Source organism: Elgaria multicarinata, chromosome 3 (genome assembly GCF_023053635.1).
Source record: "Elgaria multicarinata webbii isolate HBS135686 ecotype San Diego chromosome 3, rElgMul1.1.pri, whole genome shotgun sequence".
NCBI classification, from domain to species: Eukaryota; Metazoa; Chordata; class Lepidosauria; order Squamata; family Anguidae; genus Elgaria; species Elgaria multicarinata.
The window spans coordinates 20,509,004-20,581,092 of NC_086173.1; the positions used below are offsets into that span (position 1 = coordinate 20,509,004).

The following is a 72,089-nucleotide window of genomic DNA, read 5'->3' on the forward strand; positions in this document are numbered from 1 at the left end:
TTGCAGTTTGCCTGGCTTTCTGTCATCTTGACTGAAAAGGTCATTAAAGGCCCTGGACACTTCTTTACCGGTCTTAGTTTTTAAAGCCACAGCCCAAGCATATTTAGACAAAATGTCAATCACTGTTAAAATGTACTTGTAGCCCCTGTTGTATTTAGAAAACTGTCGCATATCCACTAAGTCAGCCTGCCACTGTGCATCCACACCAGACACTATCGTTTTGTTTCTTTTAAAATGGACTCTGCCAGGCCTATGCAGCGTGTAAGCATCCTGGTCTGAAAGCCATGAGATAACCTGTTTTTTAGTCAGCTTTTCACACTGCTTTTTGGCCTCTTGAAATAGAGGAGCCACACCTCCAAAGCTCCCCACCTCTCCAGGTGTATAATATATACTCTTTAGAATTTCTTCATGCTCTGCCATGTTGCTTGTTCAGTAAGATATGGACACACACGTAAAAAGCACAATTTTTTATTGCCAACAGTAAATCTTATCACTCAGGAAAGGGGCAAACGCAGGAAACACAGGAAATATTTACATTCCGGGAACTATCGATTTGCAGATTCTTAAAATTGTCAGTCAGCGTATCAACCTGTGAAAAAGCGAAAACCATTAATTAATTGGTACCTCTTCTGGGCAATTACCAACACACAAGACATTAAGAAATATCTTACCGGGAGGCTACTCCTGTTCAGCTTTTCCCGGTCCTCCTCTTTCAGTGATCGGTAAGGCGTCCAGGACAAGTTTGGGTAGGCCCTCTCCATTTTCTCAATAGGTTGATTAGACAGTTTCCTAAGTACACCCCCATCCACATCCTCGACGATGTTGGTGAACCCCTCAGGGCTCTCTGAAGTATCCATAGCCTCTGTTTCAGGACCTTGTTCGGTATAATCCATTTGGCCGTCATCCCATGATGCAGTTTCAAGAAAAGAAACCTCTCCTGAAGGGTGTCCAGCTAATGGTAAGCTCTCAGTTACCGGTATCATCTGGTCAGTATTCATATTTCTAGGCTGAAGATTCAAGGGTGCCAGTGGATAAGAAAATCCAGAAGGTCCAACGGATAAGGGTATAGTCATTGTTGCAGCAGAACTATTATTGATAATATTCTGAGACTGTGGTGTAATGTTTCTGTCTGCTGGTGGATATGAGAAAGAACGAACAATTCCCTTCTGTCTGGGTTGAATTTTCAAGGGTGCCGGTGGGAAAGAAAACCCCCCAGGTCCTGGCGTGCTCTCAGTTGCGGCATAACTATTTTTTATAACATTCTGAGAATCTGGTGTAAGTTTCATGCCAACCTGAGGATAGGATGAAGATCGCATTATGCCCATCTTTCTGGGGTTAGGCCGCATCGGGGTGCTGGGGGTTTCCATGTTGTCTCCTGCTTAAAATCAGCAACTGTTCCCGACGGGTTGAAAGTCTGAAAAGCACTGCACACCCTGGTGAATCCTTTAGGGGTTCTGAAAACTCTTCCTATTGGTTGCGGGGCAGGCCATGTGATATTCCTTAGCCAACCGCTGAGAGGCTGTGGGGAGACATGCCTGGACATGTTCCACCGGTCGCCTGCAAAAAGCATCATTTCCGGTCGCCGCAGAAAAAACGTCACTTCCGGCCACGTGGCCTTTCTTTTGACAGGTAGTGCCAGCATTTCTGGGCACATGGTGTTTTGTTATGACAGCTGATGACGTCAGTTCCGGTCATGTGCTGTTTTGTTTTGACAGCTAGTGTCGTCAGTTCCGGTCACGTGCTGTTTGTATTGACAGCTGGTGACGTCACTTCCGGCCACGTGCTGCTTGTTTTGACAGCTAGTGACGTCACTTCCGGTCACTTGGTGTTTGTTTTGGTCACGTGACCAAAACAAAGCCACATGGCTCATTTGCATAAATTTGACAGGAAGTAGGGCCATATACTACATATATATATATATATATATATATATATAATGGAATCAATAAATAAATAAACAAAGGAGGGGTGGAATTAAAAGCAGCAGTGTTGCTGAATAAACAACAAGAAGATTTTTTAAAAAAAGGCTATGTCTGTTTTTTACCAGTAAGAGGAAAGTGGACATGCCCAGGGGGAGGGGGAATTATGCCAATTTGATTGCCCCTAAGTAAGTACCAGTCTTTAAGAAGCTACCTGTCACTTCAACTCATGACAGGCATTAGCTTCTCCAGTCTCCACTGGTTACTCTTTGGAGGGCTCTGATTACCCTCCAAGGGCAGGACAGTGTGTGTGCACTGGGCATGTCCACATGCCCTAGGGGACCTCATCCCCTTGCACCACATCTATTCAGTTGTTCACCGAGGTTTGGGTGGGTTCCTATTTGTTATTTATTTGCTCAGTATATGATTTCAGGTTGTGTTTGTGCGTTTGGAGGGGCTACTGTTTAAAAAAACACTGGGAAAAGTTCAGAGACTAAGAAAGAGAATCCCAAGTTACTACTAAGTATCCTGTTTTGCCTATCCCCCCCTCCAACTTTGGGATTTCATCACTTCATCAGGTGATCATGACTGGGAGTTGAATCTGCCACTCAGCACTTCAAAAAGGTACCTCCACCGCTTATTTTACCCTATTTTTTAGAAAATTATAGCAAGCAAACCACACCATGCAGAGTGCTGAGAATAGGCTCAAAATGACCCCCACCCATGACTCTCTAAGCACACTGAGTTTCAAACAGATAGCTTTAAAAACAAAAAAAGTTATCTAATCTTTTCCGCAATGCAATCCTATGGTCGAAAAAATGCAAAATGGTGGGCGGATCCTCCGCGAAAAGAGGAGCGCTCCTCCTATAGTCACTTCTCTTCACCATGCTCCTCCAGCCCCCCAACTCGCTTCTCCTCCGCCACATTCGCTGTTCAGGCCAATTCGCTGTTGCTTCTCCGGTCTGAGGAGAAGCGGATCACACCCCTAGTACAGATGTTTAGACGGGCACCTGAACGTACCTTGGCTTACATGAGTGACTTTGTAGGTTCCTTGATTCTTATCTGAAACTGAAGGTTTCTTGCTCTTACACTATAATAAATATGTTCAACACCTTCATCAGTTCCTAACAACATCCCTTAGCTCATGTGCACATCTGTTTCCTCAGTCTATGTGGCAACTGACCTGCAACCACATCCTGAGTCTTTTGCATTTAGGGAGTCAGGTTAAGCTACAGTGCATTTATACTTTTTTCTTTCTAGATGGTCTCAACTAACATTAAAGTGAACATTTGTTTTTGTCTTCGTGTAGATGTGGAAAGAGACACATGTAATGAACATCAGAGGCTTTTTGATGAAAAAAGTTTGAAAAATCTACAGAGTGTTGAAAACTATGGTGGAGTTTCTTTCAGCTCACAATTAGAGCTCCATCTGACGAGCATTTTATTGCATAAAATGGGATCGTCCCTGTACATCCACATGACGCACACAGGATCCTGGGAGCAGGGAGGGATGATCCTTCCCTTTCCCCAGGATCTCGCCCTAGCCTTTGAGCCCACTTTTTCCGCAGTCTCGTGCTGATCATGAGAAAAAGAATGTATGTGCAGGCATTGCGGTTTGTTCCGTCTCCTCATGTTTACTCATGAGGAGCTGGGACCCACGCACAGGGCGCAGAGCTCCTCAGGAGTTCTGCACCCATCGGGGGTGGGGTGGGGGGAGCGGGAAAAACTATTTAAAATAAAAAAACCTTACCTTTTGTGCATGAGCATTCGTGCACTCTTCTTCTTAAACAAAAACCCACAAAATGGTGGGCGTGACATCCTTTCCCTCCGAGGTCATCACACACCACGTGTAAACAGAGGGGGAGATCTTGCCATAAAAATATTGTCAGATCTTCACCCCTCCATCGTGCTAGACCAGGTAGGTGTAGCTGAGGGCTCTCTCTCTCTCTCTCTCTCTCTCTCTCTCCCCCCTCCTTCCCTCCCCGTGTGTGTGTATGTGTGTGTGTGTGTGTTATCAACAGATTATTAGGTTTTTCATTTTCCAACACAGTATAAGCAGCAAACCCTCTCCCCCTTCTGCCCCCATTGCCTCTTCTTTAGGTTTTCCCCACCCTTCTCCATCCCATCCCATATTTAAAGAATAAATGTTTCATGTGTATAAGTAAAAAAGAAAAGCAAAAGTGGGATAAATTAATAGTTACATAGGCAAAATATAATTTTAAAATAAATAAATAAAAATGTGTCAAGGATGCCTCTTAGCTGGCCTGTACTTGTATTGTGGTGGATGACATCATTCTATGTATAATTCAATAACATTTCCCCATATTAATTGAAATGCATTTTCTTGTAGCATTTTGGTGTAATATACCTTTTCATGGGCAGCTACAGTCAATATGGAGATGCTTGCTGTCAAGGGCCCTGACCTAGGTTTGGAGGTGTGACAACCAGTTCTGGATGGGGTTACACTCCCCCTGAAAGACTGTGTTCATAGTTTGGGGGTGTTCCCGGATTTAGCACTCCAAATGACTGCTCAGATAGATGTGACAGCCAGGAGTGCCTACTATCAGCTTTGACTGTCACACCAGCTCACCCTTTCCTAGAATTGGAAGACCTAAAGAAGGTAGTGCATGTGCTGGTAACCTCAAGGCTCAACTTCAACAATGTGCTATACATGGTACCTAGTTTGGAAACTTCAGTTAGTTCAAAATATGGCAGCCAGGTTGGTCACTGGTACATCTAGGGGTGAGCATATTACCCCAACATTAAAATCACTAGATTGGCTGCAAGTTAGTTTCAGGACAAAGTACAAAGTGTTGGCCATTACCTTTAAAGCCCTATGTGGTTTGGGTCCAGGTTACCTGATGGATCGCCTTCTCCCATACAATCCACCCTGCACACTCAGGTCCTCTGGGGAGAACCTACTTTAGTCAGCCAAAACTAGGCTGACAACTGTTACCCAGAGGACCTTTTCTTCTGTCAGTCCTAGACTGTGGAATAAGACATTCAAGGAATTCCTTAAGAACCAAGACAGTAGGCAACATGTGAGTACATTATTCTGAAGAGAAATGACACAGAATGATTTGGCATTCAGTGCTCCAACTACATTACAGATCAGGCAAATCTTTCAAATTTAGATTATTTTACCCTTGCTGCCCAATTAGGCAATTCTATCATCAAATGCCTCCAAGGAAATTATGGCATTAAAATGGCTTTCTAATGTCTAATGCAACACAGCTTGCCTTCCTGCCCCTCGAGTATTAAATGTGTCTCATCTCTGACATTTGCTAGATGAGAAACAGCAATGCCAGGCCATCAGAGATTGAACATTGACATCCTTTAATTATCAGAAAGGTATCCTGGCAAAGAGGTGTCCATTTTCAATTTATAGCTACTTTTTCCCCTTAGCATTTTTGAAAAGGATACTATAAAACAATTAGCTTCATAACCATGCTAAATAGGCCATCAGATAATACAACCAGAAATCTCAGCCTAGATTATAAAGTACAGCAGGTGTGAAATAAGAAAACAAGACAGGATGCAAACAAGGAAATATTTCTGTGTCACAAACACACATGTAACATGTCAAGGAAGGCTGAAATGGATGGAGTTGTGATCATTTATCTTCGCAAGAAGTTTTGAAATTCAGTAAACTTTTTTAGATATACAAAGAATTTATTCATATATACAATAATCTTTCTTAGACATATAAAGATTTAAGGGAAGAGAAGAACTGCATCCCTGTAACTGTTCGATAAGGAACAAATGAGTAGTAAAATGTAGGGGTGTGCACGGACCCCCCGCTCCGCTTCACTTGCAGATCTGCCATTTTCCGGATCGGGCCGCTCCGGCCCACCCCCGCTCCGCCCACTTCCGCTCCGCTCCGCTCGGAGCTCCGGATCCGGATCCGGAGCTCCATTTCCCCCCCCCATAGGCTTGCATTGAAAGCTAAAAAATTATACAACTTTTTTTCTGTTCAAGTTAGAAACCTCACGTTTGGCACCATGACACCTCATGGACGTATACACACGCACGCCAAGTTTCAAAGCAATCCCATCATCCCCTGATTTTTGGGGAATTTTTGAAAATCGGGCACCCCATTCACACCCCTTTCCATAGCTCCGTTAATTTGCACGTTAGAAACCTCAAACTCGCCACCATGAAAGCTTATCCAGGGATACATACGCACGCCGAGACTCAAGGCAGTCCCATCATCCCCTGATTTTTGGGGAATTTATGAAAATCCAACACCCCTTTCCATAGCTCCGTCAATTTTGCACGTTAAAAAAACCCCTCAAACTCACCACCATGACAGCTTATATCCAGGGATACATACGCCGCACGCCGAGACTCAAGGCAGTCCCATCATCCCCTGTTTTTTGGAGGGGCTTAAACCTGCAAAATTTGGAACTTCCAAAACTCCAAGTGAGCGCAGGAAGGACTTCTCCCCTGAGTCAAAGCCACACACACACAACATCCCTGCGAGGTGGGCAGGGGAGGAGGGAGGGAAGGCAGGCAGGCATGCAGCTGGCATTTCTGGGGGCATAAGGAAGTGAGCCAAGGATAAGCCAGTAATGCATATAAAATGGAATAAATCAATAAATAAACAAAGGAGGGGTGGAATTAAAAGCAGCAGTGTTGCTGAATAAACAGAAAGAACTTTAAAAAAAAAGGCTATATCTGTCTTTTACCAGCAATAGGGGGATGTGCCCGGGGGAGGGGGAAGCAGCTGCCAGTTCAACTCAAGACAGCCACCAACAGCTCTGAGATTAAGAAGTAAACGCTCACTTCAACTCATAACAGGCATCGCTCCACCACTAAAAAGTGAACATTCACTTCAACTCATGATAGGCATTGCTCCACCGTTTTACTCTCTTTGGAAGGCTCTAATGGCCTTCCAGTGCAGGAGAGAGTGGGGGCACGTCCACGATGAGATGCCCTAGGGGAGCTCACCCCCTTGCACCACATCTTTTCAGTTGTTCCCCAAAGTTAGGGTGGGGAGCAGTGCTGTGTTTCTATTTCTTATTCTTGGCTTAGTATATGATTTCAGGTTGTGTTTGTGCATTTGGTGGGGCTACTGTGTTAAAAAACACGGGGAAAAGCCCGTTCAGATGAAGAAAGAGAAGTTTCCCAGAATCCCAAGTTACCTGTTTTGCCTATGCCCTCCTCTAACTTTGGGATCATCATGACCAGGAGCTGACTCTGCCCCTCAGCCCTTTGAAAAAGGTATTTTTCCCGCCGATTTTTAAAAAACTGCTAGCGCGCGACCCGGACAACGCAGAAAGTTGAGAGTAGTCTCAAAATGACCCGCATCCACGACTCTCTGTGCACAAGAATTTTCAGAACGATAGCTTAACCCCCCCCAGTTATCCCCGATTCTTTCCCTCAATGCAATCCTATGGTCGAAAAGCCGAAAACGCTGTTTGAGCCGCGCGGTTGACCCGATTTTCAAACAAATATAGCACGCGACCCACATGACGCAGAGAGGTGAGAGTGGTCTCAAAATGACCCCCATCCACGACTCTCTGAGCACAAGAATTTCCAGAACGATAGCTTCAAAAACAACCTAGTTATGCGTGATTATTTGCTGCAATGCAATCCTATGGCGAAATGTTTTCAAGATGGCGACCGGAGCGCTCCGCCTGAACTAGGAGCTCTGAAAAATGGTCGCTTCTCTTCGCCTTGCTTCTAGGGGTCCGCGGTCCGCTCCTACTCCGCCTCTGGGTAAGGCGGAGCAGGCCAATCCGCTACTGCTTCTACGCTCCTAATCGGAGCGGATCACACCCCTAGTAAAATGCTTTGCATATATCTTACAGCATGGAAGAAATATATAGAGGAGATGCTGTATGTGCAACAGTAGGAGCTTTGCTCTTGGATCAGCCTCCCTGATGTGTTGCCTGAAGAATCAACCAAATATGCCAAATAAAAATACACCCAAAACTTTCCAATGCACTGAGGCATTAACAGATACAGAACCAATAGCCATTTCCCCCAAAAGCATATAAATCAATGCAGAGAACCTAAAGGAAGCTGGGCACGTAAGAGTCAGAACTCACAGTTGTTCAGGCTGTAGCCATGGTATCCATCCAGCCCATGCTTTTTGAAAATCTTTGCTAGTTCACATCTGTGGAACACCTTGGCCTCACTTGCCATGATGGCTAGGCTGATGAGGGCAACAGCAAGAGCTTTCATGGCTACTGCTCTCTGGACACTGTATGAGGATCTGTCCAAAGAACTAGAACATTTGTAACCCATCCAAAGAAACAGAAATTCTATGTAGGAATATATGACAGATTATCAATTCACAAATCTGTGTCCATAAAATAGCTGGCAAGTACAAGTATACTTCTGATCTGTTTGAATCACACATTGTCCTGTAATAATGGCCTCCCTATTATCTCAGAGTTTGCTTCCATTCCTCTGATGTTGGCTCAGTTTAATGACCCTAATCTGCAGATTAGGATCAAAGATGGAATTGGCGTTTTTATGAGCACAAACCATTCTTCAGTCTCCTCATGGCAGACATTGCCCAGTGCTAAGCAAATACAGTCATGAGAGAAGATCGTAACATCTCTTTCCGATTTTTGAGAATGCAAGAAAAACTAAGATGCTACAAAAGCTTATATGATCCAAATCTTACATGAATAAAATCAACAGTACTATGGTTACACATCTTCAATCCCCCAAGGCTGAATTTATACTACAAAGTCTCAGGTTTAGGGCTCAACCAGATGTGTACAGTTTTATATTTGCACTCATTTGCTGGAATGGTGAGTTTGGGGGGAAAAGAGGCAGACACAAAATTGGGATTTAAGCAGGGCCAGGTTTATTAATAGATCTGCAGAAAGGGAAATCCTAAATCTTCTTTAATCTGGCCTCATGCCATTGTTTTATCGGGCGAGACATTCATGGCCTGAGAGTGGTACCTCAACATTCACTAACTCCCAGGCTTCCTCTTTTGGGGTAGGGAGACCTTCTGTGTCACCTTCCCTCGTGCCACAAGGCTTCAAGGGGGTGAGAAAGGTTGGCCTCAAAGGTAACCCTTATCTCTCCCTGCTGGGCCATGAGACTCACAGCTGGGGAGCCTCAGGCATTACCAGCCACTGCAACAGTGCCTCTGAATGCTCACCAACCCTAAGCCACTCAAGATGCCTGTGCATACCTGCCACAGGGAGCGACAAGCCTCCTGCCTAGTCATTTTCCCCCACCTGCACAGGATCACATCCCACAGGCCCTTCTGCAATTGTACCCTGTCTTCCTATCGTGCTCTCACCGCACTTCTTCAATTGTGGGTGTTCGGTGCTCCAATCCCCATGTTTTATTAATTCATTATAATTTTCGACTTTATATTATATTTCCCAAAGTGGGTGCATTCTTACAGCTCATTCTGTGAATCCGGCAATACCATATGCTCATCTCTTCGTGATTACACATCTCTGTGAATCGGGCATAATTGCATCACAGTTCTGGGCCACTGCCCAAGTGGGTACCTGCCATCTTTCCAGCTCACACTGGGAATCCAGCAAGACCAAGTACACACCTCCTTACAACTACACACACAAGTGGTCCATGCCATCCCCTCCTCACACTGGCTGGGAATTGGCAGGGTCATCCCACAGTTCAGGGCCTCCGCCCAATTGGGTGCATGTTATCTTCCCAGCTTACTTTGGGAATCCAGCCAGACCACATACTCAACATCCCAGGCAAATGCTGGCAATTATACTGAAAACCCAAAAGCCATGTACATTGATGGTGCTATATAAATAAATAAATAAATAAATAAATAAATAAATAATAATAATAATCATCTTTCCATCCCTCACATCCATGGACTGGTGGCTCAAGCATTGCATACTGTATTTGTCAAGCCACGGTATATTAGCACACCAGCCAATTCACCTCTGTAAACCAAAAGTTGATGTGACAGTTGCACATCTTCGGTGATCTGAGAAGACAAGAGCTGTTAGAACTTTCCAATGATGGTTGGGCATATGTGTGAAAAGACTTGGCATGCCTTCTGTAAACAGCTTGCACTCTGTTCAGTGCAAAGTCAGACACTGCATCTGTAGGGCAGCCCATCTGCGGCAAGGCCAGCTTTCAATTGCCCACAAATGGTGCTTAGTTAAGCCCACCTTTCCAAAATGAGAGGGGGGCTCCGCATGTCCTACCAAGGACAGAAAAAATTCCAGTACTTTTTACTGGGTAAGAACAAGCCACGAGAGCAGCAATTCACACTCCTGAGGACCTGCCTCATTGGTCAGTCTTAACAAAATGTAATAGGAATGCACCCTTGGGAGACACAAAGTCTCAAACCAGAATGGGCCTAACCAGATGCACTATCCTTGGCTGATGCTTCCTGTTCAAGCACACCAATGCACCTGGGAATGCTGATATGGCTGTGCATAGCACAAGGTGAGTTCAAACAAATAGTTGCACCTCACAGGCCACGTTGCTAGAGACAACATCAGGAGGGAGGGTGGTGGCAGCCTGACATCAATTTGCAGGAAATTCAGCACCCCCCGCCCTGCCAGACACCCTAAATCTTAAATCCCAGCCACACATGGCCTCCTGCACAGCCAAAGCAATGCCAGGAAGGAAGCAGGGCTGTTGTCAAGTGAGGCACAGCTGGCTCCAGAGGCTAGTGCCCTACTGCTGTCCAGTACCTCCTTGCTCGGCCACAGCCATGCTGTGAAGGGGCTGCCGCAGAAGGTGGGGCAATGGAGGAAGGCAGGCGCAATGAGCACCAGAGGTTGTCCAGCCACACGTGCCTCTCTGCATGGCCACAGCCATGCCAGGAAGCCACCAAGACCCATGGGGAAATGGAGGAGGGCTGGCCGGTACTCACAGCAAACCCGTGGCCTGCACAGTCGACAATGGAGATGGGCGGGCCACAAGGCTTGAAAGTAATGATCCAGATTTTGGCATCTTATCTCAGCTGTAAGACACTCTGGGACTCCATCTATTGATACTTTTATCCCCACACATGAATGGGAACTACATTTTCTTTTCCTTTTTTATGATGAGACGGCCTGCCTATATCCATTGCAGGAAGGAGACCCAGAGTTGCATAGCTGGGCCCCAGTCACTTGTGAGGAAATAGCTATGCTGGCGCAAACATTAAAGTGGGGAAAGCCCCCTGGAAGAAACGGCATTCCACCAGATTTTTTGATTGATTATCCCCACTGGTGGATCCCAAAGTTAGCAGCCTTATTTACATTTATTGATAGAACTGGGAAATTTCCCCAAGGTTGGGCAGTGGCTATCGTGGTGCCCATTTATGAAAAAAGGCAACCAATCAGACCTCAAGAATTATCACCCTATAAGTCTACTAGATGTTATTAGTAAATTATATGCGAGACATCTTTTAGACAAGTTAGAAAATTGGGCAATTGGGGGAGAAACTCCTGGCTGAAGAACAAGCAGGCTTAAGGTGTGGCAGACCTACAGTTGACCATTGGCTTCTATTAAAACACTTGGTAGGGTTTTCAGTATACAACCCCCTTCATCACTCACGTTTTGCTGCATTTGTAGATCTCCAAGCAACCTTCGATTCTGTATCTAGACCCCGCCTTTGGCACAAGCTTACGCTTTTAAATGTTGATCACAAGTTGCTCAGAAGAATACAGGGGCTGTATGAGAATTCCAGTTTGTGTGTGAGAGTCTCTTCAGGTGGAGATCTTTCAGATCCTATTATCAACAAAAGGAGTGTGTCAGGGATGTCTGCTAGCACCTCTTTTCATTTAAACTATATCTTAATGACATAGTTTTCTTCTTATCTGGTCCTGATTTCTCCTCACCTTGTCTAAAGGACAGGAACATCTCAGTGTTATTATATGCAGATGACATTGTTCCAAGAGCTTTAAGCTCATATTATATGAGGGAAGCCCTTCAGGTCAACTATGATAAAACTAAAATCTTAGTTTTTGGAAAAAGGAGGAAGAAATACTGATGGCAGCTAGATAGCTACCTGCTTGACCAGGTCAATAAGTACAAATATCTAGAAGTGACATGTTTGGGATCCTGGTCTGAGCATTTGAAAGCAACAGTCTTGACAGCTAATGCAACAGGCAATGCTACTCTTTGCTTTGCAGCAGGTCCAGGTGGAAAGATGGTATCCCCCTTAATACAGCTATACAAAAGTAAATTATTTCCCCAAATTTTATATGGGGCACCTGCCTGGGCCCATGCAGACATTACCTCATTGGAGTCAACGCAGCATAAATTCCTATCCAGACTACTCGGGGTACGTAGAAACGGGGTATGTTAGAAACAGCTTGTCATTCAGTGGGAACACTTGTCTAAAAAGCAGCCGTCTTCTTTTGGCTAAAGATAGTGTTCCAACTGGTCTCACCCTTGGTTTTATCAGCAGATGAAGATATTGGGAAAGACTCTTGGGCAGACAAGATAAGAAGATCTATCTCTGAGTTGGGCTTTTTGCAAACAGAGCTACTAGCAAGGGTGTATGATAGTACCAGGGAGGAGACCTTTAGAAGGCTACATGATGTTGACATCCAGACTGCAATGGCCGTCACTGCTGAGAGTCATTCTAACATGATCTACAAAAGTATTATTACCTTCCCAGGGAAGGTCCCCCTGTACTTATTTATTATTTATTTATTACATTTATATACCACCCATAGCTGAAGCTCTCTGGGCGGTTTACAAATTATGTGCTTGTGAAGCCAATCAGTAGGTAAATAGAACTATGAACTAAAAATCATAGAAAATCTTAATCATAGTTTAGGTCTGACCTCTGAGATGCTATCCATTCACAGCTGGCTCTACCTGCAGGGATTAAAAGTGATGTTCAGAGCTGCTGTTCTTCGTAGTCCAGACGAGTCAGACGCTTCAGGATAGTTCCTGCCAGTCCACAAGCTGTGGGTGTGTGGGCTGTGCAGTTCTTTGCATGGATAGTTTCCCAAAACTGAGTATGGCGGTATGCGGCATAAGTTTTTCCCCGGCGGCGGCTATCTTTAATCTCGTGATGGAGGAACTAGACACGCAGCTACCATTTTCAGCAGCAGCAATATCACATTTATCGAAACATTTCGCTTGGCCTTAAGTGGCTCTACAACCTTGTCTCTTCTTGAGTGCTGAGAGGTGCATAAGCTGCTTCTCTGTTAGTTCCTGGAACATTCAAGGAAGTTGTGAATATGATCCTAAGGAACCACAGAAAGGCTTTTTCTACTTAACTTCTATCACCTCGTGTGAGCTGATATGGCTTATGATTTGGTGCAGACTGAATTCATTCCAGCTGATGGAGGTGAAGGCATACTATAGTTCCCACCACACGTGTGAAAGCAGATTGCCCAGCCGGCTGTCTCAAGGCAGAGGACATGGTACACTTCCTAGCAGAGTGCCCCTTGTACACAGAGCTGAGGAAGCAACATCTTGAGCTCTTAATAGTTGGGTTTAATTGTAAATCCTCTATAAGCTTAACTCTAACACTATTGGCTGGTACATCATATAGGACTGCCACGTTTGTCAAACGGGCTCTGGAAAAACAAAAGTCACTGGCAGCCATAAAAGACTAAACTTACTAATATAATATAGCATGTTAGGAAATATTGTCCAGGATTACAAGATGTTATAACTTGCTCTTGTTAGCCATTTTACTAACACATTGTATTTTGTTATTTCCTGTGGCGAGAGGAGTATTTTATTATTTATTTATTTAAAACATTTGTATCTCGCCCTATAGCATTAAGATCTCAGGGCGGCATACACATAAAAGCATACAATATAAATATGCACAGTTAAAAACACATTAAACCATAAACCAAGTTAAAACAATATATAATTTAAAAGCAGTAAAAGCAGTTAAAAAGTAGTTATTGTGTTCCTGTATGCACATGGCCTGACTGGCTAATAAGCAATAAACGTTGTTGTTGTTAATGGCATTCACAATAGGCCTGCACAGGCTCACTAGCACTTATCAGCTAACCCTGAATTTCATTGAATTATTTACTTGGAATGGCCTAAGTAAATAGTTCAATAAAATTCAGGGATAGATATGTGTGTGTGTGTGTGTGTGTGCGTGTGTGTGTGTGTTTGTCTGTATACTATGAATTGCAAGTGGTTTCTGGGATGAGTTTAGTTTCACTTTATCCAAATGGGTTAAACAGCCAAACACATGACCGATGGTCACATAAACAAATGTCATTGGTGCCAGACGTTCTGAGAGAAAGTCAAAGTCTTGAAGTGAGGGAAGCGTTTGGAGATAAAGTGGAATTGGGCTAGAGCTGACATGACTGTGTAGCCTTAACAACATGAATTTTGGGGTTGTGGTTTCTGGAAATGTCCTTCATGTAGGATGTGGTCCCATGAGAGAGAGAGAGAGATAAATTCTGAGTAGGTTCTGCAGACATGCTCCCACTTTGGTTTCACAGTTGTGCTTTTTATACTGTATTTGTGTTTTTAACCTGTTGGTTGTTTTATTATGGTTTTAATTTTTTGTGAACCGCCCAGAGAGCTTCGGCTATTGGGCGGTATAAAAATGTATAAAATGTATACATCCGGCTATTGGGCGGGATAAATAAACATTGTTACAAGAGATCAGGAAGTGGCAGATTCATTGGTGGGGTCCATCCTGTTGGACAAAACGGTTTTATTGGTAAGTTCTGGACAAGCACCATTATCCTTTTAGCCCACCCCACCCCCACACACATACTCTACATCACATCACAATGAATGAATGGAAAAAGTCTTGTTACTAAAGCATTTTACTGAGTGTTCAAGGACAGAAATCAAATCAAGAGTAGCAGAAGATCTTCAATCAGACATAAAGGATGGGTCTCATCCCTTTGCTATGGCATCCTTGGCCAAGCAGCTTATGAAGAGGGTTGGGCGATATCCTGGGGAAAGGGAGGGAGCATCTCTCCCTGCTCACTAGATCCCCTGGTGCAGGGAAACACGGTTGTGCCTAAGTTTTGTTGGAGCCAGTGGAATGGTTTAGTTATGATTAACTTAGAGATGTGGGAGGAAACTGTCTGAGGTGCGGTGTGAAGTTCACCAAACTTTCAGCAGCTGCGCCCTCTGGATGCTCACTTGGTAATCCGCCAGTTGGCCCAGCTTGTGGAGTTCCAGGGTTTCCCTCCCCTAATATCAAAGTGTGCAGCCTCTGAGATATCCTTCAAGGTTTCTTCCACGACACTTTTTTGTCCATTCTTGCCTGAGGATATAGAAAGAAGGGAAATCATCTTCCCCCCATTTTTTAGGGGCATGTCAAGTAATCCAAACATGTCAACAAGGGAAAGGTTCTGGAAATTGGGAAGTTCACCTCAACTTTAGAATGTAAGCAAGTTTTGGAATACAGGTAGCTGGTTCTGCAGTTCTGCAAGCGCATAAACAAAGGAAACGTGAAGAGAGACAACTGTGCAATGAAATTAAGAAAGCACGGTCGCCTAGGCATAGTCCTAAACTCACTCATAGCATGCCCTGAATTTACTCAACACGCTTAGACTGCATGTGCTTTCTGGATTCCATCTGCTGCTAAATGAAATGCTTTAACACATGCTTTGTTTGTTTTTAAAATGGTTGCTGGGCTCAGCAACAGCATGAATGCAGTAGATAAATCAGCAGTGTCAGCTGCTCCCCTCTCCCCCATTTGTAGAGTTTAGAAAACCAAATGTTACTCACCAGGCTCCCATCCCCTTTGGAGTCTGGACAATTTTCTTGGCACACCTGATGTCATCCGTGAGGTCATCATCTTGGAACACTACAAAGACAAGGAATGACACAGGGAGTTGGAGGAACTAATGGAGATCAATGGAAATAACCCACCTTGCTTCCAAATGTTACCATGTGCTGAGGCAATAGTAAATGAACACGAATATACGTTATTATGCGGGTACTTCCTGTTGCAATGGTTGTTACTAGTAAGGTGTGATGAATGACCTTTTCTGAATGAGGTAATTGGATACAAAATTGTTATGGATGTCTCCCGTTACAATGTGAGTGAAGGCAGAAGGAAGAGGCAAGACACCAGTAAGTAGGTAAGCAGTGTGGTGCTATTGTTGCGTTGTGGTTAGAGAGTTGGGCTGGGACTCGTGAGATCCAAGTTCTAGTCCCCACTTTGCTATGAAAGCTCACAGGGTGATTTTGGGCCAGTCACTTCTCTGAATAAGGTAATTTGATCAGATATTGTGATGGGTATCTCCGATCACAACATGAGTGAAGGCAGAAGGAAGAGGCATGACACCAGTAAGTAGGTCAAGGGTGGCCCATCCATACATGCAAACTAGATGGTCATCTATTGCACCAATTGAAGTTGGGGCCCAAATTAATTTTTTCAAATTTGAAAAAATGCAAATAAAGCAACAAAGGTGTCATTTCAATTCCCGTGAGCATATAGAAAGAATATGAAGAAGGCAGTGGAAGTGAGTGAGGGTCTGGCCTCTCTGCCCACCTGCCTGCCTTTGGGAACTGGGCTGAGCCTAAATGTTAAATAACTTGTCAATTCTTACTTATTCCTACTATCATGACAGGTTTTGAATGGTTTTTGAATGATATTATATATGTATAGGCCTTTTTGGCCATATGTTTTATTAATCAATTCTAGAAAAAATGTTTTAGTATTATGTGTTGTCTCATTTGTAATTTTTATTATCATGAACATTTCAGCCCCCTGAAGACAGTCTCAAAACAAAGGACAGAGCAAAAAGAAATGGGTTTCTTGTGAATAAATTTGTTTTTGCAGCTTGAGAAACTATTTCTCTTGTTTGCGACCATGTGTTAAAGATGGCCGTTGCAGGGAAGTCCAGCTCTTTTGGGTCATTATGAATCCCTGCAGCACACCTGATGGACCCCTGCACCATCCCTGAAATTTGGGGACTTGGCTGGCTTTTGTTGTTGTTTTTGTTGCAAATCACGATATGCACAAAATTGTGAGTGCAAATATTTACAGAAATTGTGATTTGCGCAAAACTACGGCCGTAAATAGTGCAATGTGTGCAAAATTGCCAGTGTAAATGGCCTTTGTGCCTGCAATTTTGCACAAGTGCTAATTATGGTCATGATTTTGCACGAATTAAGATTTCTGTAAATAGTGATTCTGGCAGCTCAGTGATGAGCGAGATGGAGTCCCCAACCCATTCACGACAGCCCATTCATGAAATCGGCATCTCTGCTGTCTACAAAAGGATGGCTTTTGAAAGTTCCTGAAATTCCGCCAATGACCAAATGTACAGATTTTGGAAATGACTGCTATTTGTTCTCCTTTGGAATCAGAGCTATGAAACCTTCAGGTTTTTCTATGTAAATGATTTGGAGAAATGTACTACTATGTGGGCTCCTGCAATGTGGCCCCAAAGTGCAGCCCTAACTTCACCATGACATGCCTCCCCAATATCAGAAGCAGAAAGCCTATATATACCAGTTGCTGGGGAACTTGGCCTGGAGGCTGCTGTTGCACTCATGTCCTGCATATGGGTTTCCCATGGGCAGCTGGTTGGCCACTGTGTGAATAGAGTGCTGGACTAAATGGACTTTTGGTCTGATCCCGCATGGCTCCTCTTATGTTCTTATGACGGCGCCACCACATGATACTGTCCAGCAACTTTTCTTTTTCATTCTTGGAAGCTCTACATTCTTTTACTACAGGAGGTATGGTCAGTGGGAAGGTAGAATAAGCCTTTATCTTGAAATGAATAATAAGAAGTCCCTCATTATAAGTTACATAAGACAGAAACACAGCACTCACTTTGACAGGCAATGTGGCAATAGTTACGTGAGGGCTGCTTCCCATCCTTGCACCAATAATAATTGCTGATCGTGAATAACCCGTACACTTTTCGTAGTTTGTTACCCATTGCATGTTTAGTGTTGAAATAACTTGAAAAAAAGGCCGTACAAATCCCTGTCAGGGAAAACAAAATACACAGGATGGGAATTAGGGACAGGTAAATAAGCATACAAAATCTTTGTTCAAAGGAAATTGGCAGCATAATAGCGAAGAGATGGACCTGTGTTTGAGGAACTCCTCAGTTTGAATCGTGATTCTGCCATGAGCTTTGGGAAGCTACTAGGGGATGTCCCGAGGATTCAGATAAATCCAGAATCCAGAACCAGTGGGATGCTTTGGACAAATTTGGGGCATGAGGATTCTCTGAAGTAGGTTGAGTCCAACTCTGAACACATCAGGATTTGGTGGAACAGAGGAATACAGAGTGGTTGATTAAAAAATGGATACATCTTCCCCGCCCAAGCCCTCCATATATGGATGTCTGGCCACTTCATAGAGGGTGTGGTACTAGCCTCTTTAAAGGAGGCATTTATTATTAGGCCATTCCTGAAGAAGCATAACGTGGGCACAAAAAATGTGAAAAACTGTAGGCTGGTTGCCAACATCCACTTCATGGGCAAGATGCTGGCAATCAATTCAAGACACTCTTGGATGAAATTGATTATCTTGATCCATTTCAAGAGGGCTTCAAGCCTTTTTTTTTTAAAGAGAAACTCTCTTGGTCATCCTGTGGGTAGGGATGGGTGAGAATTTTGTGTCAGTTGGTTTCGATAAGAATTTACCTAAATTTGCAAAGTTCTACATCTGTGGGGCAAAAGGAACTAGAGTGTTTTGTTTTTTTTAAGTATGGGGGAGAAACCAAAATGGACAGATTCGTTGTCAGGAAAGAAAGAAATTAAGATGACAACAATTTTAATGTGGGAGAAAGAGAAACTGACAGACTTGCCCATCCCTACCTTTGCTATGAGGCGGACACGTTGATTATCTTGGGCCACTCAGTCACATTGACTATCAAGGCATAGGTCATAAAAGTCCACTGTAGTAGTTGAGCTAACTTTAATGCTTGCTTGCATTAACAATCATTTGTATTTATGAACCAAAGTCTGCTTTGGGGCCTAGAAGTAGGAGTTAAACATTATTTATGGCTTAGAAATGCTAGTGTACAAAGCCACGTTAGGAACGGTAGAAGTGGAACTAGATGGGAAGCATTCATGGGTTTGCCCTGTGTGGAATACAAAAACTGGTAATTTATTTATTTATTTATTTATTTATTACATTTTTATACCGCCCAATAGCCGAAGCTCTCTGGGCGGTTCACAAAAATTAAAACTACAGTAAAACACCCAACAGGTTAAAACACAATTACGAAATACAGTATAAAAAGCGCAACCAGGATAAAACCACACAGCAAAGTTGATATAAAATTAAAATACAGAGTTAAAACAGTAAAATTTAAATTTAAGTTAAAATTAAGTATTAAAATACTGAGTGAATAAAAAGGTCTTCAGCTGGCGACAAAAGCAGTACAGTGTAGGTGCCAGGCGGACCTCTCTGGGGAGCTCGTTCCACAACCGGGGTGCCACAGCGGAGAAAGCCCTCCTCCTAGTAGCCACCTGCCTCACTTCCTTTGGCAGGGGCTCATGGAGAAGGGCCCCTGTAGATGATCTTAAGGTCCGGGTAGGTACATATGGGAGGAGGCATTCCTTCAGATAACCTGGCCCCAAACCGTTTAGGGCTTTAAATGTCAATACCAGCACTTTGAATTGGGCCCGGACCTGGACTGGCAGCCAATGAAGCTGGAAAAGGACTGGCGTGATGTGATCTCACCAGCCAGTCCCTGTTAATAACCTTGCTGCCCTATTTTGTACCAGCTGAAGCTTCCGGACCGTTTTCAAAGGCAGCCCCACGTATAATGTATTGCAGTAATCCAAGCGAGAGGTTATCAGAGCATGGATAACTGAGCATGGTAAGGTTACATTTGGGGGATTTCTTTAGAATCAAGGTAGTAGACAACTCATCAGTACATTATTTGTGAACCGCCCAGAGAGCTTCGGCTATTGGGCGGTATAAAAATGTAATAAAAAAATAATAAAATAAAATAAATAAAATTTAGAAGAGAAATGGCCCAAAAAACTGAGGAAGAGTCTCCAAAAGAATTTGATCAATGCAGAATAACCAATCAGCTAGGAATATGCATGGATTTTAGAATTTTTGAAAAGAAAGTGGGTATAAATCAGACTATCGTGTTAGATAGAGATGCAGTTGAGGCTGGTGGCTCTGATTTCACTGTGGCTGTGAATTGGAACCAGACAGAATTCTAATGGAGATATCTATGCTGATGACCCTATTTCTAGGTAGGGCTCAACACCTTGGATAGCTCATTCCTTAGAGTTCTGGCTGAAGCCTGGGGTGGATTCAAATCCCCCCCCCCCAATCAGTCCCACCAACCTCAACTGCTTTGGCATCTTCTTCCAAAATTGAGGAGACAGCTTAGACAAACACAACAAGCCATGGTATGTCATCCAGACCCCATCTCTCTCTTTCTGTGTGGTGGGGTGTTTTGCCTGTATGTGTTTCTCTGAGCATCATAAATTTGCCAGGCAGGTACTCTTGTTGGACTTTGCAGGAGTAATAAGAGATTAGGTATTCAGTGCTCCAATCACGTTTCTGATCAGGCAAATCTTTCATATTTACATTATTTTCCCCCTGCTGCCCAATAAGGAAATTGTGGCATTAAAATGCCTTTCCAATGGCTAATGCAACATAGCTTGCCTTCCTGCCCCTCGAGTAACAAATGTGTCTCATCTCTGACATTTTCTAGATGAGAAACAGCAATGCCAAGCCATCAGAGATTGATCATTGACATCCTTTAATGATCAGAAAAGAATCCTGGCAAAGCGGTGCCCATTTCCAATTTATAACTTCATTTTCATCTTAGTATTTTTAAAAAGGATACTATAAAGCAATTACCTTCATAACCAAGATAGATAGGCCATCAGATAAAACAACCAGAAATCTCATCCCAAATTATAAAATACAGCAGTCTTTGAAATTCAGTAAATTCTTTAGATATACAAAGACTTTATTCATAGAATCATAGAATCATAGAATAGCAGAGTTGGAAGGGGCCTACAAGGCCATCGAGTCCAACCCCCTGCTCAATGCAGGAATCCACCCTAAAGCATCCCTGACAGATGGTTGTCCAGCTGCCTCTTGAATGCCTCTAGTGTGGGAGAGCCCACAACCTCCCTAGGTAGCTGATTCCACTGTCGCACTGCTCTAACAGTCAGGAAGTTTTTCCTGATGTCCAGCCGGAATCTGGCTTCCTTTAACTTGAGCCCGTTATTCCGTGTCCTGCACTCTGGGAGAATCGAGAAGAGATCCTGGCCCTCCTCTGTGTGACAACCTTTTAAGTATTTGAAGAGTGCTATCATGTCTCCCCTCAATCTTCTCTTCTCCAGGCTAAACATACCCAGTTCTTTCAGTCTCTCTTCATAGGGCTTTGTTTCTAGACCTCTGATCATCCTCGTTGCCCTCTTCTGAACACGCTCCAGCTTGTCTGCGTCCTTCTTGAATTGTGGAGCCCAGAACTGGACGCAATACTCTAGATGAGGCCTAACCAGGGCCGAATAGAGAGGAACCAGTACCTCACGTGATTTGGAAGCTATACTTCTATTAATGCAGCCCAAAATAGCATTTGCCTTTCTTGCAGCCATATCGCACTGTTGGCTCATATTCAGCTTGTGATCTACAACAATTCCAAGATCTTTCTCATTTGTAGTATTGCTGAGCCAAGTGTCCCCCATCTTGTAACTGTGCATTTGGTTTCTATTCCCTAAATGTAGAACTTGGCATTTATCCCTATTAAATTTCATTCTGTTGTTTTCAGCCCAGCACTCCAGCCTATCAAGATCACTTTGAAGTTTGTTTCTGTCTTCCAGGGTATTAGTTATCCCACCCAATTTGGTGTCATCTGCAAATTTGATCAGCGTTCCCTGCACCTCCTCGTCCAAATCATTAATAAAAATGTTGAAGAGCACTGGGCCCAGGACTGAGCCCTGCGGCACCCCACTCGTTGCCTCTCCCCAGTTTGAGAAGGTTCCATTGATAAGTACTCTTTGAGTCCGATTCTGTAGCCAACTGTGGATCCACCTAATAGTTGTTCCATCTAGCCCACTTTTAGCTAGTTTGTTAATCAGAATGTCATGTGGTACTTTGTCAAAAGCTTTGCTGAAGTCAAGATATATGACATCCACAGCATTCCCACAGTCCACAAGGGAGGTTATCCTATCAAAAAATGAGATCAAATTAGTCTGACAGGATTTGTTCCTGACAAATCCATGTTGGCTTCTAGTAATCACTGCATTGATTTCAAGGTGTTTACAGATTGACTTCTTTATAATCTGCTCCAGAATTTTCCCAGGGATGGATGTCAGGCTGACTGGTCTGTAGTTCCCAGGTTCCTCCTTTTTGCCCTTTTTGAAGATAGGGACAACGTTAGCCCTCCTCCAGTCGTCCGGCACCTCACCCGTCTTCCATGACATACAACATTTTTTCTTAGACATATAAAGATTTAGGGGAAGGGAAGAATTGCATCCCTGAACTTATTCAATAAGGAACAAATGAGTACTAAAATGCTTTGCATATATCTTACAGCATGGAAGAAATATATAGAGGAGATGCTGTACAGGCAATAGCAGGAGCTTTGCTCTTAGATCAGCCTCCCTGATGTGTTGCCTAAAGAACCAACCTGGTAAGTTTCATACTGACATTCACTGAGGTCTAAGAAATGTACCTGGCTCAGCTTAGAAGCCTTGTTTAGAAAGCTGCTGAATCTGTTTGAATTTGATGCATGCACAATTTTTATATTTTGTACTGGTATGCCAACACTTTTGTAATCCTAACAAGTCATTTCACTAATACTAAGATAACAAATAGGCAATATCAATCATTAAGATACAATGTCAATTTATGTTTAACATTAACATATATGCCAAAGAAAAAACACACCCCAAAATTCCCAATGCATTGAGGTATTAAGAGACACAGAACCAGTAACCATTTCCCCAAAAAGCGCATAAATCAATGCAGAGAACCTCAAGGACTCTTTTGCACTCTTGTGCACACAAGAGTCAAAACTCACAATTGTTCAGGCTGTAGCCATGGTATCCATCCAGCCCATGCTTTTTGAAAATCTTTGCTAGTTCACATCTGTGAAACACCTTGGCCTCACTTGCTATGATGGCTAGGCTGACAAGGGCAACAGCAAGAGCTTTCATGGCTACTGCTCTCTGGACACTGTATGAGGATCTGTCCAAAGAACTAGAACATTTGTAACCCATCCAAAGAAAAAGAAGTTCTATGTAGGAATATATGACAGATTATCAATTCACAAATCTGTGTCCATAAAGTAGCTGGCAAATACAAGTATACTTCTGATCTGTTTGAATCACACATTGTCCTGTAATAATGGCCTCCCTATTATCTCAAAGTTTGCTTATATCCCTCTGATGTTGGCTCTTAGATTAAATGGCTCAGTTTAATGACCCTAACCTGCAGATTGGAATCAATGATGTAATTGGCTTTTTAATGAGCACAAGCCATTCTTCAGTCCCTTTATGGCAGACATTGCCCAGTGCTAAGCAAATACAGCGACTCTGTTGATTCTCCTTGATCTCTCAGCGGCTTTCGATACCATCGACCATGGTATCCTTCTGGAACGTCTGGCTGAGTTGGGAGTGGGGGGCACTGCATTGCAGTGGTTCCACTCCTACTTGGCAAGTCGGCTCCAGAAGGTGGTGCTTGGGGGACATTGCTCGGCCCCGTGGACTCTCCAGTATGGGGTTCCGCAGGGGTTGGTCTTGTCCCCCATGCTGTTTTGTACTGTACAAAACATGTACATGAAACTGTTGGGTGCGGTCATCCGGAGTTTTGAAGTGCGCTGTCATCAGTACGCTGACGACACGCAGCTCTACTGTTCCTTTTAATCCTCATCAGGTGTGGCTGTGGATGTGCTGAACCGGTGCTTGGCTGCGACAATGGACTGGATGAGGGCTAATAAACTGAAACTCAATCCAGACAAGACTGAGATGCTGCTGGTGGGTGGTTCCTCTGATCGGATGGGGGGGCGTTCAACCGGTTCTGGATGGGATTGCACTCCCCCTGAAGGGGGAGCTACAAAGCTTGGGGGTTCTCCTAGAACCATCTTTGTCACTTGAGGCTCAGGTGGCCTCGGTGGCACGGAGTGTTTTTTATCATACTATCAGGTGGCGCAGCTACGCCCCTATCTGGACAGGGATAACCTAGCATCAGTTGTCCATACAGTTGGTAACTTCCAAATTAGATTACTGCAATGCCCTCTACATGGGGCAGCCTTTGAAGACGGTCCGGAAGCTGCAGCTTGTGCAAAATGCAGCGGCCAGATTGAGAGTTGGAACAGGGAGGTTTGAGCATATAACACCGATTCTGGCCCGCTTGCATCAGCTGGCTGTACGCTTCTGAGCCTCATTCAAGGTGCTGGTTTTAACCTGTAAAGCCCTACATGGCTTGGGACCGCAATACCTGATGGAATGCCTCTCCCGACATGAACCTACCCATACACTGTGCTCAACATCTAAAGTCCTCCTCCGAGTGCCTATTCCGAGGGAAGCTCGGAGGATGGCAACAAGGAGGGCCTTTTCAGTGGTTGCCCCCCAACTGTGGAATGATCTCCCCGATGAGGCTCGCCTGGTGCCAACATTGTTATCTTTTCGGTGCCAGGTCAAGACTTTTCTCTTTTCCCAGGGACTTTAACAGCATTTAACAACATTAAGTTTGTTTTTAATGGACCCCAAAATTGTTGTTTTTAAATGGATACTGTTGTTTTTATACTGTTTTTTTATGTTTCTCAGATTGTTAAATTCTCAGATTGTAACATCTCTTTCTGTTTTTTAAAGAATGCATGAGAAACCAAGATTACTGGAGGGATGCAAATTGACTACCTGAATCCCATACTGCAAAAGCTTATATGATCCAAAGCTTATGTGATCAAAATCAACAGTACTATGGCTACACATCTTAAATCTTAAATCCCCCAAGGCTGAATTTGTACTAATTCAATTCAATTCCTTTTATTACAGTCAACAGACCAATAAAACATATGAAAACACATAATAATTATTTAAAATACACAGAATTAAAACAGATTATGATTGCATGAAGCCTCCTTAAAGTTCTGTGCTAGAAGCAAAAAGAAGTCCTGCCACCATAACTGATCTGGTAAAGATTGCCTGATTAAGAAATTTAGCAATTTGTTCGGTGGTTTGAGCCGGTAAAAGGACCGACGATCGTCCAGGTAATTGTTGCGTGAAAGGATAAGGGCTTTAATTTGTACTATGAAGTCTCAGATTTAGGGCTCAATGAGATGTGTGTAGTTTTATATTTGCACTCTTTTGTTCAACCAAATAACTAAGGCTGGAATTAACTTGGTACAATAAAAGGAGGTGCATTTTTTTAAATTTCCCTTTTATATTTTTAAAAACACAACAAGCTTTTTAACTGGTAACAATAGTTAATGGCATTCACAATAGGCGTGTGCAGACTCACTAGCACTTATCAGCTAACCCTGAATTTCATTGAACTATTTACTTAGAATGCCCTAAGAAAATCGTTCAATGAAATTCTGGGTTAGGTGTGTTTGTGTGTTTATCTGTATTCTATGAATTGCAAGTGATTTCTCGGTTGAGTTTGGTTTCACTCTATCCTTTCTCCTATGATATATATATATATATATATATATATATATATATATATATATCATTTTATTAATAAATAAAAACAATACAAATCCATCCAATCTATAGGACAGACAATATAAAACAGGTTAATGAACCAGTCACGTGCCAGACATTCTGAGAGAAAATCAAAGTCTTGAAGCAAGGGAAGCATTTGGAGATAAAAAACAATCTTACTATCCAGATCTTATAGAACCGAGTAGACCTGTCCATGCATCACCATGAGTATCTGGAGCAGACTGAAATCCATCACTTTCTTGATTGATAAAGTTAATAAATGGTGACCAGTTACATTAAATGTGTCAATATCAGATTGTTTTCTTAGATGTCTAACTTGCTTAGTCAGTTTCTCCAACAATGCCAAGTTCTACATATACCAATTTCTCAAATCAAGTAGCCTGCCACACTTCTAGTTTTTGGCAAAAACTTGTTTAGCAGCTAGCAAAATGAATGAAATTAAATCTTATAGGGCATGTCTAGGTGATATCCCGGGGATCATCCCGGGATCGTCCCTGTGCATCAACATGACACACGGGGATCACTGGAGCAGGGAGGGACGATCCCCCCTTTCCCCAGGATATCACCCAACCCTTTAAACCTTGACTTTTCCCTCAGTCTCAGGATGATCCCGAGACTGCAGGACGTGTGGCTGGCTGTCCTGGTTTCATCCCAGCTCCTTGTGAGTAACCACGAGGAGCCGAGAACTGGGCTTGGGGTGACATATATATATATATATATATATATATATATATATATATATATATATACACATACACACACACACACACACACACACACACACACACCCTTTGCGGTGGAGCACTCCGGCACTCTTTTTCGATTAAAAACAAAAACAAAATAGTGGGCACAATGTCCTCTTCCTCCTGGGATGTTGCGCACAGTGTGTAGACACCATGGGACGATTCCAGAAACAGATAAGTCCTGGATCATCCAACCTCCCTTCCTCTGTGGTGTAGACATGCCCACAGTTAATATTGACTTCATTATACATATTAAGAAGGGCAAGTTCTGGATCAAGACTAATTGATTGAGTCATAATTTTGTAAATTTCATTTTCAATCTTACCCCAAAAGAGTTGGGCGAATGGGCAAGTCCACCAGTAATGGCGGTATATACCAACGGCTCCACACACCCTCCAAAATAGCGGAGATTTACTTTTAGTTGTTCTTGCTAGTTTCACTGGAGTGAAGTGCCATCCGTAAATCACCTTGATTGAACTTTCTCTAGAATGTGCTGTTATGGATGGGCAGCCTTTTTTTTTTTTTTGGCCAGTATTTGTCACTTATTTTATATCCTAGAACTTGCTATTTTTGAACCTCTCATGCTGGGATGTGGACCATAGGATGGACTAAGTTAGCTGGTTTGATCTCCTCTATGACTCTCTCTCTCTCTGTGTAGGGACATTCAAACATAATCCACAATATTGACTTCATCAGCTTTTATCAGCCTGCCATGGGATATCAGCACACACACATGAAGCACATATGTACACATGTAAGACTTCAAGGAGATGGCAGGAGTGAATGAGTTGTCCTATGGCAAAAAAAAAAAAAAAAAAAAAAAGTCATTGCACAAAGGATAACCTGAGTAAATCCAGCCAAATAGCTCACATCAACAAAACAAAGGTGACGTGAAGAGAAAGGAGGGCTGGCACATAAGTATTGCACCAATTGCACCAATTGCACCAATAATTAACATTTAACATAAAGCAAACTCATCTCTTGAGTTGTCACAAGGGAATAGCTTACTGAAGCCAAACTGCTAAACCTTTCTTGCTCCTTTTGGCCACAATGGAAAAAATGGCATTGCGCTACAGCTGACATGACTGTGTAGCCTTAATGACATGGCCTGGATTTGTGGGTTGTGGTTTCTGGAAATGTCCTTCATCTAGGATGTGGTCCCATGGAGAGAGAGATAAATTCTGAGTAGGTTCTGCAGACATGCTCCCACTTTGGTTTCACAGTTGCTGTTGTTACAATAGAACAAGAAGTGGCAGATTCATTGGTGGGGTCCGTGCTGTTGGACAAAATGGTTTTATTGGTAAGTTCAGGACTACCAATGTTATCCTAATTGCACTCCCACTCTGCATTTCATCACAATGAATGAATGAAAGAGTCTTGCTTCTAAACCATTTTATTGAATGTTCAAGGTCAGAAATCAAATCAAGAGTAGCAGAAGATCTTCAATCGAACAGAAAGCATGGGTCTCAGCCCTTTGCTACAGCATCCTTGGCCAAGCAGCTTATGAAGAGGGTTGTCCTTTCTCAGTTTCGTAAACTTTCTCTGGTGTAGGGAAACTCGGTTGTGCCTAAGTTTTGTTAGAACCAGTGGAATGGTTTAGTTATACTTAATTTAGGGGTGTTGGAGGAAACTGTTTGGGGTGGGGTGTGAAGTTCACCAAAGTTTCAGCAGCTCAGCCCTCCAAACGCTCCCTCAGTAATCCGCCAATAGGCCCAGCTTGTGGAGTTCCAGTGTTTCCTCCCCTAATGTCAAAGTTTGCAGCCTCTGAGGTATCCTTCAAGGTTTCTCCCCTGACACTTTTTTCTCCATTCTTGCCTGAAGATAGAGAAAGAAGGAAAATCATCTTTCCCCCCCCCTTTAACCAGGGACATGTCAAGTAATCCAGACATATCAACAAGGGAAACGTTCTAGAAATTGGGAAGTTCACCTCAACTTTAGAATGTAACCAAGTTTTGAAACACAGGTAGCTTGGTTCTGCAGTTCTGCAAGTGCATAAATAAAGGAAATGTGAAGAGAGACAACAGTGCAATGAAATTAAGAAAGCACGGTCGCCTAGGCATAGTCCTAAACTCACACGTAGCAGCCCTGAATTTACTCAACATGCTAAGACTGCATGTGCTTTCTGGATTCCACCTGCTGGTAAATGAAATGCTTTAATACATGCTTTGTTTGTCTTTAAAATGATTGCTGGGCTGAGCAACAAAATGAATAAAGTAGATAAATCAGCAACATCAGTTGCTCTCCCCTCCCCCATTTGTAGAGTTTAGAAAACCAAATGTTACTCACCAGGCTCCCATCCCATTTGGAGCCTGGACAATTTTCTTGGCACACATGATGTCATCATCGAGGTCATCATCAAGGAACACTATGAAGACAAGGAACGACAGAGAGAGTTGTAAGAAGTAATGGAGATTAATGGAAATAACCCACCGTATTTCCAAATATTACTGTGTGTTAAGACAATAGAAAATGGCTCCTTGAACAAGAATGTACCTTATTATGCAGATACTTCCTATTGCAGTGGTTGTTACTAGTAAGGAGTGATGAATGACCTTTTCTGAATGAGGTAATTGGATACGAAATCATTATGGGTGTCTGCCATCGCATTGTGAGTGAAGGCAGAAGGAAGAGGCAAGACACCAGTGCAGGGGTGTGCACGGACCCCCCGATCCGCTTCTCTTCCAGATCCGCAACTTCCGGATCGGGTCTGCTCTGCTCCGCTCCGCCTATAGTCCACTCTGGTTTGCTGCAAAGCTCCGGATCCGGATCAGAGCTCCGCTTTCCCCCCCATAGGCTTGCATTGAAATCCAAAAAACCCTACAACTTTTTTTCTGTTGAAGTTAGAAACCTCAAATTTGGCACCATGACACCTCATGCATGTATACACACACATACCAAGACTCAAGCCAATCCAAGCCTCCCCTGATTTGGGGGGATTTTTTGAAAATCAGACACCCCATTTTCAGACATGGACTGTTCTCCGACATTTTGACAGATAAAAATTTGGAAGCAGGCACATCCACATTCATGGAAAGTTTCAAGCAGATTCCATCAACCCCTGAGTTTTTTGGAGGGGGCTTTAAACTCCAACGCAGCACCCCTAACCCCAATTCAAACAACCCTTTTTTATCTCCGTCAATTTTCATGTTATAAACCTCAAGTTAGGCACCATGACACCTCATGAATGTATACACACGCATGCCAAGACTCAAGCCAATCCAAGCCTCCCCTGATTTTTGGGGATTTTTTGAAAATCGGACACCCCATTTTCAGACATGGACTGTTCTCCGACATTTTGACAGATAAAAACTTGGAAGCAGGCACATCCACATTCATGGCAAGTTTCAAGCAGATTCCATCATCCCCTGATTTTGGGGGGGCTTTAACCTCCAACGCAGCACCCCTAACACCAATTCAAACACCCCTTTCTATATCTCCATCAATTTTCACGTTAGAAACCTCAAGTTAGGCACCATGATACCTCATGCACGTATACACACGCATGCCAAGACAAGTCAATCCAAGCCTCCCCTGATTTTTGGGGAATTTTTGAAAATCGGACACCCCAGGATCTCAGGGATTTAAAGCTGCAGACAGCTCAATGGGGGCATTTCAAAGGAAATCCCAACATGCCATGAATTGGGGAGTAGATAAACCTAAATATGAATCTTCTTCCACACTTGAAAAATTGATTTGGAACTTCAAAAAGTCTAAGTGAGAGCAGGAAGGACTTATCCCCTGAGTCAAAGCAAGACACACACAAACCATCCCTGCAAGGCGGGCAACGGAGGAGGGAGGGAGGGAAGGCAGGCAGGCAATAGACATTTCTGGGGGCACAAGGAAGTGCAGCAAGGATGGCTTGTTTCTTTCTAAGCCAGCAGTAACGCATTGCAAACCAACCCTGCGAGGCGGGCGCAAGGAGTGAGCAAAGGATGGCTTGTTTCTTTCTAAGCCAGCAGTAACGCATTGCAAACCATCCCTGCGAGGCAGTCACAGAGGAGGAGGACAGGCGGGCAGAGAGCCAGGCAGAGATATGCCATAGATCTAGTATGGGGGAGTCAGTCACGGCAGATGCCCCACCACAGCAGCACCCCGGGGGGAAGGCAGGCAGGCAGCAGACATTTCTGGGGGCACAGGGAAGTGAGCCAAGGATAGTTTCAAAGCCAGTAATGCAAACCATTGCTGTGAGGCGGGAGCAGCACAGAGAGATGCCTTTTCTTTTGCATCCCATAACTTGGAGGCTAGGAGGTTAAGAGTAAAGCTTTGTGATCCTTGCTTCAGAGTTGATTGACTGCACTGTGATCACAGACATTATTAAACAACAACAACAATAGTAACGTTAATAATAGCAGTACTGTTTTACTCTGTACAGCACCATGTACATTGATGGTGCTATATAAATAAATAAATAAATAAATAATAATATTAATAGCAATAACAACAACAACAACAACAACAACAACAACAACAACAACAACAAGTTGAACCACAATGAAAGCCTGCCTGACTTCACTGAAGAGGAAAAGCCAGGAGAGCTTGGGCTATGGGGTGTAAATAGAAAATGGAATAAATAAATAAATAAACAAATAAATAAATAAATAAACAAAGGAGGGGTGGAATTAAAAGCAGCAGTGTTGCTGAATAAACAACAAGAAGATTTTTTTAAAAAAAGGCTATGTCTGTCTTTTATCAGTAAGAGGAAAGTGGACGTGCCCAGGGGGAGGGGGATATGCCAATTTTTGACTGGCCCTAAGTAAGTACCAGTCTTAAGAAGCTACCTTTCACTTCAACTCATGATAGGCATTAGTCTCCACTGGTTACTTTTTGGAGGGCTCTGATGACCCTCCAAGGGCAGGACACAGTGTGTGTGCACTGGGCACGTCCACATGCCCTAGGGGACCTCATCCCCTTGCACCACATCTATTCAGTTGTTCACCAAGGTTAGGGTGGGTAGCAGTGCTGTGTTTCCTATTTGTTATTTATTTGCTTAGTATATGATTTCAGGTGGTGTTTGTGCATTTGGTGGGGCTACTGTTTTAAAAAACACTGGGAAAAGTCCGTTCAGACTAAGAAAGAGAAGTTTCCCAGTAGCCCAAGTTACTAGTATCCTGTTTTGCTTATCCCCTCCTCCAACTTTGGGATCAACAACAAAAGTCTCATTAATTTAATTCCCATGAGTGTACAGAAGGAATCTGAACAAAGCTGTTGAAATGAGTGAGGGTCTGGCCGGGGACGGTGGCATGAAGTCAGAGTGCCTGCCTGTCTGCCCATCTGCCTGCCTTTGGGAACTGGGCTTCCCCCAAGTGATGTGAGATAATCTCTTATTTGAATGTTGCTTCCAGTTGTAGGCAGGCAGTTAGAGTCCCACCTCCCACATTGACATCAGCCGCTTATTTTGCCATCAAAAAGTTGTGCCTAAATGTTAAATAACATGCCAATTCTTACTTATTCCTACTATCATGTTTTGCATGTTTTTTTGAAATAGTATTATATATGCATAAGCCTATTTGGCAATATGTTTTATTAAGCAATTCTGTTTTTTGTTTTGTTTTGTTTTTAGTATTATGTGTTGTCTCATTTGTATTTTTTTTTATTATTAATGTTTCAGTGCCCTGAAGACAGCCTCAAAACAAGGGACAGAGCAAAAAGGATTGGGCTTCTTGTGAGTAAATTTGTTTTTGCATCTTGAGAAACTATTTCTCTTGTTCGCGACCGTTGCAAGGAAATTGCAAGGACCGTTGCAAGGAGATGGCCGTTGCAAGGAAATCTGGCCCTTTGGGGTCATTATGGGTCCCTGCAGCACACCTGATGGACCCCTGCACCATCCCTGAAATTTGGGAACTTTGCTGGATTTTTACATTTTTCTTGCAAATCATGATTTGCACAAAATCATGAGTGCAAATATTTACAGAAATTGTGATTTGTGCAAAATCATGCCCGTAAATAGTGCAATGTGTGCAAAATTGCCAGGGTAAATGGCTGTTATGCCTGAAATTTTGCACAACTTGTGCTATTTACAGCCATGATTTTGCACAAATCGAGATGTACTTAAATGGTTATTCTGGCAATTTTGCTCAAATCCCAAATAGTAACATCAAAAAATGGTGAGTTGGTCCGACTCATTGAGCAATCAGCCCCAGCTGATGACAACCCATTGAGCTGTACCGCACAAATGTATTCCTCTGACATCCCTACCATCTATTCTTTCAGCTAGATAGTAAGCCAAATGCTGCAACAGGAAGCATGTCATTCAAGAAATCAGCATCTCTGTTGTCTACAAAGGAATGGCTTTTGAAAGTTCCTGAATTTCCACCGATGACCAAATGTAAATGATTTGGATAAACATACTACTAAATGGGCTCCTGGAATGTGGCCCCAAAGCACAGCCCTAGCTTCACCATGACACGCCTCCCCAATATCAGAGGCAGAAAGCCTATATACACCAGAAGCTGGGGAACATGGCCTGGAGGCTGCTGTTGCACTAATGTCCTGCATATGGGTTTCCCATGGGTAGACAGTTGGCTCTGTTTGAACAGAGTGCTGGACTAGATGGACCTTTGGTCTGATCCCACATGGCTCCTCTTAGGTTCTTGTGATGGTGCTACCACATGATACTGTCCAGCAACTTTTCTTTTTCATTCTTGAAAGCTCTACATTCTTTTACCGCAGGAGGTATGGTCAGTGGGAAGGTAGAATAAACCTTTATCTTGAAATGAATAATAATAAGTCATTATGAGTTGCATAAGGCAGAAATACAGCACTCACTTTGACAGGCAATGCGGCAATAGTTACGTGAGGGCTGCTTCCCATCATTGCACCAAAAATAATTGCTAATCGTGAATAACCCATACACTTTACGTAGTTTGTTGCCCAATGGATGGTTAGTGTTGAAGTTACTTGAAAAAAAGGCCATGCAAATCCCTGGCAGGGAAAACAAAAGACACAGGATGAGGATTAGAGACGGATGAAAAAACATACAACATCTTTAAAGGAGGCAGTTATTATTAGGCTAATCCTGAAGAAGCTTAAGATGGACACACAAAAATGTGAATAACTGCAGCCTCGTTGCCAACATCCCCTTCATATGCAAGATGCTTGAGTGGGTGGCTGTCAGGGCTGTCAGTCAATTCAAGACACTCTTGAATGAAACTGATTATCTTGATTCATTTCAAGAGGGCTTCAAGTCTGGTTTTTTTTAGGGGAAACTCTCTTCATCACCCTGTGGGTAGGGATGGGTGAGAATTTTGTGTCAGTTGGTTTTGATAACACTTTACCAAAATTGGCAAAGTTCTACATCTGTGGGGCAAAAGGAAATTGAATATATATATATATATATAGAGAGAGAGAGAGAGAGAGAGAGAGAGAGAGAGAGAGAGAGAGAGAGAGAGAGAGAGAGAGGCAATAAGCAGATTCATCCCAGGGCTTTGATTGCTTTCACAAAGATCTTCATATTCAGGAGAGAAAGAACTTGTGATCCCAGTAATTTTAATGTGGGAGAAAGCGAATAGTACTGACTAGTCCATCACTAACTGTGGGATCACCTTTGCTGAGAGGGGGACTCAGGGAGTGTAACCATGTTGATTGTCTTGGTCCACTCAGCCACTTGGATGTACATCATTGACCATTAAGGAAAAGGTCCACTGTAGTAGCATAGCTAAGCTTAATGCTTGCTAGCATTGTATTAATGAACCAACGTCTGTTTTGGGGCCTAGAAGTAGAAAACCTGTCTCAAGTGAAATGGTATTTATGGCTTAGAAATGCTAGCGCACCAAGTCATATTAAGAGTGGTACAAGAGCAACTAGATGTGAAGGAAATATGGGTTTTGCCCTGTGTGGAAAGACATAGACAGTAACAGAAAGAAATGGTAAGGTACAGATAAAGACATTTGGGGAAGTTCTTTAGAATCAAGGGAGTAGACAACTCATCAGTATATAATTCAAAAGAGAAATGGCCCAAAGAATGGAGGGAGCGTCTCCAAAAGAGTTTGTTCAATGCAGAATAACCAACCAGTTAGGATTTTAGAATATTTGGCAAAGGAAGAGGATATAAAACAGAATCTCACTTTAGTTATGGGTGCAGTACAAGCTGGTAGTTCTGATTCCAGTGTGGCTGTGAATTGGTTCCAGGCTTCAGCCAGAATCAGGCAGAACTCTAATGGAGCTATCCATGGTGATGAACCTATTTTTGAACAGGGCTCAACATCTTGGATAGCTCATTTAGAGTTCTGGCTGAAGCCCGGGGTGGATTCAATGCCCCCTCCCCAAATCAGACCCACCAACCTCAACTGCTTTGGCATCTTCTCCCAGAATTGAGGAGGCAGCCTAGATAAACACAACAAGCCATGGTATGTCATCCAGACCCCATCTCTCTCTGTGTGTGTGGTGGGGTGTTTTGCCTGTATGTGTTTCTCTGAGCCTCATATATAAAGGAGATACTGTACGTGCAACAGCGGGAGCTTTGGTCTTGGATCAGCCTCCCTGATGTGTTGCCTGAAGAATCAACCTGGTAAGTTTCATATTGACGTTCACTGAGGTCTCACAAATGTACCTTTCTCTGCTTAGAAGCCTTGTTTAGAAAGCTGCTGAATGTTTTGTCTATTTGAATTGATGCATGAACAATTGTTATATTTAATACTGTTATGCTGATTCTTTTGTAATCCTAAACCATTTCACTAATACTAACATAACATTTGAATTCATTACAAAACAGGCAATATCAATAATTAAGATACAATATCAATTTATATTCATCATCAATATATACCCACCAAAAAATACACCCAAAATTTTTCCAATGCATTGAGACACAGAACCAATAGCCAATTTCCCTAAAAGCACATCAATCAATGCAGAGAACCGGAAAAAAGCTGCACACACAAGTGTCAGAACTTACAGTCACCCAGGCTGTAGCCACGGAATCTATCCAGCCCATGACTTTTGAAAATCTTCGCTAGTTCACATCTGTGAAACAACTTGGCCTCACTTGCCATGATGGCTAGGCTGACGAGGGCAACAGCAAAGGCTTTCATCGCTCTCTGGACACTGTATGAGGATTTGTCCAAAGATCTAGAACATTTGTAACCCATCGAATGCAACAGAAGTTCCATGTAGGAATATATGACAGATTATCAATTAACAAATCTCTGGAGTCCGCAATTATCTGCAGGACAATGCACATTTATGTCATTTCCATGGCCCATAAAATAGCTGGCAAATACAAGCATAATTCAGTTCTGTTGAAGCTCACATAGTCCTGTAATAATGGCTTCCCTCTTATCTCAAAGTTTGCTTCTATCCCTCTGATGTCAGCTCTTAGATTAAATGGCTTGGATTATTGAGCTTAATCTGCAGATTGGGATCAATGATGGAATTGCCTTTTTTATGAGCACAAACCATTCTTTAGTCCCCTCATGGCAGACATTGTCCATTGCTAAGCAAATATAGCTATGGGAGAAGATTGTAACATCTCTTTCTGATTTTTAAGAATGCAAGAAAAACTGAGATTACTACCTGGATCCCATGCTGCAAAAGATTATATGATCCAAAGCTTACGTGATCAAAATCAACAGTACTATAGATACACATCTTCAATCCCCCAAGGCTGAATTTATACTATGAAGTCTCAGGTTTAGGGCTCAACCAGATGTGTACAGTTTTATATTTGCACTCATTTGCTGGAATGGTGAGTTTGGGGAAAAATGAGGCAGACACAAAATTGGGATTTAAACAGGGCCAGGTTTATTAATAGATCTGCAGAAAGGGAAATCCTAAATCTTCTTTAATCTGGCCTCATGCCATTGTTTTATTGGGCGAGACATTCATGGCCTGAGAGTGGTACCTCAACATTCACTAACTCCCAGGCTTCCTCTTTTGGGGTAGGGAGACCTTCTGTGTCACCTTCCCTCGTGCCGCAAGGCTTCAAGTGGATGAGAAAGGCTGGCCTCAAAGGTAACCCTTATCTCTGCCTGCTGGGCCACAAGACTGCCTGCTGGGCCACAAGACTGGGCCTGCTGGGCTGCTGGCCCAGCAGGCCCAGCAGGCCCAGCACGCAGCTGGGGAGCCTCAGGCATTACCCGTCACTGCAACAGTGCCTCTGAATGCTCACCAACCCTAAGCTGCTCAAAATCATAGAATCATAGAATAGCAGAGTTGGAAGGGGTCTACAAGGCCATCGAGTCCAACCCCCTGCTCAATGCAGGAATCCACCCTAAAGCATCCCTGACAGATGGTTGTCCAGCTGCCTTTTGAATGCCTCTAGTGTGGGAGAGCCCACAACCTCCCTAGGTAACTGATTCCACCGTCACACTGCTCTAACAGTCAGGAAGTTTTTCCTGATGTCCAGCTGGAATCTGGCTTCAGGTCGATAGTTGGACAGAGATAGCATATGAAGAGTAGGTTTCTTGAGAATAGGAGAGACTGTAGCATGTTTAAAAGCAGAAGGAAATGAACCAGAGGACAGAGAAAAATTAATAATATGAAGCAAGGAAGGGAGGATAGCAGGGATAAGATTAATAAAGACGCGAGAAGGAATCAGATCACGAGAACAAGTGGAAGGCTTCGAAGAGCGCAGTATTGTAGACAGTTCATCAGCTGTTCAATGCAGAGAAATTTGCAGGAGGAACTGACAGATGAGGAACAGGAACTGGAAGAGGAGCAGAGCTGGCCAGATCAGAGCGAATAGTTTGGATTTTAGCATTGAAAAAAGAGGCAAAGTTATTAGCAGACAGAGAGGCAGGGAGAGATGGTGGATTAGGTATGTTTAGCTTGAGCAAGTGAAGACTTGGGTGGGTTGGCAGCATGATAGCACTCTTCAGAGGCATCACAGAGAAGAGGGTAAAAATGTGTTCTTGCCTTTGATGTCAATGGGGTGGTGAATCCACTCTGGGTTTCATAGAATCATAGAATCATAGAATAGCAGAGTTGGAAGGGGCCTACAAGTCCATCGAGTCCAACCCCCTGCTCAATGCAGGAATCCACCCTAAAGCATCCCTGACAGATGGTTGTCCAGCTGCCTCTTGAATGCCTCTAGTGTGGGAGAGCCCACAACCTCCCTAGGTAACTGATTCCACCGTCGCACTGCTCTAACAGTTAGGAAGTTTTTCCTGATGTCCAGCCGGAATCTGGCTTCCTTTAACTTGAGCCCGTTATTCCGTGTCCTGCACTCTGGGAGGATCGAGAAGAGATCCTGGCCCTCCTCTGTTTGACAACCTTTTAAGTATTTGAAGAGTGCTATCATGTCTCCCCTCAATCTTCTCTTCTCCAGGCTAAACATGCCCAGTTCTTTCAGTCTCTCTTCATAGGGCTTTGTTTCTAGACCTCTGATCATCCTGGTTGCCCTCTTCTGAACACGCTCCAGCTTTTCCGCATCCTTCTTGAATTGTGGAGCCCAGAACTGGACACAATACTCTAGATGAGGCCTAACCAGGGCCGAATAGAGAGGAACCAGTACCTCACGTGATTTGGAAGCTATACTTCTATTAATGCAGCCCCAAATAGCATTTGCCTTTCTTGCAGCCATATCACACTGTTGGTTCATATTCAGCTTGTGATCTACAACAATTCCAAGATCTTTCTCGTTTGTAGTATTGCTGAGCCAAGTGTCCCCCATCTTGTAACTGTGCCTTTGGTTTCTATTCCCTAAATGTAGAACTTGGCATTTATCCCTATTAAATTTCATTCTGTTGTTTTCAGCCCAGCATTCCAGCCTATCAAGATCACTTTGAAGTTTGTTTCTGTCTTCCAGGGTATTAGCTATCCCACCCAATTTGGTGTCATCTGCAAATTTGATCAGCGTTCCCTGCACCTCCTCGTCCAAATCTATATAAATAAAAATGAAAAAGACCGTTCGTTACTGTCGTTATATCTCCGAAAGTTCTTCACCGATTGCTTTGAAATTTTGACACAGCGTTGCGTTCGAATACGCGAGCGTTGTTATGTAACTATGTTCTATATGGGGGTCAAAGGTTTGTCTTAAAATCAAAGAAATAGGCCTCCTCAAAACCAGTCCTGCTGATCATTGTGACATCACCAACCAGTAGGCCAATCCACTGCCTCTGCCTTCTCTCCTATTTGCATATTCTCTCGCAATTGGCTGAGTGAATATAGATGTCACACCTGTGACAGTTACACGTTCTGAAGAAAGGTAACTGCCAGGAGTTTCCAGTAACCTCCTCACCGTAAAAACATGCTTTTATATCTCCGAAAGTTCTTCACCGATTGCTTTGAAATTTTGACACAGGGTTGCGTTTGAATACGTGAGCGTTGTTATGTAACTATGTTCTCTATGGGGCCAAAGGTTTGTCTTAAAATCGAAGAAATAGGCCATCCTCAAAACCAGTCCTGCTGATCATTGTGACATCACCAACCAGTAGGCCAATCTGCTGCCTCTGCCTCCTCTCCTATTTGCATGTTCTCTCTTATTTGCTCTTATAGGTCATTGTGACATCGCCAACCAGTAGACCAATCCACTGCCTCTGCCTTCTCTCCTATTTGCATGTTCTCTCCTATTTGCTCTTATAAGTCATTGTGACATCGCCAACCAGTAGGCCAATCCACTGCCTCTGCCTTCTCTCCTATTTGCGTGTTCTCTCCTATTTGCTCTTATAAGTCATTGTGATATCGCCAACCAGTAGGCCAATCCACTGCCTCTGCCTCCTCTCCTATTTGCATATTCTAACTCCCCCTCCCCCTACTTACCATCTATATAAATAAAAATGTAAATGTCCGTTCGAAACAGACGTTATATCTCCGAAAGTTCTTCACTGATTGCTTTGAAATTTTGACACAACGTTGCATTCGAATATGCGAGCGTTGTTATGTAACTATGTTCTATATGGGGTCAAAGGTTTGTCTTAAAATCGAAGAAACAGGCCTCCTCAAAACCAGTCCTGCTGATCATTGTGACATCGCCATCCAGTAGGCCAATCCGCTGCCTCTGCCTCCTCTCCTATTTGCATGTTTTCTCACAATTGGCTGAGTGAATATAGATGTCACACCTGTGACAGTTACACGTTCTGAAGAAAGGTAACTGCCAGGAGTTTCCACTAACCCTCTCACTGTAAAAACATCCTTTTAAAAAAACCAAACAATCTGCTTTACTTCATCCAAATAATGCCTCGCAGAAGATCACACTTAGGTCGTTGTACTCGCGGAGTAGAAGCACTGCGACGAGAAATTGCAAATCAGACTGAGGAAGAACGGGCATCAGCAAACGAGAAAAAAAGAAAAAGAATGCCTCAAATACATGCCAAGGAACTAGTCAAGCAACGTTCAGCCAGACTTGAGGATGCACGGTTGCGAGCACGGCAATCGCGTTCTACAGCTTCAGATCTGCTTTGTTCTCAACAGAATGAACGTGACAGGCTGAGAGTGGCTGAAAGACGTCAACGAGAAACAGCACATCAGCGTCAAACATGACTCCGTGGTAAACAATCACATGATTACAATCGCTTTGCATTCCGGAACAACCCAGCTGATGATTATAGTTTGAGGCGGCATGTTCTCATCGGCACTGTGACTGAAGTGTGTCCTTATTGCAAGGCTCTTAAATTTAAATTGTATACTTTTTAATGTTTACTATTTTTAAATGTTGTAAACCGCCCAGAGAGCTTCGGCTGTGGGGCGGTATATAAATGTAAATAAATAAATAAATAAATAAATAAATAATGGAGAAACAAAAGGAATGTGTTGTGCTGCTGGAAAAATTAAACTGCCTCAACTTCGAGAACCACCAGAGCCATTACAAACTTTGCTTGCCGGATATACCGCAGAATCAAAGCATTTCCTATCTAACATCAGGAAATACAACTCATGCTTCCAAATGATGTCGTTCGGTGCAGAAATCATCACAGCTCCATTTATGCCAACTTTCAAAGTCAAAGGACAAATTTATCATAAAGCCGGCTCCTTCCTTCTGTTTCAAGATAGTCAACATAAATTCCTACAAATGTATTTCATTGGTGATGGCAATGATGAATTGAATGCACGCTGCGGAATTTATACCGGCATAAAAAGGTCCATTGTTTCAAAACTGCAACAGCTACTTCACGAAAAAAACAATTTATACATTTGTTCAAAACAGCAATTGACAAAGGTGAAGATGTCCTCATTCCTCGCATTCCTATGATTCCAACAGATATGCCATTTCAATTTAAGAGATTGCAATTCCCAATTCGATTGGCATTTGCAATCACCATCAACAAAGCTCAGGGCCAATCTTTAGAATTGTGCGGTTTAGATCTAGACACAGATTGCTTCTCACATGGACAATTATATGTTGCGTGTTCTAGAGTCGGCAAACCAGACAATCTCTATATCTACACAGACAATGGAACAACTAAAAATATTGTATATCCACAAGCATTGTGAAATTAAACATATTAGAAACATCCGCTTTGTCTTTTCTTTCTTTGCAATTTAACCAGACTGAGCCACAGCAACGCGTGGCAGGGTACAGCTAGTCATTAATAAAAATGTTGAAGAGCACTGGGCCCAGGACTGAGCCCTGCGGCACCCCACTCATTGCCTCTCCCCAGTTTGAGAAGGTTCCATTGATAAGTACTCTTTGAGTCCGATTCTGTAGCCAACTGTGAATCCACCTAATAGTTGTTCCATCTAGCCCACTTTTAGCTAGTTTGTTAATCAGAATGTCATGTGGTACTTTGTCAAAAGCTTTGCTGAAGTCAAGATATATGACGTCCACAGCATTCCCACAGTCCACAAGGGAGGTTATCCTATCAAAAAATGAGATCAAATTAGTCTGACAGGATTTGCTCCTGACAAATCCATGTTGGCTTCTAGTAATCACTGCATTGATTTCAAGGTGTTTACAGATTGACTTCTTTATAATCTGCTCCAGAATTTTCCCAGGGATGGATGTCAGACTGACTGGTCTGTAGTTCCCAGGTTCCTCCTTTTTGCCCTTTTTGAAGATAGGGACAACGTTAGCCCTCCTCCAGTCGTCCGGCACCTCACCCGTCTTCCATGATTTTGCAAAGATAATAGACAAAGGTTCTGAGAGTTCTTCTGCTAGCTCCTTCATCACTCTAGCATGCAGTTCATCGGGCCCTGGAGATTTAAACTCATTCAAGGAAATTAGGTGTTCTTTGACCATTTGTTTATCAATCTCAAACTGCAATCCTGCCCCCTCAACTTCTGCTTCACTTTTTCCAGGAGGGTCATAGACCTGCTTTTGGGAGAAGACCGAGGCAAAGTAGGAATTGAGCACTTCAGCCTTTTGTTTGTCGTCTGTTATCAATTTGCCATCCTCATTAAGCAGTTGAACCACAATTTCTTTCTTCTGTCTTTTACTACTCACGTATCTGAAGAAAGCCTTTTTATTGCTTTTAGCATCCCTCGCTAATCTCAGCTCATTCACAGCTTTAGCCTTCCTGACGCTATTTCGGCACTTCTGCGCCACTTGCCTGTACTCTTCTTTTGTAGCCTGGCCTTCCTTCCACTTCCTATATGTATCTCTTTTTGTTTTCAGGTCATCTCTAAGCTTTTTGTGGAGCCACATTGGTTTCCTCTGTTGTCTTCTATCTTTTCTCCTTGTTGGAATTGTTTGTAACTGTGCCTTTAAAATTTCCTTTTTTAAATACTCCCACCCATCCTGCACTCCTTTTCTCATTAGGCTCCCTTGCCACGGGACATTACTTATTATAGTTCTGAGTTTATTAAAATCAGCTTTCCTAAAATCCAGAGTACGTGTATGGCTACGCTCGACTTTTGTCTCCTTCATAATCAAGAATTCAAGTATGACGTGGTCACTTTCCCCCAGAGTTCCCGTAACTGCCACTTTATCCACTAAGTCATCCCTATTGGTCAATAACAAGTCAAGGATTGCCGATCCTCTAGTTCCTTCCACCACTTTCTGTAGGAGAAAGTTATCACCCATACATGTCAGGAATTTCTTGGAAGGGCCGCTTTTGGCAGTAATGGTCTCCCAACAGATATCAGGGTAATTGAAGTCCCCCATCACTACTACATCACACTTCCTTGAAACACTGGCAATTTGTTTCTCAAAAGTTTCGTCCTCGTCTTCTCCTTGATTGGGTGGTCGGTAGTAGATTCCGATTATCATATTCTTTTTATTCCTAGCCCCATTTATTTTAATCCAGACGCTCTCGACGGGGCTCCCAGTCTCATCCGCCTGTATTTCTGTGCAGGGATAGGTATTTTTAACATATAGTGCAACTCCACCTCCCTTTCTATTTCTTCTGTTCTTTTTGAACAAGTTATGTTCAAAATGCCTGCGCATTTTGCCACAGATGCCTGCGCATACCTGCCACAGGAAGCGACAAGCCTCCTACCCACCTGCACAGGATCACATCCCACAGGCCCTTCTGCAATTGTACCCTGTCTTCCTATCGTGCTCTTGCCACACTTCTTCAATTGTGGGTGTTGGGTACTCCAATCCCCATGTTTTATTAATTCATTATAATTTTCGACTTTCTATCATAATTCCTAAAGTGGGTGCATGTCCTTCTTACAGCTCATTCTGTGAATCCGGCAATACCATATGCTCATCTATTCGTGATTACACATGTCTGTGAATCGGGCATAATTGCATCGCAATTCTGGGCCGCTGCCCAAGTGGGTAGCTGCCTTCTTTCCAGCTCACTCTGGGAATCCAGCAAGACCAAGTACTCACCTCCTTACACACACAAGTGGTCCATGCCATCCCCTCCTCACACTGGCTGGGAATTGGCAGGGTCACCTCACAGTTCAGGTCCACTGCCCAAGTGGGTACATGCTATCTTCCCAGTCTCAGATTTAGGGCTCAACCATATGTGTACAGTTTTATATTTGCATTCATTTGTTTGGCTGGATAACTATAGTGGGAATTACCTTGTTACAATAAAAGGAGGTGGTTGTTCTTTTTAAACTCCCTTTTATATTTTAAAGATAAAACAAGCTTTAACAGGTAACAAGAGTTAATGGCAATCAATCAATCAATCAATCAATCAATCTTTATTGGCATAAAACAACCACAAACCATACAAAAACATCTTGACATCCTCCAGACAAACTAGTACTCTACATTGTGCAATTCAGCCTGCTAGTATAGTAGACAGTACTAATCTCCCTGCTGACTATTCCACCATGCCTCTGGGTGTAGCTCCCAGTCTTTGATAGGTCATTACATAATGGGCAAATAATGCAACATTTTCAAGCATTCCCCCCCCCACTCCGCAGGTAATAGGGTCCGTATAGTGTAGACAGTAGTGTCAGACCCCGCGGATCCTTGACAATTTAATAAGATCTTTTCCAGATAAGTACTCTTTGAGTCCGATTCTGTAGCCAACTGTGGATCCACCTAATAGTTGTTCCATCTAGCCCACTTTTAGCTAGTTTGTTAATCAGAATGTCATGTGGTACTTTGTCAAAAGCTTTGCTGAAGTCAAGATATATGACATCCACAGCATTCCCACAGTCCACAAGGGAGGTTATCCTATCAAAAAATGAGATCAAATTAGTCTGACAGGATTTGTTCCTGACAAATCCATGTTGGCTTCTAGTAATCACTGCATTGATTTCAAGGTGTTTACAGATTGACTTCTTTATAATCTGCTCCAGAATTTTCCCAGGGATGGATGTCAGGCTGACTGGTCTGTAGTTCCCAGGTTCCTCCTTTTTGCCCCTATCTTCAAAAAGGGCAAAAAGGAGGAACCTGGGAACTACAGACCAGTCAGCCTGACATCCATCCCTGGGAAAATTCTGGAGCAGATTATAAAGAAGTCAATCTGTAAACACCTTGAAATCAATGCAGTGATTACTAGAAGCCAACATGGATTTGTCAGGAACAAATCCTGTCAGACTAATTTGATCTCATTTTTTGATAGGATAACCTCCCTTGTGGACTGTGGGAATGCTGTGGATGTCATATATCTTGACTTCAGCAAAGCTTTTGACAAAGTACCACATGACATTCTGATTAACAAACTAGCTAAAAGTGGGCTAGATGGAACAACTATTAGGTGGATTCACAGTTGGCTACAGAATCGGACTCAAAGAGTACTTATCAATGGAACCTTCTCAAACTGGGGAGAGGCAACGAGTGGGGTGCCGCAGGGCTCAGTCCTGGGCCCAGTGCTCTTCAACATTTTTATTAATGATTTGGACGAGAAGGTGCAGGGAACGCTGATCAAATTTGCAGATGACACCAAATTGGGTGGGATAGCTAATACCCTGGAAGACAGAAACAAACTTCAAAGTGATCTTGATAGGCTGGAGTGCTGGGCTGAAAACAACAGAATGAAATTTAATAGGGATAAATGCCAAGTTCTACATTTAGGGAATAGAAACCAAATGCACAGTTACAAGATGGGGGACACTTGGCTCAGCAATACTACAAATGAGAAAGATCTTGGAATTGTTGTAGATCACAAGCTGAATATGAGCCAACAGTGCGATATGGCTGCAAGAAAGGCAAATGCTATTTTGGGCTGCATTAATAGAAGTATAGCTTCCAAATCACGTGAGGTACTGGTTCCTCTCTATTCGGCCCTGGTTAGGCCTCATCTAGAGTATTGCGTCCAGTTCTGGGCTCCACAATTCAAGAAGGACGCAGACAAGCTGGAGCGTGTTCAGAAGAGGGCAACCAGGATGATCAGAGGTCTAGAAACAAAGCCCTATGAAGAGAGACTGAAAGAACTGGGCATGTTTAGCCTGGAGAAGAGAAGATTGAGGGGAGACATGATAGCACTCTTCAAATACTTAAAAGGTTGTCACACAGAGGAGGGCCAGGATCTCTTCTCGATTCTCCCAGAGTGCAGGACACGGAATAACGGGCTCAAGTTAAAGGAAGCCAGATTCCGGCTGGACATCAGGAAAAACTTCCTGACTGTTAGAGCAGTGCGACAGTGGAATCAGCTACCTAGGGAGGTTGTGGGTTCTCCCACACTAGAGGCATTCAAGAGGCAGCTGGACAACCATCTGTCAGGGATGCTTTAGGGTGGATTCCTGCATTGAGCAGGGGGTTGGACTCGATGGCCTTGTAGGCCCCTTCCAACTCTGCTATTCTATGATTCTATGATTCTATGATCTCTGCCGTTGGGATACGTGGAGAGGGCAGTGTAAAAATATATGTTCATGGGTCTCAATACAACCCCCACTACATAAACATAACCTGGCTGAATATGGTATACCTCTGAACCGCCCTGTTAGTAATGCAGAGGGAAGGGCATTGCACCTAGCTAACATAAACGCTCTTCTCAATTGTGGATTGTACAGCAGCTGTAAGTAAGGTGCCATTTTACCAGGCTTAACTGTTGAGTTCCTGATACTCAACATCTAAAGTTCTTTCTCTAATGACCCTGAAAGCTTCAGTTTGGTTTAACATACTCAGATTTAAAAGGTCTAGACCAAGCAAGTTTAATTTGGCATAGACGTCTAACATCCCTGAACACATAACTGAATCGGAAAGGAGTTGAAAAATCAGGCTACCACTATCCGCTTTATAGAGGATGCCAATCCAATATTTCACAATCCTCAACCAAGCCTGTGTGTTTAGCCTTACAAGTCCAGTTTCAAGGCACAGAGCAGCATACGGAACACAGCACAGCATACCTAGGATCTTCCGTAGAAAGACCGATTGAACATGTTCCAAGGCTGGGCCCAATGCCTTGGCCCATACTGGAATAACATACAGGGCTTGAGTAACCACCTTAGCTTTATAGACCATAATGGCTGCTGGTACATAGCGGTTACCCTGGGAGTAATAAAACCTTGAAATTGCCAATGCTGAGAGTTTAGCCACACTCTCCACTGCACAGCGGTGGCAGGACCATGTAATGGCATTCACAACATGCTTGCACAGGCTCACTAGCACTTAACAGCTGTTGGTTTAGAATGCTGAAGATGAAGGGAAATTCCTGCACTATTTTTAATCCCTGTTTTCATTCTGGGCTGTCAGCCCTCCCATTGGGCTATGTGTTGTGGTGTTTTAGGGAGGATCATTAGAAGAAAAAAATGGCTACCTCATTTGCCAGGGATATCAACTGGGAAAACTGCCAGCTTGGAAGAAATGTATATTGCGCAAGCAAAGGACAGAAAAATATACTGGGATATTTAGAAGTAAATAGTTCAATGAAATTCAAGGTTAGAGGTTTGTGTGTGTGTGTGTGTGTGTGTGTGTGTGTGTGTGTGTGTGTGTGTCTGTGTTTGTCTGTATTCTATGAATTGCAAGTGATTTCTGGGTTGAGTTGCATTTCACTCTACCCTTTCTTCCACATTATCTTTTTTTTAAAAAAAACCCTTTAAACACATTACTAATATATAAAAATAGTTCAAATCCATCCAGCCAGACATTCTGAGAGAAAGTCAAAGTCTTGAAGCAAGGGAAGCATTTGGAGATAAAAAAACAATCTTACTATCCAGATCTTATAGAACTGAGTAGACCTGTCCATGCATCACCATGAGTTCCGGGGGCAGACCGAAATCCATCACCTTCTTGATTGATCAAGTTAGTGAATGGTGACCATGTACATTAAATACATCAATATCTGATTGGTTTCTTAAACGTCTAACTTGCTCAGTCAGTTTCTCCAACAATGGAGAAACTCCAACATTATTAGAATGTAAGCCTATGCGGCAGGGTCTTGCTATTTACTGTTTTACTCTGTACAGCACCATGTACATTGATGGTGCTATATAAATAAATAAATAAATAAATAATAATAATAATAATAATGCCAAGTTCCACACATACCAGTTTCCCAAATCAAGGTGTCTGCCACACTTTCAGCTTTTGGCAAAAAACCTTGTCTAGCAGCTAATGAAATGAAAGAAATTAAATCTTTTTATTCATTTTAAGAATTCAGTATTAAGAAGGGCAAGACCGGAATCAAAACTGACTGATTGATAATTTTGTTAATTTCATTTCAATCTTAACCCAAAACAGTTGAGCAAATGAGCAAGTCCACCAGTGATTGAGATATGTACCAATGGCTTCACACACCCTCCAGCATAGCGGAGATTTACTTTTAGTTTTTCTTGCCAGTTTTATTGGAGTGAAGTGCCATCTAACATCACAATCACAATAATAATAATAATAATAATAATAATAATAATAATAATAATAACGTTACCTGCCTCTCCCTCTGGACTGAGATGGGGAACAACACTAAATACAACAATACAATTCATAAAACTGGTTAAAAGAGCATGTAACACTGATACTGTACAAAATAACAATCACAACATCTTAAAATTCTTAGGTTTAAAATTCATCTTGGTAGGCTTGCCGGAACAGATTAGTCTTTATGGCTATCTTAAACTCAGAGACAGTATTAAGCTGATGAATTTCCTCTGGAAGCCATTCCACAGTCTGGGGGTGGCAGAAGAAAAGTTCGTCTGGGTAACAGTTGTCAACCTTGATGGAACTTTTTCTAGTATGTGCTGACATTGATTTCAATGGATGGGCAGCCCCCTTTTTATTCTTGACAGTATTTGTCATTTATTTTATATCCTTGATCTTGTTCCTAGGCTATTTTTAAACCTCTCATGCTGGGGTGTAGTCCATAGGATGGACTTGTTTAGCTGGTTTGCTCTCCTTGGGCCCTTCCACACATCGTTCTCGGAGCGCATGTATTCGACCCCAGTGCACCCCGAGAACGAGCGTGTAACATGCCTGTAAAAAGAAACGACGAAGAGCCGCCACTGCCGCTGCCGCCACCCAGCTTCCTGCTCCTCCACCCAGGACGGAGAGCTCAGCGGAAGAAGGCAGGGGAGAGAGCGGAAGAAGCTCTCTCCCCCGCCTTCTTCAAAAACAGCTCTCCGTCCCGGGTGGAGGAGCAGGAAGCTGGGTGGCGTCGGCATCGTCAGCGTCTCTTCGTCGTTTCTTTTTACAGGCAAGTTACACGCTTGTTCTCGGGGTGCACTGGGGTTGAATACATGCACTCCGAGAACGACGTGTGGAAGGGCCCCTGGTAAGTTTCATATCGATGGTCACTGAGGTCTAAGAAATGTACCTGGCTCTGCTTAGAAGCCTTGTTTAGAAAGATGCTGAATGTTTTGTCTGTTTGAATTTGATGCATGCACAATTTTTATATTTAGTACTGCTATGCCGACACTTTTGTAATCCTAACAATTAATTTCACTAATACTAAGATAACATATAGGCAATATTAATCATTAAGATACAATATCAATTTATATTAACATTAACATATATGCCAAAACTTCCCAATTCATTGAGGCATTAACAGACACAGAACCAATAGCCATTTCTCCCAAAAGGACACCAATCAATGCAGAGAACCTAAAGAGAGCTGGGCATGCTTGTGTCAGAACTCACAGTTGTTCAGGCTGTAGCCATGGTATCCATCCAGCCCATGCTTTTTGAAAATCTTCGCTAGCTCACATCTGTGGAACACCTTGGCCTCACTTGCCATGATGGCTAGGCTGATGAGGGCAATAGCAAGAGCTTTCATGGCTCCTGCTCTCTGGACACTGGAGTCCACAATTATCTACACGACAATGAACATTTATGTTGTTTTTATGGTCCATAAAATTGCTGGCAAATACAAGTATTATTCAGGTCTGTCATCCTGTAATAATGGCCTCCTATTTTCAAAGAGTTTGCTTCTGTCCCTCTGATGTTGGCTCTTAGATTAAATGCCTCAGTTTAATGACCTTAAACTGCAGATTAGGATCAACCATGGAACTGGCTTTTTAATGAGTACAAACCATTCTTCAGTCCCCTCATGGCAGACATTGCCCAGTGCTAAGCAAATACAGCCATGAAAGAAGATTGTAACAACTCTTTGTAATTTTTAAAAGAATGCAAGAGAAACTTTGATTACTACCTGGATCCCATGCTGCAAACCTTATAAGACCCAAAGCATATGTGATCAAAATTAACAGTAATATGGGTAGGCATCTTCAATTCCCCAAGCCTGAATTTATACTATGAAGTCTGAGATTTAGGGGTCAATCAGATTACTGGAGGGATGCAAAGCAACTACCTGGATGCCCTGCTGCAAAAGCTTAAGATGTATTAAATCTATAGGCATGGATACACATCTTCAATCCCCCAAGCCTGAATTTACACTATGAAGTCTCATGGATAGGCTTATACTAGTACTCATTTGTTCAGCTAAAGAACTGAAGTGGGAATTAACTTTTTACAAAAAAGGGGCTGGATCTTGAGTATTGTGTCTTGAGTATTGTGTCCAGTTCTGGACACCATATTTCAAGAAAGATGCAGAGAAGTTGGAGCTGTTCAGAGGAGGACAAAGAGGTTGTTCAGGGATCTGGAAGCAAAGCCCTATGAGGAGAGACTGAAATAACTGGGCATGTTAACCCTGGAGAAGAGAAGATTAAGGGGAGACGTGATAGCACTCTTCAAATACTTGAAAGGTTGTCACACAGAAGAGGGCCAGGATCTCTTCTCTATCTTCCCAGAGTGCAGGACACAGAATAACGGGCTGAAGTTACAGGAAGCCAGATTTTTGGCTGGACACCAAGAATAACTTCCTGACTGTTACAGCAGTACGACAATGGAACCAATGACCCAGGGAGGTCCTGGGCTCTCCCACACTAGAGGCATTCAAGAGGCACCTGGACAACCATCTGTCAGGTATGCTTTAAGGTGGATTCCTGAGCAGGGTGTTGGATTTGATGGTCTTATAGGCCCCTTCCAACTCCACTATTCTATGATTCTATTATTATGATTCTATTTATTTGTATCCCGCCTTTTGCTCAATACTGGGCCTCATAGCGCCCTTACAAAATTTTAAACATATACATTTTAAAACCTATGAAAAGAAATATACAAAAGCTAAAATATATTAAATATATTACAATATTAAAACATTAAACATTTTAAATACATGGCAATTTTAAAAGTCCTTAGCATAGATGGAGGCCCAGATTATTCGTTAAACGCCTGCCAGAACAAACAATTTTAGCCTGCTTCTGGAAGCACATCAAGGAGGGAGTCAGTCTAGCTTCCTCAGGAAGAGAGTTCCAGAGCACTGGAGCAGCCACCGAGAAGGCCCTCTCTCATGTTTCCACCAGGCACGCCTGTGAAGAGGGTGGGACTGGAAGAAGGGCTTCCCCAGAAGATCTCAAAGCACGGGCAGGCTCATAAGGGAGAATATGGTTTTTCAGGTAACCTGGACCTGAGCCATATAGGGCTTTATAGGTCACAACCAGCACTTTGAATTGTGCCCGGAAACAGACTGGAAGCCAGTGGAGCTGTTTTTACAGGGGAGTTGTATGCTCCCTGTAACTAGCCATCATCAACATCTTGGCTGCAGCTCTGAACCAGCTGAAATTTCTGAACACTTTTTAAAGGCAGCCCCACACAGAGCATATGTGGCTGGTGGTGATCCCCAGTGAGGTAAAGCAATTAAACTCAAGCTTCGGTAGACAGAAGGCTCCAGGGGAAGATATTCTTCCCCTCAAAATATTTTTGGATAATTCATATTGGTGGGCCCCTGTATTGGCTTAGCTATTTTACTCATATCAGCTGAAATGGCAAATTCCTCATTGCCTGGAATCAAAGTATTGTTGTCCCTATTTTTAAGAAGGTGGACAACTCCTCACCTAATAACTATCGCCCCATTAGTCTGTTGGATGTATCCTCCAAACTGTATACACGTTATCTGCTATCTAAAGCGGAGGACTGGGCAGATCAACATTGGAGAGGAACAAGCAGGTTTCCGGCACAGTAAATCAACCATAGATCAGTGTTTTGTGTTAAATCACTTGAGAGAAAAATATGCATGCCCCCCGAAGAAGCGTTCATGGACTTGACCTCAGCCTTCAATAGAATAAAGAGAGAGAGAGAGAGAGAGAGAGAGAGAGAGAGAGAGAGAGAGAGAGAGGGGCTGTGGCATAAATTATGGCATCTTGGGATGGATAGTTGCCTTTTGATTCTGATTAAAGATCTATATTCTGAAATGGCAATCTGAGTAAGAGTTGGTAAAGGGGGACAACTGTCAAAGGAGATTAAAACAACCAAAGGTGTAAGGCTGTGACATCTGCTAGCTCCATTTTTAATATTTATGTAAATGATATAATTGCACAGCTGTCAAATGACTCAAATTTCCCTGCCTCTGTTGGGGCTAGGAAATTGAATGTATTACTATATGTTGATGACATGGTTCTCTTATCTTAGAACTTAATAGGCATGAGAAGACTGCTGAAAGCTTTTGGGGATGTTTGTAACAAGGAATAACTATACATAAACGATTCAAAGACTAAAGTCATGGCTTTTGGTAACTGTTCCGCCAAACATAAATGGATACTGAATGAGCACCAGTTGGAACAGACTAATAAATTTAACTATTTAGGAGTCTGTTTCTTGGTCTGGCCACTTGTCAGCTACTAAGGCAGGATCTACACTACTGCTTTAAAGTGGTTTATAACAGTAGTGACAACTGTTCATGTCGAGACACACCCCATATACAGTTTTTAAACTGTTTTCAAAGTCGTATCCTGCTTGGTGTAGATCAGGCCTAAGTTGAAAGCCCCCAAATCTATCTAAACAGTATTAAAATTTCCTAAAATGAATGGAGATAACTTAGTTGTTCTGGCTATTAGAGTCTTTGTTGCAAAGGTCATTCCCCAGATTACACATGGAACCGAGATATGGGTGTCCCCCCACCCCCAGAAACACATATGCTAGAGTCATTACAGAATCAATTTTAAGGATGTTATTGGGTCTCCTACCAAGTACACCTGCCAGCTATATAGGGGCAGAAGTTGGAGTAATGCCAATAATATACTCTATCTGGAGTGCGGCATTCTTTTATTTTGTCAAAATGAAATGTTCAGCTAATGAATTAATAACTCATTGTGAAGCTGAGCAGAGAAACCCCTCCTTTAAAAATAATTGGCCCATGTGATGTGAAGCAAGTCTAAAGAAATTTGGGTTTAACCCTATAGTTGCATAGGGTTGAACCCGAATTTCAACCCTATACAACTTTAGGGTTGATGTGCTGTATAACGATATACAGCATAGCCACAAATCTATTAAAGAACAGTTGCAGGAACACTATACTACGTTGGATGTTGAAGCAATTAAGATATCCAGATTCTCCTCTAGATTCTCTTTCCCTAAAAACAGTCCATGGTGAAGAGAAATATCTGTCTGAGATCACATGCCCCTTCCTTCCCAAGGCCTTTACAGTCTTGTGCTTTCAGACAATGAAAACTAGAGAAGGGAGGTATAAGAACATTCCTAGAGAAGTAAAAATGGGGATGAGCAAGTCATATGTCATAGACATGTCCCTAGATGACAAATGTGCAAAATATCGAGTTGTTTTAAGTGAAAAACAGTTAGGATTTTTCTGTTTTGGCTCAATTTATTGTTTATTGTTGTGTCTGGAAAGAAGTTCCCCCATCTGCCTGCTTGCTCTTCTTTCTCTCCAGCATAAAATGATTTGAATCTATCTGGAGGAATGTGCATATTTGATAGCCAAATCCCAGAAATCATCTTGTGAGATGCACGGATCCAGGCCTTAAGCAATCTATGTCATACCAATGGATTTCCTTGTTTTTGCAGTTATTCTTGAAGCCTTCCCTAAAAAGACACCATGGGGTAGAGGGGGGAGAGGTTATTTTCACATAACAAAAGCTCCAATAATCTTAAAGAAAAATGGTCCTGAAAGTTTAAACTTTCATTCTGAATGAATGTAGTAATGGCCACCAAGTTGGATAGCTTTAAAAGGGGGCTGGTTAAATTCCTGGAGGAGAAGGCTACCAATGGCTTCTTGTCCTGATGGCTAAGTGCAATCTCCAAAATCAGAGGCAATAAGCCTGTGTACCCTAGTTGGTGGGGAACATGGGTGGGAGGGTACACCATGTCCTGCTTGTGGGTCCCTGGTCGACAGTTGGTTGGCCACTGTGTGAACAGAGTGCTGGACTAGATGGACCCTTGGTCTGATCCAGCAGGACTCGTCACATGTCCTTTTTTATTTTTTTAATACTATTTTTTATTGATTTTCAAGTAAGGACAAATACAATAAACACACAGAGTAAAAGAAAACACTCAACAACAATATAAATGTTCCCACAGCACCACTATAAAAAAGCATGGGTGTTCATTCCTTCAATAAGCACTTGGTACAGAAAAAGATGCAGGTTAAGTTAGAACCTCTGACCAAAAGGATTCCTGAGTCATTGGGGGTCTAGGTTCGCCAGGATTCATATTAAATGTGAAAAAGTCCAACCAGTTTTCCACAAATGTGCCTGATGTTATTTCTCCTCTTGCTAACCTTCTATGTTGTGTCAACTTATCATTTAAAACTAGTTTCCAAATCTTATCAAACCAGCGTTGATGGTCAAAAGCTCTGTTGCTTTTCCAGAATTGGGCAATTTCCCACCTGGCTGCAACCAGCAAATGGGTGACCAAGGCTTTTTTTTCTATTGGCATTCCTAAAAAAAGAAAGTAGAGCCAGTGCTGGATCAGTTTCTACTTCAACATGAATAACGTTTGTAATGGTTTGGGAAACCCTTTACCAAAAAGTTTTGACCTGTTGACATTCCCACCAAAGATGAATATAAGTGCCAGGAACTGAGCAACCACGCCAACAGAGCGGGGATATATTACCACTAATATGGTGCAGTCTAACAGGGGTGAGCGATTTTCAGAGTGAGCTCTTTAACTTTTGCTGATATTGTTTTATAGGGTGCTGATTGCCATAAGCTTTTCCATTCACCTTCAGTGAAACTGGTGCACAGATCATGTTCCCAAATCATTTTTAACCCTCCCTTATCTGGGAATTGACAATTCAACATCATGTGATATATATATCAGAAGCTCCCCCTTTAACCTTTCTAGAATAAGTCAGGCAAGCTTTCTCAAATATAGTAAGTGAGTGTGGAATGTTATGGAATTGATATAGAGCATTTGCAAAAGAGACTATTTGCATTTTTTTGGAGCCAGGTACAAGGGAGTGGGCTCAGTTTTGCCTCTAATTGTTGCATTGATATGATTTTTCCTTGTGTAAAGAGATCATGAATATCTAAAAAACCTTTTTCTTCCCAACCTGCAAATTGTCTATTCTTAAATTGATCTCTGAATCGGGGGTGGTCTAAAATCAGGGTTAGGGGGGAAGGGGATGGTGCAAACCATTTTGCCCACTTTGCCCATACCTTTACATTTGCTTTCAAAAATGGGTTATTAATTGTTCGGATATGTTTTTTCAGTGTTGGAAGGAATGGGATCGCCCTGATCGTAGGGATGCAGGGGGCGCTTTCAGTTGACACCCACGGGATTGCTGTCTCGTTTCTAATTATTTTGAGTAGTTGCCTCAATTGAAAAGCATCATGGTACAGCCTAAGATTTGGGACACTCGTCACATGTTCTTAATGCAAATAAAACTGGCTACCTCATCTTTTTTGTTGGATAGCTAAAATGCTCATTGCAATATTTATCAGTATAAAATAAAGACATGTCATGAGAAAGCTCAAGGGAAGGGAAAGAAGTAAAAATGAGGATGAGGAAGTATCAGAAAGCTTGATAGGTGGGGTCACTAGGGAGAGGGAACAGGCTTAGCCTTTTGGGAATGGGGGAGAAATTAATTTGGTTCACATTTTAAAATGAACCAAGCTAATTCACGTTTTCTGAATTAATATGCAAATTATAATGCTATTTTTTTTACACTTTTCTGAATTTAGTAACATAGTTCATCCATTAAAATAAAAATACAAAATATGTACATTAGAGAAAAAGCAAGTGCATGAAAAATGCATTAAAGGTTTGTGCATATCAAAATGCAAATGAAATTGTTAACAATTTTTTGTGCAGATTTAAAAGAAAGATTTTCAAATTGATGAGGAGATGGGACAGAATGAGCTTGCATGCTTGGAAAAATAAATGCAAACTTTATAGAAAGAACAACAAATGATTCCATTGCTATAGCCTCTGCCCTAATGTATTCCTTGCACAGGGCAGTCTCTCCTAACAAAGGAAAACAGAAATAGCATTTGTCTATTTAAAATAGTTATATGCCACCCATCATTAACCAATCACAGGTTGGTGTACAAAATGGATTAAAATAGCAATAATAAAAAAACAAAGAAAATGCTTATCCAGGTTACTTCTTGGTAATCACTATGGCGATGAGTGAGAAGGAGCCTGGATGTCTGCATGTGAGTTGCTGGAATGGCTTGTTTCTGGAAGGGCAGAAATGTGCCTCTCCAGGCACTCCCAGGGCACATCCAGGCTTCTTCTATGTTGTCACAATGGCAACAACCCAGAAGAAGCTCAGATTGCTGCGTGCAAGAGGCTGGAAAGGCCCTTTTCCACACTTCCAGAAATGGGCCTCTCCAACCCCACCCATCGCCTATCTGAGCTTCTTCTGGGTTGTTGCTATGGCAATGACCCAGAAGGAGACCGGATGCCCATGTGGGACAGGCTGTGAGGCTACATTTCAGCACTTCCGGAAATGTGGCTTCCAGCCTCCCTATTGCCCATCAAGGCTTCTTCTTGGCTGGCGCAATGGCGCTTGCCAAGAAAAGGCTCAGATTGCCACTCGGGGGCGCGTTCCAGCATTTCGGGAAATACACCCTCCAAGTCCCTCCTGTCCAGTTGGGCTTTTTTCTGGCCGGCGCAGGTGCTGTGCTGGGGTGGCAGCAACAATGGCACAGGCACTGGCGAAGCACAAGCACATCTGTAGCAAGAACACAATGGTGGCAGCATGAGCACTGTGGCAGCAGCACAGACATGGCAGTGGCAGCTGGGGTATGGAGGTAGTAGCAGCCATGGCAGCAGCACAGGGTGAAGGTGTGGCATGCGTGAGCATGCAGCAGTGCCAGTGAGTCTCAAGGGCAGTGGTGGAGGCTGGTGGCTCCTATAACTGCGGGATGTTGTTGAACCCACTCTAGGTTTCAGTCAGAACTCTAAAGGAGCTCTACAGTGTGCTGAAACCAGTCCCCAAAATGACTCCAGCCTGTAGGACAGCTCCTTTTGTGCTTTGGCTGGAACCCAGAGTGGATTCACTGCCCCAAATGGCATAGGAGCCACCAGACTCCATTGCTCAGAGGGGTTCATTTATATTCTTATATTTAGGGACTAATGTACTATGGCTAGTACATCAAATGGTCTCAAATACAGTTTTTTTTTAATGTTAACATTCAAAGGATTAATGTTTTTAAAAAGTTGGAGCCACTTTCTCCCATGCCAAGTATGCCAGGGAGAACACTTAATAAGGTCCAAAAATAAGGTGTAAAAAATGCAAAGCATCTCATTTCAGTTTAGCTCTGTTGTTTTCTGCCGGCTTTTACTTTTGTGTTTTATGGGGGTGGGAGCAATTCTGTTCATTTGGCAAGTTTGTTATTCAAATTGTTTGCCTTGAGCACAGGGGAAGGCCGGTTTATACATTTTAAAATTAGTAACATTAATGTATAAAAGGCCTCACTCTGGAGCTTTTAAACTGCACAAGTGGTCAGATCTATGTTAATAGAGAAACAAGACCTATAACCAAATCCATCTTTTAACTTCTTTATATATAAACATATATAACTTTTAGGATTTCTATATTTCCCCCCTAAAGTGGAAGCCTTATGCCTAATGGAGAATAACGTGCGAAGTAATCTTTTCCTCCTCTTAACTACAATAATCCATCATACACCATATACTTGGACTTCATTTTTTTTTAAAAAAATAAACTGCTCCTGAGAATGTACCTCTGATATAATTGCTAGGTGACAAACTATGGAGGGCTTCAACGGGACTTATTTCCGAGGTTTCTTTGGGTCCCTGATTGGGATTTCTGTTCTCTGCGCACTGAGGTAGAGTAAAGTAAGGAGAAATTTGGATAAAAGGAGGGAACGATCCTAGTCTAGCATTGTGATAATGGGCATCAGTTCCGGCCTTTCTTTGCACTGCTACTGACCATGGTCTTGTTTACATGGCTAATGAACCAGAGGTATAATGACAAAATTTTAGATTAGTTTCTCATTGATAAGCCAGAAGTTCAAACAGGCTAAGTGGTGCTAGTGAGAAGTGACCGCAACAAGCTTTTAGTCCATTTTGTTCCATGGCTAATGTTTGCAAGGTAATCATAACTTATACTCATTCTGAATGTAGTTTACTAGTTTGTTATATTAGATTTTTCTGAACTTGCAAACTGCTTCATTTTGTTGAGTGGTAGCAGTATGCTGAATCTGTGAGTATGGCTTTGAGAAAGGTGATGGGGAAAGAGGGTTAAATGTTAGGAAAGGTAAGACTATGGTCATCCAGTGAAGGATTTGCGGTCAGAAAAGATATTTGAGGGAAGGGGAGACTGTATCACACAGAGTATAGCAAAAGCTTCAAAGTACTGCAAAAGCTACAAAAGTAGCGGTGAGTGAAGTTAGTTTAAGATTCATTGAATGTCTCACTCGTTCTTTATTTCAGTGATTTTAACATTAAGATGTTATGTAGAACAGGTTTATCTTAATTGTGTGCTGTGAAATCAGACATGTGACCAAGACCATGTTCAGGCGCACATGCCCCCTTTGGAGCTGGACATGTTGGTGGTCATGCCCCCTTAGGAGCTGGATGTGTTGGTGGGCATGCTCCCTTGGGGGGCGGCCATGTTGTCCTCATTTTTGGTTTCCAAAATATTGTCTCCCTATGCATTCCTCCTCACCGGGGTTGTTCTGGCCTTCCTCTTGCGAAATCACCACTCAGAGGGCTAAGGGGTCACTCAGACGCAGAGTTTCCCTTCTTTTCTTGGGATGTACCCATGTACATCTCCCTCAAGAGCCCAGAAAATAGCCCCTGTGGTTGCTGAGCCCTGTTATGAATAAAGCTTGGAAACCACCCAACACTACTTTGGATATGTGCACCTTGCTGAATTCACCAGATGTTTTAGCTTCTCTTGTTGATGCCACTCACCATGCGTCCAGTTTTGAATGACTCAAATGAACAATTATCTTAACACAATTTATATCATCGGTGATGTCATCATCTTGGAGGGCTGAAAAGATAAGCGTCAGGAGAGAAGCGGAATGGGGAAAGTGAATGGACATGGTGAGTTGACCAAGAAAGCTACAGTGATCCTGACTGTTTGTTGATTTATTTAATTTTAATGTAACCCTTTATTGTATTTGGTTTCAAACAGCTATTATTCAAAGCCTCAAAGGCTTTTATCATATCATCCTATCATAATCCCTCCTCAGTTCCCATAGTTGAACCATAATGTCATATCACAGGAGGCCATGATGGGTCATGATAGTTCATCAACATAATTGAAAACAGCTGCCTGGCACCGGTGTCCTGCTTTGCACTTATATCTAAGGCGTGGGTGGGTATTATTGAGCAGACATCTGAGGTACACCAACCAGAGTCCGGTGCAAAGTTTTAAAAATAAAATGGGGGTGGGGGGAGAAGCAATGAACGTAAGTTGTTGTGATTTGACTTACTGTTGTTGAACTATTCAGAGCCACAAATCCACCTGGATCTGCCTCTAAGCCGGACCTACACTACTACTTCTTTCTTTCTTTTTTTTACCAATCCTGAAGTGCACTGATCATTGCTGGGGAACTACATACTCCACATACCTGCTTTGTAGTGTTATTTCCTAGTTTATAGTCTGTATTATCCAAAATATCACAGATGTCATTGCATGTGCTGCGAGGCATAAATGCACCATATGGAAAGGGGGACAGGGCTCCTGCTTCTTTAACAGTTGCACAGAAAAGGGAATTTCAGCAGGTGTCATTTGTATGCATGCAGCACTGGGTGAAATTCCCTCTTCATCACAGCAGTTAAAGCTGCAGGAGCTATACTAGAGTGACCAGATTTAAAAGAGGGCAGGGTACCAGCAGCATTAACTGTTGTGATGGAGACTGGAAAATATTAAATGTGTTGTTCTAGTACCTCACTGTGGAGCTCTTAATTTATGTAAATGTGATTTTGTATTTTTATACTCTTGTAACAAAGGTCTGCATAGTTAAAGCAATGGTATTCCCCATAGTAACCTATGGCTGCGAGAGCTGGACCATAAGGAAAGCTGAGTGAAGGAAGATAGATGCTTTTGAACTGTGGTGTTGGAGGAAAATTCTGAGAGTGCCTTGGACTGCAAGAAGATCAAACCAGTCCATACTCCAGGAAATAAAGCCAGACTGCTCACTTGAGGGAATGGTACTAAAGGCAAAACTGAAGTACTTTGGCCACATAATGAGAAGACAGGATACCCTGGAGAAGAGGCTGATGCTAGGGAAAGTGGAAGGCAAAAGGAAGAGGGGCCGATCAGATGGATGGATGGATGATATTCTGGAGGTGACAGACTTGACCGTGGGGGAGCTGGGGGTGGCGACGGCCGACAGAAAGCTCTGGAGTGGGTTGGTCCATGAAGTCACAAAGAGTCGGAAGCGACTGAATGAATAAACAACATTTTTGTTTAGCTTTTTATTGTATTTTAAATTATCTATTTTTATTCCATTTACATACAGCTCATCTTTTTACTTGTATTTTATTTTTCTAACTATGTTAAATTGTGATGCCTTATCTCTTTTAGCAATAAAGAATTCATTCATTCATTCATTCAACTGTTGTGATGAAGAGGAAATTTCACCAGGTTCTCCATATATACAAATGACACCTGCTGAAATTACCTTTTCTATGCAACTGTTAAAGATACAGGAGCCCTGTCCTCCTTTTCATATGATCATCCTAACTTACGAGTCCCATCCTATGCATGTTTAGCTAAGAATGAACATCCCTGTATTCTCCAGCTAGGCATCTTGGTTGGGGTATGCTGAGAGTTGTAGGACTCCCCCCGCCCCAGTGTAATGCGAAAGATTATGCCCTTAGAGATCCATCAGTAAATACTTACCTGCATTACAGTGGTGACTGCATGCTTACCATCACAGGAGATATCACAGAGATACTCCAAGTTTTCAACCCAGGTAGCTCTATGGCACCACTCTTCTCTTATTCCAAATATTCCATAGCTATAGAAACCATCAGAACCTTTTATAAAATGGCTGGTGTGAAAGTAGCTTGTATATTGAACTGCGCACATCCCTATTAGGCAAATTGAAAGCACAGTATGAAAACTGGAGACTGGTGAAAATGTGCAAGATCTTTCTCCCCCCCCTGCCCCCACAAAAGCGGTCAGCTGCTAAGTTTTGGAATTTGAAAATGGAGTTTCATTTCCTTAAAATGTCAGCTACAATCTTAACTGTAGGTATTTTAGTTTTTTGGCATTAAGCATTCCCAGGTTGGATGTTCAGTGTTTTCCAGATATGGTCTTTTTAATTGCACCTTTTTAAAAAGGGAAAGGCACATACTCTCAGGGTGCTTCCAGATGAGGCCTTTCATATGCAATCACCCTGCCTTAATCATGTAAATTTAATAGGGTAGGCAGTGTTTCCAAACAGCAACAACATCCAATTGTAATCTGTCCTGTGTGTTCCCACCACTACTTCCATATTTTTCTTACAGGGGAAAATCTGGTCAGAAAGAAAAGATGGAACAGAAGCTGGAGCAGAAGCATCAGGAGCCCTCCATCTGGAAGCACCCAAACATACATTTTTCTTCGGGGGTGGAAAATAGCAGCCTTTCCTAAATTTGGGGGGGAAAGTTTAGCCCAGAAGCAGCAACCAGTAAAGTGGTACGTTGGCAAGGTTGAAGCAAGGAGATGCTGCTGCCATTGAGCACAACTGAGGAGGAGTCATTCAAAAACCTGACCCTCCACTGTCTATATTGATATAGTGTGAAGGTGGCATCAAGGGTAGGCTTGGTTAAACATCTGCTGAGGGCCCACCCCCTAACTGGGGCCCAATGACAAGAGGCCCCTGGAGTTGCTCCTCCTCTTCACCTGCTTGTTCACCCCCCTCTTGCTCTGACCCAGCCAACAGTGGTGGTGAGAAGGAGGAGCAGGAGATGCCCCCACCCCTGTGCTCCCTGGCTCTCTGCCTCTCAAGCAAGGAAGGGGTAGCAATGAGGAGAGGGAGGAAGAGCAACAACAGGTGGTGAGAACCATAGTGTGAAGCTAGAATCGGTGAGGGAGGGGGCCCATGGAGGGGGCCGTGCCCAAGGGCCTTCAAAAACCTGGCACTAGCACTGACCTCAGCATAGGAAACATGGCGAAAATAGCTATAAACAAACAAACAAACAAACAAACAAGCCACCACCAAAGAACTAACACAGGTTGAAGCAAGCTCCAACAGAGCAGAAAAAATGTCAAAGAAAGATAACAGCAGATAACAAGCCCATTGGGGTAAGCTGTTTCCAGGAAGCGAAAGCAAGCTGAGGAGTCAACTGATGGAACTCACATTGATTAAGGCTGTAACCTGCATATCCATCTAATCCCTGTTGTAGCATCTGTCTGTATGCTTCACAGCTTGGAAGAATTCCGCATCTCACAAGGAGGAAGGAGATGAGAGCGAGGCCCAGGGCTCTCATTGCTGTAGCTCTCTTTGAGAGTGATGTGAAGATCTGCCCAAGAGAGCCAGAGCTTTTATAGCTCTCCACTGGGCTGGGCTAACTCTTGGCTCTCCCACGTTCTCCAACCCTCTGATGTCTCAGAAACTACTTAGGAGAGGCTGCCTAATAGCCATAGAAACTGGAGGCATTTTGCATTCCATCTCATACCTGTGCATCTTTTCACTCAAAGTGACATGATGGTAGCACAATGGGGTTCCCTATCCCATTTAATTTTTTCATCCCCACCCCACCCAAAAGCTAATTGCTTTGACACAGAATTCTGACATGTTGGCAGCTCCAATCTGCATTACCGATGGCTGGAAATGGCAGTAAACAGTTAGAAAATGTTTCTCTAAACTCATGTTTTGGTTTGAATTGTCCTATTCCATGGGGCATGTGTACATGTTGAACTCATTTCATGTGAATGTTAAGTCAGAGCTCCAACAGACAAATTACCACCATCCCCCCTCCTTTGAACGCTAAATTGGAGGTGTTTTCAGAGGGAGGAAGTTGTCTTTCCTCCTCTGGATCATGGACTAGATTCATATTTATTTATTTATCCCCTCCCCCTCCCCTCCCCCTCCCCCTCCCCTCCCCAATTTGGATTCCTAGATATTGTACTTGTCTCTTCCTTTCATCCATTGTGACCAGGGCATTTAGGACATTCACTTCCTATTCATCAATATTCCGTTAGTCCAGAATCTTCCAGTGAAACTATTTTGTCCACCAATTTGTTACCCACCAATGAATCTGCCCTTTCCAGTTCTCTTGGAACAACCCCAATTGCCAAACCAAGTAGGAACATGTCCTCCGATCTTAATCAGAATTCACATATTTGTCCCATGAGATCACATCATGCATAAAGGATATTTCCAGAAACCACCACCCACAAATCCAGGCCATGTAGTTAAAGCTAGTAAGAGAACCTGTCCCAAATGAATTCATTTTCTACTCAGAGAGTAACAAATTTATCTATCTGAATTCAAATGAGAGTCCACCATTTGCTTCCTCCATTGTGTCCTTGAGTAGCCATCCAGTGAAGCTCTTCCGGGTGGTCCAGGGGCTGTTAACATTCTCCCCAGCAAATGGGGTCCTGGCCCTTCTGAGGACCCGCTGTGACCTTTTTGTATCACACTTTGAGGACAAAATCGCTTCTCTCTGCAGCGAGCTTGACGCTGTTGTTATGCAGCCCCAGTTGATGTGTCCGATGCCACCATCTGCTCGATTTTGTGGGATCAATTCCAGTTATTGCGGCCTGATGATGTGGACAAGGTGCTTGCAGCAATGTGACCAACCACTTGCCCTCTCGATCCCTGTCCCTCCTGGCTTATTAAAGCAAGCCACGGGGGTTTGACTGGGGGGGTCCAGGGGTTGATAAACACCTCACTCCAGGAAGGGGTGGTCCCTCCAGGAGATACCACAAGAAGCATCCGGATCGTTGACAATGTCATGCTCATGCAGAGGTGCCCTCTATCTCCCTGGAGTTCTGAGAAGAGCTGTTAGATATGGTGTGGCTCCTGTGTCCCCTCCTGCCTGTCAGGGTAGCGATGGGCCAATGTGAGGTATCTCATCTGTCATGGTACGTTTCAACCTGTGCTAGTGCATCATAGTTGATGGCTTGTTTAATTATATGGGTTTCGCTAATTTTAAGTCCCTAATAAACTGTAGAGGAAACTCTTTATAGGAAACTATTTCAATATGGTCTAGTCAAAGAAAAACACAGAGATCCACAATTTGTGTTGTTGCAGGCACCATTCAAAGCTAAATTATGCCTGGCCTGTCTGTTTCTGCAAGCCTTACCACCTCCTCGGACAGGAAGTTGGGCTTCAGCTGACGAAGAAGCTATGTTCTTGGCTGTTGTTTGCTGATATGTCTCTCCTGTCTGGTTGCCTTTGAAAGTCCTTTTATTGGGTCCTTTTTACTTAAAGCAGCTCCCAGGTGGTCCCCCTCCAGAATGCCCCGTCCCTCTGCATACTGTGACCTGGCTGTGATCTGGCAGTGATGCTGTCAAGGTGTGTGGCCACCTCCTCCCATTCACTTCCCCCCCCCCATAGGCGCTACTGTCACCAGCAATAGTAACTAGCCTGCCTTTCCCATTCATCAGAGCAGGCTAGCAGCTCTCTCTTTGTGAAGCAGTAAGCAAGTGTGCACTTTCGAAGGGGAGTAAAATCTTTACTGCACATTTATGAATGGGAAAAGGCAGAGTGAATAATAACTACCCTGCCATTCCTATTCATAAATGCGTGGTGGCTCCCTCCAGAGATTCCACAGACTAAGAGCTTCATCACACCAGCATTATACTGTGCAATCACTGCGAATTGCATGCAAAGGACTCTGAAGTTATCCAGCTTATAATCTGCTTTTATTGTGAAGTACTCTGAAGTTTTCCAGTTTATAATCTCCTTGGGCTGTGAAGTACTCCCATGTATCATGCTTTAATTGTGTTTCAAAGGCAAAAGAACCAACCTATTTTGGTACTACTTTTGGAGCGAATCATTTTTTGTTTTCCAAGTGGCCACTGGGGGCGCAGGAGCAGGATTTGATACTTATTAAGCTTCAAATTAAACAAATGCTTACATCTGCGTAGGTTTTAAAGATAAAGACATCAAAATTGGCACAGTAATAGATATTTAGGAGAGCTTCAAGCATACCAAATTTGAATTGGATTGGGTCATGCGTTGATTTTTTAATGATTTTTTTCACATTTCCCCCCTTAAACCCTTTTCCTGGTATGCAAAGGATCTTAGGAGCGCTGCCGCCTGGGGTGTGATTTAGCTAGCAACAACAACAACAACAACAATGCCAACTTAGTGCTGTAGGGGATAAATTGAGGGAAACAGGTACGTGGGATGAAGCTATTAGAGCCAAAGGCCAAGAGTCCTTTGATGTTTGCCCTTTTGCTTGTGCCTCTGCTGAAGGGCAGCCTTTAAATACCTTGGAGTGCAGAGAGAGACAGCTTCTGCCATGAATCTCAAGATGGAGACAGGCCTTTCCCCCAGCAGGCTCCTCCTCTGATTGACAAAGCTGAGAATGGTTCAGCTTAAACCCTGCTTTGTGGTTTGTTTTTTTGCAATCTATATGAAAATGACTTATGTCATAGTCATGTTCTTAGATGATAAATGTGTGAAATATCAGAAGGATAAGTACAGTGGTTATTGAGTGGTGGTAAGTGAAAAAAAGTTTAGGATTTTTCTGTGTTGGCTCAATTTATTGTTCATTGTTGTGGCTTCTGAATCAATCAGGAGGAATGTGCATATTTGATAGCCAAATCCCAAAAATCATCTTTGAGATGCATGGATCCAGGTCTTAAGCACAATCTATGTCATACCGTCGGATTTCCGTGTTTGTGCAGTTATTCCTGAAGGCTTCCCTAAAAAGACACCGTGGGGAGAGGGGAAACAGGTTATTTTCACATAGCAAAAGCTCCAATAATCTTAAAGAAAAATGGTCCTGGAAGTTTAAACTTTCATTCTGAATGAATGTAGTGATGGCCACCAAGTTGGATATCTTTAAAAGGTTAAATTCCTGAAGGAGAAGGCTATTAATTGCTTCTTGTTCTGATGGCTAAGTGCAACCTCCAGTATTAGAGGCAATAAGCCTGTGTGCACACTAGTTGTGTGTACAAACACCATGTCCTGCTTGTAAGTTCCTGGTTGACAGCTGGTTGGCCACTGTGTGAACAGAGTGCTGGACTAGATGGACCCTTAGTCTGAGCAAAGATCAGAAGGCTTGATAGGTGGGGTGAGTAGGGAGAGGGAACAGGTTTAGCCTTTTGGCAATGGGGGGAGAACTTCATTTGGTCCACATTTTAATATATACAAAGCTAAGTCAACATGCCTGCTTGTAGGTTCCTAGTCAACAGTTGGTTGGGCACTGTGTGAACAGAGTGCTGGACTAGATTTTGAATTACAGGTATTTATCATGACAACCCCCATTGCCACATCCCCAAAGAGAGTCCAAAATTGCAGGTAGTGTTGTTGATTCATATCATTGAACCAGTTCTAGAAGTTTACACCTCTATCAGGGGCAGGATTTTGTAAAGCTAATGCTCCTAGACTGCCCATTCAAGACCAGCTCAGCTCAAAATACTTTGCATTACGAAAGAGAGCAATACATTACTGCTTGGACAATTCATTCCCCCCCAACCCCAGCTACTGTGTGGATTGCAGCTAAACTCAAAGAGACCAGGGATGACCGAGTGGTGGGTGGGTGGGTGGCAGGTACATCAGCCTCCCTGCTAATAAAAAACTGTTGGTGCTTTCAAAGGCAGGGTGCAAGTAGAGAAAGTGGCTGGTTGGCCACTGTGCGAACAGAATGTTGCACTCGATGGGCCCTTAGACTGAGCCAGCAGGGCACTTCTTATGTTCTTAAAGGGCTCGCCCCCTTGTTGAAGTCAGATATTCCCATGTAGGCAATGGAACAACCATGAGTCCCTCATCTGTAGGTCTCAATAAATGTGCAGGTTACTATGGAACAAGGTTACTTGGTCCCACGTTGTTTATGGCCTTGTATGTCAATAACATCACCTTAACCTGGACTGGTAATATATTGGAAACCAGTGAACCACCTTTCTCTGAAGAAAGGTGTAACATGCTGGCAGTCAGCTGCCCTGTACTCAACAACCACTCACCATATGTCCATCGTCGCATCACTGAAACGAAGAATTGTCTTAGCACAATTAATATCATCAGTGATATCGTCATCTCGGAGTGCTGTAAAGATAAACATCAGGAGAGAAGTACAATGGGGAAAGTGAATGGACATCGTGAGTTGACCAAGAAAGGTCCTGATTGTTGGTTTCTTTCTTTATTTTTAATGTAACCCTTTATGGTTTTGGGTTTCATACAGCTAGGGTGACCATATTAAAATCAGGACAGGGCTCCTGTATCTGTATATATGGAGAACCTGGTGAAATTCCCTCTTCATCACAACAGTTAAAGCTGCAGGTGTCTTGCCGTCTTTTAAATCTGGTCACTCTAGTGATAGCTCCTGCACCTTTAACTGTTGTGATGAAGAGGGGATGTCACCAGGTTCTCCATATATACAAATGACACTGGCTGAAATTTCCTTGTCTTATCAACTGTTAAAGATACAGGAGCATGTCCTCCTTTTCATATGGTCACCCTAATACAGCTCTTTTTCAAAGCCTCAAAGGCTTTTATCGTATCATCCTATCACAATCCCTCCCTAGTTTCCATTGTTGAACCATAGTGTCTTATCACAGGAGGTCATGATGTGTCGCGATAGTTTATCAGCATAACTAAAAACAACTGCCTGACACTGGTGTCCTGCTTTGCACTTATATCTAAGGCATGGGTGGGTATTATTGAGCACACATCTAAGGTGCACTAACAATAGTCAGGTGCAATTTGTTTAAAAAAATGGGGGTGGGGAGAGGCCAGGAATGTAAGTTATTGAACTATTCAGAGCCACAAATCCGTGTGTATCTAATTCTGCTCTTTTGTTATTATTTATTTATTTATAAAAATTACATGTTTATACCGCTCAATAGCTGAAGCTCTCTGGGCGGTTCACCTTATTACCAATACTGAAGTGCACAGATCATTGCAGGGGAACATTCCATATGCCATATATCCCATTTGTAGTTTTATTTCCCACTTTTCATTCTGTATTATCCAAAATACCACAGCAGATGTCATTGCTGAGCCATCGCCTGCAGGAGAGGGAGGCCTATTGCCGGGGGAGGGGAGAGTGCTGCCTGCTGCCTGCAAGCCAGCTTGCCTGCCTGCCTGCCTGCTTCCTTGCTGCTGCTGCTGCGGCTACCACCACCACCGCCATCACCACCACGGCTCTTCTCTGAAGACTTCTGCCTGACAGACTGCCACTCCCTGCAGGACCAGGCCCCCAGGTACTGAGCCACCTGCCATGGAAAACTTCCACCTGTCCCCCTCTGTGGAGGGATATATAAGCTGGCTAACTGAGGGTGCCTGGAAGAGCCATCACCTGCAGGAGAGGGAGGCCTATTGCCTGGGGAGTGGGGGTGGCGGTAGTGGCAGTGGTGTACCTGCTTTTTCCAGGCTTGAGCTATGTGCCGGGGAGGGAGGACACAGGGCCAAGTGGCGGGTGGCAATCAGTGAAGTGATAGATAGAGGGAGATATGGCATTGTGAGGAGGACTTGTCAGTCAAGGGGAACATGGCCCCGACATTTAAAGGCTGTGCCTTGTTCTGGTCCTCCCTGCAACTGCAGGGTTATTGGTTGTCTTATCAGCCAGTCCTAAGGCTTCCAGATGCTGCTTTTAAACACCAGTGCAAAATAAGACCCCCCTCATCCATGATTTAATATTGATGAGGCAGCTGATCTGGCTTGTATTACCGAGACCTGGGTGGGTGAGCAGGGAGGAGTTACCGTATTTCTTCAATTCTAAGACACACTTTTCCCCCATATAAACATCTTTAAAAATGGGGTGCGTCTTAGAATCGCGGGTATGTCTTAGGTGTTTTTTTTTTTCTGTTGGTGGTACTGAAATTAGTGTGCATCTTACAATCGAAGAAATATGGTAGTCTCTCCCAGCTATGCCCACTGGGGTACTTGGTTTAGCATCAGGGTAGACTTGAGGGCCAGGGAGGTGGGGCTTGCTGTGGTCTATAGGAATTCCATCTCCCTCTGCAGGCTCCCTGTCCATGTGACTACTGGTCTGGAGTATTTGCACCTTGTGTTCACCCAATGGGACAGATTAGGGATACTGTTGATGTACCTCCCACCCCACTGCTCAACAGGCTCCCTAGGTGAGCTGATGGAGGTGGTCTCGGGTGCACTGTTGAGATCCCCCAGACTGTTGGTTCCGGGTCAACATTCATGCCGAGGGCACTTTATCTGGAGTGGCTCAGGATTTTATGGTTTCCATGACAATGATGGGACTGTCCCAACATGTCAGTGGCCCAACGCATGAGGCGGGGCATACTCTAGATCCCTTTTTTTCAACTGGACATGGAGATGGTGATCTGGAAGAGGGGGACTTTACATCAACCCCTTTGTCATGGTCAGATCACCACCTGCTGAGGTTTAGACTTATAGCAGCTTTCCCCCTCTGTAAGGATGTGGACCCATTAAGATAGTGCGCCCCCAGAGGCTAATAGATTCAGATGGTTTCCAGAGGGCTCTGGGGAGTTTTCCGGCTGATAGCGCTGGCGCTCCTGTCGAAACCCTGGTTGAAATATGGAATGCAGAAATGACCTGGGCAGTTGACAGGATTGCTCCTGAGTGCCCTCTCCTGTGTGGAGCTCGTACGGCTCCATGTTATACCCCAGAGCTGAGAGTGATGAAACAAAATAGGAGATGGCTTGAGTGCATATGGAGACAAATTCCTAGTGGATGCAACCAAACACTGGTAAGTGCCCTATAGTAAAGTATATTCAGGGGCAGTGAGGGCGCCAAAAAAACCCCAATACTTTGCTGCCACTATCAAATCATCAATCTGCTGCCTAGCGGAGCTTTTCAGAGTTGTCCCGGGCCTTTTACATGCCGGCCCCAAGGTCATGGCAGAACCATCTGAGGCCCGCTAGGCACTTCCAGAATAAAATCTTTGGCATCCGCCAGGACTTAGACTCCAGTGTTATTGCAGGTGAATCTAGTGAGATATCCAGAACACAGCCTTGCCCTATTTTCTTGGATGAGTTTCAGTTGGTACAGCTCAAGGACATTAACAAGGTACTTGGACAGGTTGGTATAACCACCTCTGTATTGGATCCTTGCTGTTCTTGGCTAATAAAAGCTAGCAGGGATGGAACAGCCGGCTGGGCCAGGGAAGTGATGAATGCCTCTCTGCGAGAGGGAGTGGTGCTGGGCAGCCTGAAAGAGGCGGTAGTTAGACCACTGCTGAAAAAAATCTTCCCTGGATATGGAAAATCTTAACAACTATAGGCCTGTGGCAAATGTTCCATTCCTGGGCAAGGTCCTTGAGTGGGTGGTTGCAGGCCAGCTCCAGACACTCTTGGATGAGACCGATTATCTGGATTCATTTCAGTTGAGCTTCAGGCCTGGTTTTGGCACAGAAACAGCTTTGGACTGGTCGCCCTGTATGATGTCCTTTGTTGGGAGAAAGACAGTGGGAGTGTGACTCTGTTGTTTCTCCTTGTTGGCTTTCAATACCATAGACCGTGGTATCCTTCTGGGATGACTGTCTTAGTTGGGAGTGGGAGCCACTGCATTGCAGTGGTTCCGCTCCTACTAGGTGGATCGGTTCCAGAAGGTGGTGCTTGGGGAACATTGCTTGGCCCCATGCATTCTCCAGTGTTGGGTTCCATAGGGTCAGTCTTGTCATCCATGCTGTTTAATATTTACATGAAACCATTGGGTGTGGTCATCCAGAGTTTTGGTGTGCGTTGTCATCAGTATGCTGATGACACACAGGTCTCCTTCTTCTCATTAGGTGAGGCTGTGGATGTGCTGAACCAGTGCTTGGCTGCAACAATGGACTGGAAGAAGGCTAATAAACTGAAACTCAATCCAGACAAGACTGAGATGCTGTTAGTGGGTGGTTCTTCTGACCAGATAGTGGGTGTTCAACCTGTTCTGGAAGGGGTTGCACTTCCCGTGAAGGAGCAGGGTCGTAGCTTGGGGGTTCTCCTCTAACCATCTCTGTCACTTGAGGCTCAGGTGGCCTCGGTGGCATGGAGTGCCTTCTACCAACTTTGGTTGGTGGCCCAGCTATGCCCCTATCTAGACAGGGATAATCTGGCTTCAGTTATTTATGATTTAGATTACTGAGTTAGATTACTGCAATGCACTGTATGTGGGGCTGCCTTTGAAGATGGGTCAGAAACTGCAGCTTGTGCAGAATGCATCACCCAGATTGGTAACGGGGACCAAAAGTTCGAACACATGAGACTGATTCTGGCCCGCTTGCATCAGCTGGCTGTACGCTTCTGAGCCTCATTCAAGGTGCTGGTTTAAAACTATAAAGCCTTACATGGCTTGGGACCACAATACCTGTGTAACGCCTCTTCTGCTCGGAGGACAACAACAAGGGAGAGGGGCTTTTCTGTGGTGGCCCCCCAATTATGGAACAATATCCCCAATGAGGCCCACCTGCCACCAACATTGATATCTTTTCAGGCAAGGTTAAGACTTCTGTTTTCCCTCAGTCATTTAATAGCATATGCTGAGTTTTGACTCCAGAACTAGCTTTGGCCTGGCTGAGTGTTTAAAAATTGTTTTATTTTTATGATTTTAAATTTTGTACATTGATTTTTAAAGTCCAATCTTTTAACATTTGTAAACTGCCCAGAGAACTTCAGCTTTCGGGTGGTATAAATGTAATGAATAAATATTAATAAATAATAAATATTGCATGTGCTGTGAGGTATAAATGTGACAGAGAGATGTAGCTAGGGTGATCATATGGAAAGGAGGACAGGGATCCTGTATCTTTAACAGTTGTATAGAAAAGGGAATTTCAGCAGATGTCATTTGTATGTATGCAGTACCAGGTGAAATTCCCTTTTCATCACAACAGTTAAAGGTGCAGGAGCTCTGCACTCTTTCGTATCGAGTCAAGATGTAGCATTATCATGATGGGATCATATCAGTATGACACGAGGTGTAGATATGGCCCAAATCACTTATGAGTCCAATCCTATGCATGTTTAGCAAGGAAAAAATAATCCAGAATTCTCAGCAATCTCTAGCTAGGCATCCTTGTTGGGGCATGCTGAGGGTCGTAGAACTCCCCACCACTGCATAGGATTGTGCCCTTAGAGATCCATCAGTAGATCCTGACCTGCATTCTGCCTGCCTCTATTCTAAGGGTCTCACCAGCTGATCATTCATCCAGGTTACTGATCAGGCTGAGACCAGGTCAGTTTCAGATTTGGAGCCACACCATGAACTTTCTGACCAGTTCAGGCTATCAAGTGGTGACTGCGTACTTACCGTCACAGGTGACATCACAGAAGTCGAAAAACATTTCATGCCAGTTATCTGCATAGCACCACTGTCTCCCAATTATTCCAAATATTCCATAGCGAAAGTAACCATCAGAAGAGCGTTTAAAGTGGCCGGAGTCAAAGTTGCTTGTATATTCAACCGTACACATCCCTATCAGGAAAATGGAAAGCATAGTATGGAAACTGGAGACTGGTGAAAATGTGCAACGTCATTCTCCCCCTATCCGCCCAAAAGAGGTCAGCTGCCAAGCTTTGGCATTTGAAAGTGGAGTTTTATTTCCTTAAAATGTCAGCCACAACATTAACTGTAAGTATTTGAGATTTTTGACATTAAGCATTCCCAGTTTGGATGTTCATTGTTTTCCAGATATGGTCTTTCTAATTGCACCCTTTGAAAACGGAAAGGCACATACTCTTGGGGTGCTTCCAGATGAGGCCTTTAATGTGCAATCACCCTGCCTCATTCATTTAAATTAAATAGGGCAGGGGGTGTTTCCAAACAACATCGTCATCCAGTTGTAATTCCCCCATGGTTTCCTAACTCTACTTCCGTATTTTTCTTACAGGGGAAAATCTGTTCAGAAAGAAAAGGTGGAACAGAAGCTGGAGCAGAAGAAA

At 43.2% G+C, this 72,089-nt stretch overlaps 2 protein-coding genes across 2 annotated transcripts; both read right to left on the reverse strand.

Annotated features, from left to right (window-relative positions):
* Nucleotides 1-15,549: 15,549 nt before the first annotated feature.
* Nucleotides 15,550-36,260, reverse strand: LOC134393946 (lysozyme C-1-like). Its single transcript, XM_063118973.1, has 5 exons — nt 36,088-36,260; nt 35,084-35,232; nt 28,477-28,555; nt 22,801-22,979; nt 15,550-15,632 (listed from the first exon to the last, which is right to left on the reverse strand). Exons 1-5 carry the CDS (start codon nt 36,258-36,260, stop codon nt 15,550-15,552), a joined length of 663 nt encoding a protein of 220 aa, XP_062975043.1.
* Nucleotides 36,261-64,870: 28,610 nt separating this feature from the next.
* Nucleotides 64,871-71,620, reverse strand: LOC134393947 (lysozyme C-like). Its single transcript, XM_063118974.1, has 3 exons — nt 71,458-71,620; nt 66,195-66,276; nt 64,871-64,934 (listed from the first exon to the last, which is right to left on the reverse strand). Exons 1-3 carry the CDS (start codon nt 71,618-71,620, stop codon nt 64,871-64,873), a joined length of 309 nt encoding a protein of 102 aa, XP_062975044.1.
* Between the last annotated feature and the right edge of the window lie 469 nt (nt 71,621-72,089).

Bases quoted from the DNA above. Each gene is read 5' to 3' on its own strand.
- LOC134393947 (XM_063118974.1), bottom strand. From the start codon at position 71,620: ATGTGTACGGTTGAATATACAAGCAACTTTGACTCCGGCCACTTTAAA. The intron at 66,277-71,457 runs GTAAGTACGCAG...TTATCTTTACAG, and splicing joins CTGTGATGTCACCTGTGACG to CACTCCGAGATGACGATATC. The intron at 64,935-66,194 runs GTGAGTGGTTGT...GTGTCTTTTTAG, and splicing joins GATGCGACGATGGACATATG to GGAAGCCTTCAGGAATAACT.
- LOC134393946 (XM_063118973.1), bottom strand. From the start codon at position 36,260: ATGCCTGAGGCTCCCCAGCTGCGTGCTGGGCCTGCTGGGCCTGCTGGG. The intron at 35,233-36,087 runs GTGACACAGAAG...ATCCTCATACAG, and splicing joins GCCTTGCGGCACGAGGGAAG to TGTCCAGAGAGCGATGAAAG. The intron at 15,633-22,800 runs GTGAGTTTTGAC...TTGTCTTTGTAG, and splicing joins TGGCTACAGCCTGAACAATT to TGTTCCAAGATGATGACCTC.